The 60,993-nt window shown below is 39.8% G+C and overlaps 1 protein-coding gene across 1 annotated transcript; it reads right to left on the bottom strand.

Annotated features, from left to right (window-relative positions):
* Positions 1-20,292: 20,292 nt before the first annotated feature.
* On the bottom strand, positions 20,293-60,658 carry foxo3b (forkhead box O3b). The gene is made up of 4 exons (XM_014993913.2): positions 60,334-60,658; positions 59,351-60,079; positions 24,901-26,353; positions 20,293-23,746 (listed from the first exon to the last, which is right to left on the bottom strand). The coding sequence occupies exons 2-3, from the start codon at positions 59,906-59,908 to the stop codon at positions 24,917-24,919; spliced, it is 1,995 nt and encodes a 664-aa protein (XP_014849399.2). The 5' UTR covers positions 59,909-60,079; positions 60,334-60,658; the 3' UTR covers positions 20,293-23,746; positions 24,901-24,916.
* Between the last annotated feature and the right edge of the window lie 335 nt (positions 60,659-60,993).

Genomic DNA, 60,993 nt, shown 5'->3' on the forward strand with positions numbered 1-60,993 from the left:
TCAAAGACAGAACAGCCTCCTAACCCCCCCCCCCCCCCCCCCCCCCCCCCCCCCCCCCCCCCGTCGACAAGAATTTTCTAAGGTTTCTTTCTACAAAACCTGAGACTGGCCCCCGACTAGAGAAAGGAACAGCTATGTGGCCCTCGCAGGAAAAAGTTTGGGGACCCCTGCTTTAAATAGAAGTAGTCTGAAAACATGAAGTAGGCAACAAGTCTCATAAAGCAACACATTTTTGCTCTGATCTAAAGAAATTCAAATTCAGTCCTCAAGGGTCAGTTTCTTGCAGCTTTTAGAAGTTACCTTGTCCAACAGACATAAATTAAATAGCAGAATTGCTTCCTCAGTTGGCATTCAAGTTATCCAGATTCCTGCTAATGATCTGATTCGTTGATTCTGGTGTGGGAAAGCAGAGACACATCGGAAAGGTTGATAAATTTTATAAATTAGATAGATAATTTGAAACATCTATGAGTGACACAAAAAACCAGCAAAAGAAATCCATATGGGGAACCTCAAAGTGTAACATACATTCAGTGCAGATACACATTTGTAATCTCAATAATTATCAGTACACATACAAATATTCAGCCACATAAAGTTTATCAAATAAATCAAGACTATGCTTTATTCAAGACAACAAACTTTCTAGAGATGCTATAAATTACAGCATTTTATTTAGATGTTCTTGTCAGAAACTGAGTTATATTCTCTGTTGTCTGTCAAAAAAATAAATTACAAGTTGGAGCAGAGACATGGAGCCCTTCTGTTTTTGTTTTTGTAATCATCCTTATGTCTGTCTTTACCTTCCCTTATATGCAAACACAGAGATTACATATTTTAATCCCACAGGCAGAAGTCTTGATCTATCAGCAAACTGGTCCAAGCTGCAAAATTTGTGGCCAATCTGAAAAAATTAAAAAATTAAAAAATTAAAAAATAGCAGAAAAAAAGCTGTTGTCTAATTATGACATCTGCTGGTTATTATTACAAAAATATATACATAAACAAATAAACATTCAGTTCTTTGAAGTAGAACAGGAATCATCATTTTCATTCGTCCACCATTTTGGATTTACTCACACTGTGACGATTGAAACATGGGATACGTTCCCAAAATGGCCGCAGGTTTACACTCTAGTTTTTAAGTCTGCAGTTGTGGTCCAATCGCAAGTTAGTCTTTGATGCAGCAGTCCTGTTCCTGTTTGCACCATTAAATACAGACAGCTTGGCTGTAGATTCACCATGCTGTCCTCACACTCTTCAAGCTTCGTTTACTTCAGATGAATCATCGATGCAGAGAGGAAGCAAGATTTGGTCAAAATTCAAAGGTAAACTCAGAATTATGGAGAGCACAAGATGCTGAAGTTCATACGCCTAACTTGTGTTGCATTATGTCTCTCTTCAACACCGTCTCGATGGGCTGACCTCTTTGAAAACCAATCAGGTCTGTCTGGATTTTCACATTTATCCACTTGTAAAGCCTTCAGCCCCCTGGCTTTTTATTTTTTTATACTCTGAAATATACATCTGAACAATCTTGCGAGTCTCTGGTTGGATTTAAATAGCCTTACATGCTTCAGTCTCTTGGATACAGTGAGCCTGATTGGCCCAGAGTGCACGCTGGCCATGCCCAATCACAGGGCATCACCGTGGAGCTCAGCAGCCAATGGGAGGATGAAGATGTTCTCTGTGATTTCATTGTCACTAAGGGAGGGGAAAAGGCACTGCCAGGACAGTTGGCACCAACATGTTAAGCGGTGAAGTCTACTATGGTGTTCATGTTTGAGATAACCTGTGGAGCGAGACGAAGGAGAGCAAAAGTAAAGACGAGGCAACGCAGCCCCATCACTGACGTCAGAGATGCTCACGTTAGAGGAGTGAATGGCTTGATGCGAGAGAAGGTGTTGTGTCTTAGACTGACCAAAAGCACATCTTTTCTGGGCTCCCTCAGCTCGTCACATTCACATTCAAACCCTTTTCCACCCCCAAAGGACTTGCATCTGTCTTCAACTTCTTTCCTTTTCACCTCAAAATGCTACCTGAATGCACGTTATACTATGTACGTTAGGAATGTGCTTTGCATTTCACAATTTCTATCTTTTTTTTAACTGTAAGACATAACCTCTATTTTAATTTACCAATACTGATTTTATAATTGATTTTTATTATTATTACCATTATCTGTGGGAGAGAATAATAGAAAACCAATTCTGCATGTGGTATGAATCACACAAACACTTATTTTTCTGTTTGAAATATAAAATATATTCAGTATTTGCTCAAGAACTCAGTTAACTTCTTACACGTTGCTACACATTCCTGGTAAAGTGTAAAAGTCCTTAAATAAATTCATAAAAGTGTAAGAAAATGGATGGATGGATGTACTATTTATTTTCAAATATTATAAATGCCTCATGTAGTTTATGTTTTATACTAGCCATCTCTTTTTGATATCTGAGCCTCTTTTTCTGAGACATTTTAGTAATTTTTTGTGAAATTGCCCAACGTAATGATCAGACTGAAGTTTCTATTAGTCAGCAGGTTGTTGAATTGACACCAGAAATGAAAATTCCCATTTAATAGGAAGAAACCTCCAGCAGAACCAGAACCTGGCTCAGAGTAAAAGCCCATGTGTCATCACTGACCAAAGCATGCACCACCACACACACACACACACACACACACAAAGAAAAACATGCAGAAAATTTAGAAGCGCTGATCCAGAAGTACTTTTTATGTTAAAGAAAAGTAAAATGTAATTGGTCTTTTAGTGGCTTCATCTATGATAGAAACACAGTTAAGTCAGCAGCTTTCATTTTGCTGACTGACCCTGACACAATAAATCAAATTTCTCGCTTTTTATGCGCTATTGCTTGCACAAGATTACAGATTCAGCCTTTTACAAGATCTGCAGTGAAATGAGTTGTTCAAAAGGGAGTGGTTTCAGGCAGGAAACACTAAACAGAACTGCATATTTAGCATTTTAAGGGGATAAAAATGCTTAAACTTATCTTACATAACAGCAAGCTTTTCTTTTTTTTTTTTTTGCTTGATTAACGCTTGCTACATGCAATACCTACCTTTGCAGATTTATCTATTTTTATCTGCCTGACAGTTCAGTTCACACTTGTGTCATGAGGTTGAGGTGTGTTTCCACACTCTGCAGCGAGAAGCAGAAGTGGGTGAAAAGCCAGACACGTCGTCTGGACCATGAGGAAACCAACTCCGTGCACAGACATTCAAATAAAGCAGTCGAGCTGACCAGACGGTTACCAGCTTATCACTCATCTCTCTTTGCATGCACGGAAAATAAAATACGTCTCCCACACACTCATGCTCATCAACACACACCTGTGCAGCTCATACAGCAAAAGTGTCTTTTGTTTTTACACCTGTGACATAAAATAACTTTTTTTTTAAAAAAAAGAGCATTTTCCCATTTAGGGTTCTTTAAAATGAATGTACTTTATTTTTTCTCTGAGATATTTATAGGCAACTTATTTTTTTAGCCACTCAGAGTGAGGACACTAGTTACCCAAGCTGCCAACCTAAATAAAAAGTGACAAATACTGACCGACCTTCTCGCAGCCTCAACAACAGCTCTATATTGTTGTTGAGGCTGCAACAACTTTTACACATTTTGCAGAATCACATTTTTTGGTGTCTCTATCACCTTTGCAAATCTAGAGACTAGGGATATTTTTTATCTATTCCTTATAGGTAACTAAATCTATGTCACTTTGTAGGTAAGTCAATAATAGGTATTTATTTATATAGTACATTTCACTGGTCATGGGTTACTATTATAATTTAAAATATTTACTGAAAAAGGTCAAGCATCACTTTTCAAGTCTTGCCACAGATTTTCACTTGGACTGGACTTTGACTGTTCCATTCAAACACACCAATACACTGCAAATCCAGATGTATGTTCTGGGTTGTTGTTTTGGTGGAACTTGAATCTCCTTCAATTGACGTTTTCTATTATGTAGTTCAACAGAAAGGCCTTCCATTGGTTTTCTTTAAGCATTGGCTTTCTTATGCCGTACTTTGACGTCGGCCACATTTGTTGAGAGCCCAACCAATAATTGTTCTATCAACAGATTCTCCAGCCTGAGGCGTGGATCTGTTCACATCCTCCAGATTTGCTTCTCTTATTAATGCTCTGATCATATGGAGAAAAGCTTTGTTATTTAATGTAAACCTGCTTTAGATTTCGATCCGTTGTGTTCCTTCTTCTTCCGACGTTCTCTAAAAAACCTTCAAAGCCTCTAAGGCTCATACTTATTTAAGGTGTTTTACAGGGTTTGTCTAAATATTCCTCTGAAATAGTCTTTTAATGTACACATCAAAAGAGCCGTATGTTAAAGCTATTATGTTACATGTTATGGAGGTGTTTAGTAACAGTAACTAGTAAACAGAGTTTCCCTGTAGACTACAATCTTGCAAACAAATCTTACAAAGTCATTTTCATATAATTTTATTAGCTAATTTGGGAGTAGGCGGCTCAGCTTTTCCTTGATGGCCATCTTTGTTTCTATGAATAGATGTTTGGGCGTGAGTGCTGACCTGTCTGTGTGGCTTCCAGTGTTCCTCCCTCACATTGGTCCGTACTGTATGTTTCGCCAAGGCCATCTGATCACACATAAAGCGTAAACAAACACGCATTCACTGACTCGTTCTGAGTGATGTGTTCCACTCCCCATTATTTTTCTTTCCGCATTAATTATGGAGAGAAAAATATTGGGTGAAGAAAGATTTGCTTTAAAAAGTGAGCATCAAGGTCTGTGTTTGGCATCCTCTTAAAAGGCTTTTCAAGTACACACGGAGGCTGGTGAAGGACGCCGGCGCCTGCTGTGGGTTTTTTCAGACTGTAGGGTACAGTGCATGTTCCTTTGAATGTATTACAATGCCTAACCTTCTCTTTTCAAACACGTGTTCTCTGCTAACTCATGTTACAAAACTAATGTTGTCATCCTGCTCCTTTTTGGTAGTAAGTAAAATAGAAAATATAAAAAAAATGCAGCTTCCTTTGTGATGAGAAAGATGAGCTGCTGTCTTCAAGCAGAACACGTCAACATAAGATATCCTGTGGTTTGTAACAATTGTGGTCTTGAATAAAGAGGAGTTAGAGAGGCATTTTTAGATGTTACCCAGACCAATATGCAAACATTATCAAATATATCTCTGACATATTCCTTCTCTCACTATTGTGGCATAAATAAATAGAAGTCTCCTTGGCGATTCTAAGCAAGAACAGATTGGTCTGATATAACTTTAGACAGTGCTGAAAAAAGGTGTATCTTTTTATTTGGTGTATGTAGATATCTGGTTTCAACTGTATATTATAACTTGCAAGTATTACTGCTTCAAGTTTGTCATTTAATGTTATTGAATGAACCAGTTCTCTACAAATTTCAGCATAAATCTATCGAGAGAAACCAATAAGGATATTTTAAAATGCAACACCTGCAACTTTTTTTTTTTTTGACACCACCAATAAATATGTGCAAAAAGCTTAAAAATGTATCCTCACACATAAATATTTTGAAAAATTCAACTTACGGTTTGAGTACATTCATTCGTTGGGTTGGCTGAAGAAATGATAGCCTTTTTTTCCACACTCCTACACAAACAAAATTTTCAGTTCATAACTTAATTTTGTAATTGATCAGTGTGTCTAGAAACGTCCAATTATTAATTCACGTTATATTGTCCTGGCCAGTTCCTCTAAGTCATTCGCAAAAATTGGAATAACAAGAAAGTACTCTGTTAAAGTAGGCAGATGGAAGTTTATCTTCATCGTACCAAGAGAAATAGACAAAGATCCTTCTCCCTGTGTTCCAACTTTGTAAGATTGTATGGGAGAAGTGCAATGGTGTTGACAAACTGTGTGCACCAAACCCAGAAAAGCTGATCTCAGTGGAAAACAACGCAGGAAAAAACACAGGAAGGTGTTGCTTGCAATAACTGAGCTAAACCACAAATGAGAAAATTATTAGTTTTAATAATGGAACAGTAAAAAACAAAAACAAATGCATGACTAAGTTTTCATATTAACATAATATTTTGAAGTTATTTGGGGAACTTTACCTTTATTACATCTTTTTGTTTTGCTGTCAACTCCCCTCCCCCTGATCCTTTGTTCCATGTTCATCCATTCCTGACTGCTGATATCTGCCGGTTAAATGGCCACATCATCATGGCCGACTTTCTTTTAGAGCAACATTCTTCTTCTTTTTCTGGATAATTGTGATGTAACTGTGTCTTGTTTGGATCTTGTACGCTTGCATGCTAGCATACACAGAACCAGGTATTTTATCAGGGAACAACCTTTAAGCACATCATGAATCAGCTGCATTCATTCGAATAATAAAAAGCTTTCCCCCCACATTTGCAGCTAGAGATAAATCGTGTGCTTATCTTGACATGTGCCTTGTGAGCTTGCACAGTCCAAGCTTTGGGATTTCCAGTGTAAGGACTGATTCACAGACAAACCCATCAACACCTGCCCTCAAGCTAATAAACACATACAAAATGCAGATGACAAAGAGGCTGCCCAGATGAAATGGTTCTGTTTCACAGCATAAACACAAGAGGCACACAAACATGTACTGCTACACATAAAAGTTTTCTTTTTCTTTCTTTCCCCCACCTCTGATATCAGACAGGTCGTGGTTTGGAATCGTGCTTCACATTAGCGCCAATGCACTAAGAAATCCTCAACGCTCTATGGGCTTTTTCTTTAAGGTATATTAGCTCCTCTTTGTCTTTAACACCTCTGACATGATCACTTAACACGAGAAGAAAGCAGAAGGAACAGATAACAGAAGGGTGTCGTGAAGAAAGGGGGGTAATGATGCTCAGTATAAGCCTCCCCTAGTGGTTTCACTGTCAGCACAGGCCATTATTCACTTTAGCACACATAGGTACAAATGGCCTCATTCATACGGGCCTCTTTGCAGATACACACAAAGGAATGCTGCTGTCTCTCCTTTGTGTCATTTTGTGTATCCCACCCACCATTTAGGCCAGGAGTGTTAACGGTGAAGATAAATGGATGTGTGAGGCAGAATAACCTTGACATTCTGGACATATGGGTGTAATCAGGGAGCGTAAGAGGTAACAATGACACCCATTTCAATAATTTGCATTAAAAATCTACTAAAAACGTACATCGTAAGAAAAAATGCAAAACTGGATGGTTTAGATAGGATAATTTAACTGTGTCGAGTGACATACAGAGGCAAAGTCAGATGTTATCATTTTAAACAATTTTTACCACAAATAAAGTTGTAGCCATGATTGTTGTATCACAATACCTTCATATATCTTGAATCTTTTCACATTTGATCACACCACAACAATGAACCTCTGTGTTTTTTTCGTCTTTTTTATTGTTAGATTTTTTTGTGATACACTCATAAAGAACAGTACATAATTGTGATGGAAAATGAAATGGATAATGGACTTTTAGGATTTTGACAAATAAATGTCTCAAAGTGTTTGTGGGCATTTGTAGTTGGCCATAAATCAAATCCATCTCCAGAGGAATTTGTCAATCTTAGCATGAATGCAGGTGTTTTGTGGAGGCCTCAGAGGTTTGTTTGAGAACCTTAGCAAACAAACCACATAATAAACCCCAAGCAACACAGCGGACTCATCAAGGATAAAGGTGTGGAGAAGGTTAAGGTAGGGTTAAATTATAAAACTATATTCTATGCTTTGGAAAGACCAAAAAGAAAAAAGTATGGCCCACTTACAAACCTACCAAGACCCAGGGTTTGAAATTTTGCAGAAGCCTCATAGAGCACATAGCAAGCATGTGGAGAGACAAGGAGAAGGTGCCCTGAATGCACCACCTCCACACTAAAAGACAAGAGTAGCTTTGTACTGTAGGGAGGCTTTTCTTCACCTGAAGGGGGTCAAAGTTAACAGGAAGATGAAAGTAGCTAAATATAAGGTAAGCCCTGAAGAAATCCTGTTAGATGCTGCAAATGACTTGTCATTGACCTCCCAGCTGGATGGTGACCCAAAACATACAGCTTAGAAACTAGAGTAGTTTATAGTAATGTTTGTTTATGTGTTAAAATGACCCAATCAAAGAGAAGACCTGAATCAAATTCAGAGTCAAAGACCAGTCGGTAGATATTTAAGACACTCCAAAAGACAGATGCGCACCACACTTTATAGATTTATTTTAATTAATAAAAAAAAAAAGTTTGTATTTTTTCCATTTTACAGCTATGCCCCACCTTTTGTCGGTATATTCTATGAAAGCCCAATAAATTATGTTGATGTAGATGAAGCAAGTCGTGCTAAAAACATGCAACTTTTCCTTCTGTCTTGTCATACTCAGACTCTCATTTCATACGGTGAACATTTATTGAATATTTACTTTACTGTTACACAAGTGGAGCAGAGTGAACCATGTTGCTCCCAATCACCAACTGTGTTCAGATAATGCAGATAATGCAGCCACATGCTACAACAGGAGTTAATACTCCTGACCCAGAGGGAGGTGGGGGATGGAAACGTGATGAGGGTCAGTGAGCTTATGCATTACCAGGACTGAACACAAGCTGAGAATGACGCCCCCTTGTATGGGAAAGCAAAACAGGTCAGGTATGCGTACTTGTGCGTATATGTGTACACGAGGAAGACAAAGATATAATATCTGTGAAGGGTCTGCTCATATAAAAAAAGGAGATGAGGGCAGCTCCTCTGATTCTTCCACCTCATCTCACTCTCTGCATCCGGCTCAGCATCCCTCTCTGCGCCTCTGCGTGGGGTCGTTTTTGAAGGAAAGCGAAGCGGACAGAGGAGAAACGGGAGAAAAATGTGCACCAAAATGATACGGTAAAGAGCATTCAAAGCAGGAAATAGAAAAACCGAGCACAAACAAGCCGAGGAAATTACCAGCTCACAAAATACAATCAAATAAAAATGGCAGATTTATTATTTTAAACCCAAGATTGCATCGCTCTCTCCAGTTAGCCATATGTGTGAAAACAAATCGGTTCTAAGAAATGAAAAGTATCTATCAGCATAATAATAATATCTCCTCTTTGGCGCACTGCTAATGTGTGAGGTTATTTCATTCACCACCATTGGTTACAGGGAGGAGAAGAATAAAAATAAAGTGGAAAGCCCCAGCAATGCTTCAGCAGGACAGATAACGAGTGTGCAGACAGAGCATCCATCATTCTTTGGTTCTGGATCATTTAGTCCCTCAATAAGCACATTTCTCAAACTTCAGATAATGATTTCAGATGTTACTGTTATTTAAGATTACTTTTATTCAACTGAGGAGTTTGTTTTTGATAAGATTTAGATTTATTTTTTATTTTCCCTACCTGTTATAGTATGATAAGTGTGGGTCCTCGCCCAGCCTCTGTCACCCTGGGAAATAGGAAAAGCTGGAATAGTAAAAGGTTCATAGAGACTCATAAATTTAAAAATGGAAAGTGTGTGTATATATATATATATATATATATATATATATATATATATATATATATATATATATATATATATATATATATATATATATATATATATATATATAATAAAACTTTAGTCTAATTTCTTTCAAAGAATTAGGATTAGAATGCCAAATCTAATACTATTGGTGATTTTGTAAAAAAATAAAAAAATAAAAGAAAAATTTCTATGACTGGACAGGTGTCAATATGTGGTTACAAAATTAATATTCATCATTCCAAGAAAAAAAGAGCTCAGTTTAGCCTCTCTGTTTCATTTTGAAGTTCAACTTTTACACACTCTTGTGTGGGAAAGAGTCACTATTTTACAAACTGTTGCTAAATTCTAAATTGCACACGAGCAGAAGTCTGACATAATCATGGTTTGAACATAATTTGTCACTTTACTGGTGACATGTACAGATTTTGAAGTTACTAGACACATGATGAACATAACCAAAATGTAGGTAGTTTTCTCACAGCTCTGCCTTCGGCGGTTTCACATGCAGGTGACAGCATGTCGAGGAACAGGTCAGATGTCTGTAACTTAACTCTAGTTCAAGAGGCAACATAAGACGGCAAGGCCGCATGTTTAAGTGTCAATAGAGTAAAAACTGGATTTATAACTTTATCTTGAACCTGTTTTGGATTAGAAGCAACAAAAAGACAGTGAGGTCTACTTTAATCCAGCTGAAGTTAGAAAATTGTAATTAAAGTTAAAGGAGGTGAGAGGAGAGCAGACCTGATGCCACACGATATGAAGTGTCCTTGTCCTTGTGTCTTTTCTTTGTGACTGTACTTTGTTCCTTTGTGTAACCGAAGAAGACATGACTGCTGTGTCGTCATGATATTGTACGTATTTGAGTGCAACATTTCCCCTGCAGAGGATGTTAAAGTACAATTTGGCAGCTTTGAAATCGTGCCACCTCCCATTCTCCTCTCTCTGCTAAGCCTGAACAGTTTTTATTACTTCCTCTCCTCGGTGTTTCTGTCAGTGCTTTGCTCCTCACCTCCACCTGACAGTCTTCAGACCCTCTCGGGTTTCCACTGATGATGTGCCCACACTGATCACATGGTGCTCAAGAAAAACACAATATAAAGAGAAGGGCTACCCTGACTGAGCTCATTATTTTATGTCAACACATCAGAATAGGCCAAACCGAGTTAATGATTGTTTCTGTTTATATTTGCTTGTCTTTTTGTGTGTGTGTGCCTGCAATTACAAAAGGACGGCGCAGTGTGAACAGATCCGTCTTCCCACCACAGGCTGTGACTCGGAGCTATAATCTGCCCTGATGACGCTGATCACAGCCTGTGAATGGAGGTGCTGCGGGACAATAACACTCAACAGCTCTGTGCCAGTGTGCCATTACAGGGATGACATCATTCCTCTGCAGCACTTAGTGCGCGCATGCACGATCCCTCTCATGCTACGCGCTTTCACGCACACACCCAGAGGTATCATTTACAACTGCTTCGGTCTCAGGTTAAGGGCCCCCCCCCCTCTGCTCCGCCTCATTATTAGCATGTGTGTTTGTTCATGTTTATTTGGAAAAGTGGAGAGATGAAGATTAGGAGAGGGTCTACGTCATCCATCGGATAGGGGAGTGTCAGAGCAGGGGGATGAGGAGCCCACTAATGACCATATCACAACATATCCATCACATCTTCATCCTCCTTGTACGCTGAAGCCCCACCCTGCATGGTGACTCACTCCTTATTAGCAAGTCAGAGCGTAGCTGGGACTGTGGGTCTTAGATGGCAACAAACGGACTGATGGACGGACAGAAATGCATCTAGCTAGATAGACAGATAGATACATTCTTTCATTAATCAGACTAATTTGTTAATGAAAATTCCTTAGATGTGTTCTTAAACCTAATAGAAGAAATATTAGAAGTTATATTAGGCAATGACTCACACTTTAATTCTTTTTTCTCTTCCTGTTTTTCCCCCTTAATTTTAGAAAAATTTCCATTTTTAAGCTGGTTTTTACTCAATTTCTAACAACAATTTTGTTTTTGAGTCATTTCTGTCATCTTTATGGTTACCTTTTTACAGACCTGCTTCATACCTCCAAGCTGTTCAGAGTGCAGCAGTCAGGTGTCTTCATTTCTTTCAATTTATTCATATAACACTGATTCGCAACAGGTGTCAGTCATCACAATGCACAGATCCTGCTGATATGCTTCAGTTCAATCCAGTCACATAGTCAGATTTGAACTATTTAGTATAGTTTGAACTTATTTAATGCATCTCTACCATGGGATGCGTAGGAACTTAGACTGACAAAATGTGAAGGAACAGCATGCGTGCCTTCTCTTACTTTGTGTTCGGACAAACCGGTCACCAACCTGTAATTATGAATAATAACAGCTGAAGCCTAAAGCCAGTGTGGTTTCTTGTTGTCTCTGCTTTGTCTTTCATGAAGTATTGAGAAGTCAGCTCATACATCATTCAAATATGATATGCTTTTTGAACGTGAATGTACCTTTTTCACAGTTTTTTTTATTTATTAAAAAATTTCTTTGGTCATTTTGTAAACCCTACTAACAGCTCTTTTTTTAAGAATTTGTCATACACAACTTAAAGTTTATTTGGTTCCCTGGCAACATGATTAATATTCATAAGCATGTAAAACGCGACATCAGTACATCTCGCAGGTGCAGTTCGCTGGATTAGGGCTTTGTCTGCGTGTGCAAACAGTGCTTCTAAAGTCAGCGCTTGAAAATGAAAATGTTTGTCACACCCAAGGTCTGCATGCTCCAGTTGCAAGACAGAAAGCTAATTGTCACGGTACCGATTGCGAGTAGCTTTATGAGTCCATCACAATTTATTTTCCAGACTTTTATAAATTCAAACACTTAAGGAGCATGCACACATATACAAACAACAAAATACTGAGTGCCTCTGGTCTAATAAGATGCATAAAAAATGAGGTAAAAGCTGCAAGAGATAAATCAGAGAAAACACAAATTTTGGTCAGTTAGATGACAGCACCAGGTGAGTTTTCAATAAAGCAGAAAATAAGTTAATTTACTAGGGACTACACACAATTTCTCTTTCCTTGTCCCTGATACTACATATAAATGATCTTTTTATCTACTTTTTTGTTTTCGTGTCTTTTTAGGTGTCCAAATGATTCTTTCAAAAACTGTCAAAGTTAGCATTTTTGAACCTAAATTTGAGTTTCTAGTTGCCTCGTTGCAGGTATCCATTTTTGCACTTCATGTATTTCTTTAATAATGTCCATTTAACAGAAAGTGGTGGCTCCATGTCGATCCATTTCCTTGTTATCACCTCTTAATAAGGCAGTATTGAGATTTTATCCAAATAAAAGGATAATTTTATCAATCATCTGAACACGCTCATCCAGGTACTTATCTAGTGGCCACTGGGCAGGTAGGATACACCCTGGGCTAGTGGCCAGTCCAGAGGAACACAGAGACAGACAGGACAAATATGCAGACACACACACACACACACACACACACACACACACACACACACACACACGCACACACGCACACACACACACACACACGCAGACACACACACCCCCCCACACACACACACACACACACACGCACACACACACACACACACACACACACACACACACACACACACACCCACACACACATATCTCAGCTTATTTTAGAGAGACCAATCACCGTAACTGCTGGAGAATGCTGGAGTACAAATTTAGAAAATGTCTTTATGTGAACTCACATTTCTGATGGTTCAATATGTTTAGAGACGATACCAATGTGTGTGTGTGTGTGTGTGTGTGTGTGTGTGTGTGTGTGTGTGTGTGTGTGTGTGTGTGTGTGTGTGTGTGTCAGGCCATGATTATCTGCAGCATATTTCCTTCATATTCCCACACATCACACTGGTGTGATGTGCTGGCAGTGTCGCACTTTCAGAAGATTGACTGTAACCCTTTGATTGACTCATTTCAGAAGGTGCAACTGGAATTTTTTTCTGTTGTGAGGTGATAACAGGTCTTGTGATCTGGGAGACACCACGAAAGTTGAAACTATGACTCACAGTACTGGTTTTACAAACAAGGATAGACTGCATAATACTTTGATGCGATACGCGATTAAGAAACAATAGAGCTTTGAATCACCACATGACGTCTCAGTTTAAGTCAAGCAAAACAGATTAAATTGAGTTTATTTGTTTAGCACTGCTTCACGACAAATGTCATCTGAGGGCACTTTACAAAACAAATAGCTCTAATTCAAATCCAATTATTTAGAATCCAATTTGGTGAAAATCAATCCAATTTATTCCAGCACAATCTAAATGCATAATCAGGTTTAGATTAAATTAGAATTAGAGCGCAATGTCCGCTGTGCAACAAGTCCAACACCAGCACAGGCTCTAATGCCACTCAGAAAGAAAGAAGCCATTATTCCAAAAACGAAATTAAAAGCCAAGTTACAATTTGCAAATCATTTTGTCCTGTGGGTTTATGAAGCTAAAATTAAAATACCTGCCCAATTATTGATGTTGATAAGAATATCCCAAATATAAAGTACGGGGGTGGCAGCATCATGTATAGGGGGTGTTTTGCTGCAGGAGGGACTGGTGAACTTCACAGAAACATGGGATCACGAGTGAAGAACATTGTGAACAAATATTGAAACAACATCTCAAAACGTTAGCCAGAAAGTCAAAGCTTTCGCTCAAATGGGGCCAAAATAAACCTGATCACCACATCACCAAGTTAGTTACCAAGACCAAGTCAATGTTTTGGAGATAGCCATCAGAGAGTACTGAGCTCAGTCTAATAGAAAATTGTTTGACAAAGCTGGAAAGGTGTGTGAGAGTGAGACGGCCTACAGACACTGACTAAAACACCAGTTAGAACGGATCAGCCCAATTTCCATTAAATTATTTTGAGAAGCAAAAAAGTCTCAGAGTTTAAAATGAAATCCTAAGAAAATGTGGTGAGTGAAGATTTACTAAGTTTGATCCTCCCATATGGTAGAACAACAATCAGAAACAAAACTTAAATCTTGTACGTTATTTTTCTTCCCATTGGATGGTTTACTTGCTTTGTGTGACATAATATTTAATGTTGCAACATCTATTTTAATGCTGGAATGTAGTGGAAACTGCAAAGGCATTTAGTATAAACAACCATTGACAATTAATTTGCAAGAGTGTTTTAAATTGGATTTGTTTTGAAGATGTAGAAATTCACTTTGGACCTGGTACCAGCAGGACAAGCATTTAGCTTGAATTTCTTAGAATATTTAATTTCTCTTCTGTGCCGAAACTTAACACTAAACTTCTTATTTCTATGTGTGGGAGATGCAGCAAATTCTTAAAGATTGCATAAGCAATTATTCAAATGTCTAACACAACTCATAACAAAACTCTGCATGTTACAGCACAGGCATTAAACTGTGTAATAAATGTATTACATCTTTTCTGTTTGTTTGTTTTTGTTTACTGCTTGGCCTCTTCCAACTCAGCGTGCAATGCATTAAAGCTAAGTAGTTTACACTGAGCGGCAAAATGCGGTAATTCTTGAGCATTCAGGAATGCATGTATTGTAACTTAAAATTACAGTGGAATGGAAGTGGTATTTCCCCTTTTTGTGGTGGTTTCCATAACATTCCTCTGTAATTTGAACAGTTTAATTAAATTTTCCTTTGTTTTGCACAACTAGGCAGCAGATATTTGTAGCCTGCTGGAATCTTGTGTACAGAGTTTGACTGTAAACGCAGTCAAAGTTATTTAAAGCCATACATAGAAGGTATCTTCATAATGGTTGAAGACCCTGCACAATGTAAAAAATATAGTTTTTACTGTTTTTTATTTTCTTCTTCAGTTCTGTTGGTGTGGCGCTAAGTTTCTTTGGTGGATCCTCAAGGAATAGTTACATTCATCCTACACACAGCTCTACTTTGTCAAAGTATCAAAGTAAAAGCGACTATATTCAAGTGGACGCCACTGTTTTCAGCTTTTTATTTGAAAATAATTTTGATTTTAATCTCATTTCACTACTTTTAGTTGGTCTGCCACAAAAAAATACCAATAAAATCCAGCTACGTGGAAGTTGTGACGTATAATCACAAAAAAATTCAATGTGAGAGTATGAATGTTTTTGTGTTTTTTTTTGAAAGCACAGCACGTGGAGTTATGATTCAATGCACATATAAATCAACCAGAGACGCACGTGAGGACGGCAATTCTCACATGGCTGATGATGAGCACAGGTAAGTGTTACACCCTAATGTTGCACTCCGGGTAATTTAAGCACACATTTCTTTAAAGGCAACACCTATGTGTTTAGATGCCGCGTCAGCGTACACAAACTGTAACATGATGCACGCGTTACGTTTTTCTTGCCGGTGTGCAGATTAAACAACCCGATCACACGAACAAACTAAATTGCTTTTCTCGTTTGCTACATCAGAGTGCAGGTTTGCTGCTTCCTGGGTTAAAACAAAGAGGACATTTATAAAATATAAGCCTACTGACATGAGGCAAGGCAGAGGCAAATAAAACCCTGGATATGTGGGTGGAGGTAAAGATGGAGCGCAAACAAAGAGCAGCAGTCATTTATTTATGACCTGCCATGAAACCAGCCAGTCAGACAACAAGCGTGGCCAAGAGACAGGTCAAATATATGCTCTGTCTTTAAATAACTACTCTAAATCTGAACGAGGCGTGAAAATTTGAAGCCAAATTTAGTATTTTTCTACTGTTTTAGTTTTTTTTGGATATGAGTAATGCACATCACTTTGCTAAAAAAAATGTAAGAGTCATACGTCTAGATGAAGAGCTGTCACTGAAACAAAACAAAAAGCAAGCAAAAATCAAAAAGATAAATGCGAGGGAGTTTCCAGCTATGGAGTAACCTTGCTGACCTCATGAAAACACGTGTGACTGAAGCCAAACCAGATATGTGAGTCAGAATATCAGCTGACTGGGCGCTGCCGCTAAAATGTGGTTTACTCTTTGAACTTGAGCAAAACTCCTTCCTTCAGTTTTAAAGCTTTTTGAGGTATTTTGAGTTGACGACAACAGGATCAGTGGATTTGTACACTTATTTGTCTAATTGAAGAAAAACCTCTGCTCTCTTAAAGGGTTGCTGAAAAAACAAACAAGCAAACAGAGAATTTATCAGTTATTTCTACATTTGTTGCTTCGTATTCCAGATATTGAGTTTCTGATTGAATTCATGTGCTTCTGTGAAGCCTCACTCTTGATGTTGCATGTCAGAGAAAAATCGAACACACGATGAGGTCAAGAGGACTGAGTGAGCACAGATCTGTGAAGCTTCAAAACACAGATCTGAACAAGGGTACAGAACATTGAGATAAGCCGGTTTTCACATTACATCCAGTGGGGGGGTTTACTTTCTTCTCACATGATAAAAGCTAATGTAATTTCTTTGTTATTTCATCGTAGAAAGAAAACAAAGTGGTGTCTTTCTAATTTGCAGGTCATCAATGAAATGTATTTTTAATGATACATAGTTTTTTACTTTATTTAACCCAGAAGAGGACGTTAAAAATTTATTTTTTTATTCCTCAGTCCTGCTTAAATGTATATTTTCTACAGATTCTGAAGTCAGGCTACTTAACCCCAATTTGATTTACCCCAAACACCTTTTAATGACATTCAGAGATTCATAAATGTCTATTTGTGGACACATTGCCGCAAAGGTGAGTTTTTTCTCCAGAAATCTGTAATTAGCAGTTCACTAGACTACCTATTGAACCAGTTGGACATGATGTTGCTGCCAAAAAAAAAAAAACGAGAAAAAAAAGGAATGCCAAGCGTGTCTAATTATTCACAGGTTGACACAATGCCTCCACTGCTGCCAAATATACTTCTAGGATAGTTTTAGTTGGCTCTTGGACAGCATAAACTTGTGTTACGAATCCATTTGTTAGAAAAAAACTCCTGGAGACTCTCAGTGTAAACTCTGTGCCGATATTCTGTGTCCTACTAGCTTTGCAGTGGTAGAGCAATTATGAAAAGCTGGAAACACGAAACCAAGATGTTTATACTTTTGTCATCTTCATTGGTATAAATAAAAAAATAAAACAAGAAAAAGCCCTCACTAATTGTTTTTGGACATTCATTTCTGTTGTGAAATTCTAATTTAGATCTAACACTAGGTGTAGGTGGTGTACCTGTTTATTATTTTTGGTTTACTTGTATTACTTCTGATTTTTATGGTTCATATCGTCCAAGTAATTCAAAATGAACAGAGCATTTTAGTTCTCGAAGTAAACATCTATTAGAAATATCTGTTTTGTAGCATTTAGTAGCTCACACTGGTGGACATCCACTGCACCAAAGCCAGAACTCAATTTAGCATTCATCATATTGATGCCTTTGAAGATGAAAGATAGTTTTTTTCAAGATGAAAGCCATTTTTGTTCCCATAAAATCCCTTGAAAAAAAGTCTCAATACATATTTACATGATTAAATTTAGCTAGTAATCTGCCATGATCTGTTTCTGATACAACGCTTGACCTCTGATTGTGAGTAAATATGGCCTTTTGACCTTTTGGATGAAAAGTGAGAAGGAGGAGGGGGAGGAGGGTTTGCTGGGATAAGACTGCCAGAGCATGTGACCTGTGTTGATGTCTGGTGTGGAAGCGTGGAGGGACATTTCAGACATGCAAAACTTCGTCTCCGGCCGCCTTCCCTCCCCCTCGGCTTTCTTGTATGTTTTGCTACAAAGCAGGAAAAGTACCCAGCCCAGTGTCAGGTATCAGAAGATTGCTGTGCGTCTGCTCTCACTTAAGGCAGCCTCATGCAAAACAAACATTGTGCAAGAAGTCTTCCAGGAACTTGAAGAGAACATGAAGTTCTTTAGCTGTGTTGATCTCCCCTTACTGACACAGGAGGGGATTTATATTCCTTATGTAAGACATGCAAGATTAGAAAAAGAAAATAAAAAAAATGACATGGGAATATTGTTATCCTGTGGCACTTGTGAAATGTCAGTACTTCTTGTTCCTACAGTGCTTTCAAGACGTTTACATGCACTCATCAGGGGCATACCTAACTGTATAAATCGAAGCTTTTAATGATGTTTTAATCATTCCTCTTTCAGGGCAATCTTCAACAAACAACTGAATGCACTGGTTTTTATTTATTGTGCATCTTTCTTATCCACACTGAGTCAAAATTACACATAAGCTCAAAGGTATAAGGAAATTATGAAGGAAACAAACTGACATTTGATATCAGTTATTTAAAGACGAAACACCGGCATTATTGCTGAGTAAAATGGCGAGAATCACGCTCGGTCACATTATATGTCTGTTGTACTGAGAGTGATAACCTTTGTTAAATGAAAAGAGAATTTCACATGTATGAACCGTAATCTACAAGTGGAGAAAATCAGAGTAACCGCTAACATTGACAGGTCTGGTGAAGGAGATAACTCACAAAGCAGACTGCAAGATGCCAAAAGAAGTCTCCAAAAACCGTCAAATGTCATCAGGGGACATTTCATCTGCAGGCTTTTGCTACAGCTCATATCAAAAATACATGCCTGCACAACCAGTAAGGGACTGTAGAAGCTTCATGAGAAAATACAAGAGCAAGACGTAACTCGTTGCCAGACAAAAACAAAGAAATCTATAACAATTACTTCAAAATTGAATTTATACGATACCAGAACGGAAGACATGTTTGGCATTCGACAGGTAAAGCTAATAATGGAAACAAATTTTAACTGCTGGAACTTAAAACATAATAACAAAACAAAAACATATCAGTTAGGATATGGCAAAGGAATGGAGAGTGTGTGAATAGAGTTAATCTGAATTTAAGTGGGCTGCAGGCAAAAAAACCCTTCAACATGTCCCAGTTGAACGTCGGGTTAAAATGTTCCTCGGATCCGTTTCAGACTGAGGGAATGGATCTGAGGGCCAGATGGTCATTTCCTATTTTAGTGTGAGTCAGAATGAAATGATCATCATTCAGGTTGAGCCGAGCCTGGAGACTGAGTTTCAATGTGTCTGTAGTTGGAGTTTGTTTGAAGATTAAACAGATTAAATCAAGAAATACCTCCTTATATGATGAAAAAGTATTATGTTTTATCACAATAATGAGGAGGATTTTGTCATCCTCATTGCTATTATCATTTTCAGGACTTCCTGAAGCTTTGTGTGGAAAAAGCCTCTTTGTTGAAGTTTAGGGTCAACATCTCCGTCTACGATTCCCCTAAAGTAAGAGAGACCTATGAAGTGAAGTTTTGAAGTCTGATCACCTCTTTGAAAATCGCAAAGTCCTACCTGGGCTGAACTCATCCAGCTTGAACTGGACACAACTTGTTGCCTCCTCCTACTTCCTAAAAGTAACACAGGCTGATCCTAATGGCTCCTGATCTGGAAAAAGAACAAATGTGGGACAAAGAACTTCAAACCCGCTCTCCTTTTACCCTTAGATTAGTTAGTAATCAAATTAAGAGATCTTTTCTTTTAAAGCTTCACAAAAGTCTGATGAAGTCTGGACATCCATTTGAAGTTAATCAGCTGAATAGCAATACTACATACTGAATGTTTATGTAATTGGGCTTACTATTAATGAAATGTGGAACTATATATTTCGCAAAGCAGATTTAAAATACGCAGCATTCAAATGTGTACACCATTTTGGCAAAACATTATGACTTATACTTCCATTGGAAAAATAAATTTTTAAAAATAAATCATAAAAATAACTCCAAAGTTTATACTACATGCATGCCAATGATGAGTGCACTGAAACTGGAAGGTGTCATTTTAGAAAAATAAACAAAGGACAAGAACACACCAGTGGAGCCTCACCAAGCTTTATTTACATGCGCACCATTTCTTATACAAACTAGATTACAATTAAAAAAAAGGGGGATACACAGGTAAAATAGCCATAACATTGAGTTTGAGAAGAAGCAAGATTAATAAAGGGCAAAGTTCAGAGGTGTGTGTGTGTGTGTGTGAAAACAAGAAGCTGTCCCGGGCTCATTACTAAGAGACAATGTTGCAAAGGTTGATGTTCCAGAGGTCGTTAAGGTATCTAGTGGTAATATTGTGTCGTATTAGTTTTATTTCAGCAGATGATGTGACATACTTATGCAAACTGAACACTGCGCTTGAATGAATCGAACAACTGTGTGATGTATATTTTTTTTTTTACAGCTCCACTGTAAAAAAAAAAAAATATCAGGAACACCTGTTCTGGATTGAGAATTGCAGTTAATCTGGGATCAATAACCTATCTTTACACAAGAAAGGATTAGAGCGTTCCCGAGATCTACCTTGTCGGTGTCAATCTGTGCAGATGAATTTTGAACAATTAGCCGGTGATCTAGTTTCTTCCTGCAAAGACAAACGATAGTGTTACATTAAAGATGGAATACTTTTAATGTGCTAAAAGTATTCCATCTTTTAGTACATTAAAGCTCTAAATAGTTGGTAAGTGAGCGCACCAGGCAGGATGTTAACAAGAAATATCCAGGGAGGCTGATCCTGGACATGCATGTAAGAGTATATGCATGTACAGTGGCTCTCAGAAGTGCTGTGATACGTCAGCGTTTTGTGATATAAATAAACTGGACTTTTAAAAATCATGTAACGTATTTCCATATATAATGTCCTGTACTTTTTGTGCAATTCAAATGAAAAATTATTACCAGAGAGATTTTAGAGAAATTTTCCAACAGACATTAGACAAATGTTGTGGAATCAAGTTTTAGCAAAAATATTTGTTTATGTCACTGGGTTATTGTAGTTTCTAATCTGAATGAATATCACATTATATGTGGAAAAAGTTTAGAAATGATTTATGATGGTGTCATTTCTTACATCACAAAAACTTGCCTGTCTAACAGGGGAGTGTACACTTTGAGAGAGCAACATTGGCTATAAACATATTAAATGGTAAGAAGATGCAAGAGTTCCTATGCAAGTCTTGGGTTTTATGCCACAGAAAAATGTGTTTGGGTGCAAAAACATAGGATTCAACGGCGGATTATGATTCTTAAAGGGACGGAACATCCTGAAGGGTCAAGCTAAACCATGCACTAAAACCTCAGATCGCACAGTCGCTCTTTTAGCCAACCATGCACACCGACGCATCTGCTTCAAAATGATATACACAAATCTGTACACTATTATACAAAGCAAGGAATACACTTCATGTCACTACCCCGAAACAGGAAAGGGGTATCACGGTTTCCAGATGCTACAACAATGGCGCTTCTGACCATTTAAAGAAAGAAAAAGAAAAAGGTTCAACAGTTAAATCGCTGGTAACAGTGTTCCCACTTATCCGGCGCGTAACGTTGTTCCATGTTTCTTCAACTACAGAGGTATCACAAAAACCCAAGGATCAAGTACTAAAATGAGTATATAAGGACAAAACAGCGAGTATTATATGCATTTGTCACACAATCCATGATGCATAAAGACGTACATGCATACAGTCCAACAGTGCTGTATGCACCACGAGATATTACACATCCTTGTGAGAATAACCCAACTGAAATCGACACGGTAAATAAACGCACACACAAAATCGACACGTAAGTCGGGAGATACAAGAAATCACCTGCAGGAGCACCAGGCGTGTCCATGAGGAGGTGTGTGTGTGTGTGCGTGTGTGTGTGTGTGTCTATCATGAGGAGGAAAAACTGCAAAGAACAAACAAAAAAGTAAGGATATAATAACAAGACATGCGTGACTTAATAATCCTGACATTTATCCTCCCTTCTACGCTTCATCTCAACGACCAAAAGTTCACAGGTTACAAGTTCACAAGCACAGAGTATTAGGTTGTATTATCAAGAAATTTTAAAAGTAATACCATTACGATGTGACTGGAAAGCCTCCCTTTCCCCCCTGAGTGATTGTGTGTATGCATAACCAGCCCTGCAATCTGCTTGATGAGAAGAGCTTTAACACAGATCCCTGCTTATAGATTTTTTTCTGTATATGTAAAATATATATATGTGTGTGTGTGTGTGTGTGTGTGCGTGTGTGCGTGCACGTGCGATTTGGCTGCCAGCATACACTACTGTTTGTTTCAAGTGAATTTGGCAATATACAGAAATAGCTTATTGTCTTTTTTTTTTAACTCAAGAACCAAGTGGTTTCTAGAGGAATGAGGCTAAAAAACCAAAACAAAACAAAAAATCTTTACATGATTTTTGTTCTGGCTGCGCTACATGTGGCTGCAGCTCGCGGATCCCGCCAGTCGAAGGTAAAGCAGAACCAAACAAAAAGCAGGTAAAACAACAGGCGCATTTTCCTCTCGGGACAGGATTCAACACTGTTCATATAGCACCTGTAGTGGTGTGGAAATGTTCACAACTATAGGATACAAGTATTCATTTTGGCTACATCTTGGGGTGCAATAAACTAGCCCAACAGAGCTCCCCAGAAGCTAGTACAACAACTTTTCTCCTTCTTTATGCACACTTTGGTGTACACAGGGATGAATCAAATGATGCGAGTTTTAGCTGATTATTATGCTAAAGTTACTTAAATTCAAGCAAAAACAGTAAGTGCATGGCATAAACTTTAAGGAATTTCAACTTCGAAGGTTTCTGAGGTCTTCTCAAAGTGTCAGTTTGTCTGTGTGAGTGCCTGCAAAAAGTGTGTGCACAACCACCCAGCAAGTCCCTCCAATTCTCTTCATGTCACCAACAAACCAACTGTGTTTTTTGTTTTTGTTTTTATACAGACATGATCGATCCAGAAACATTTTTGATAAAACAGAATAATGGCAAAAAAAAACAAAAAAAACAACAAAAAAAACACAAACAGTGAACAGATAAAATAAAAGTAAAACATCCCACGTCCTGTCTTGACTTTTTTTTTTGTCTTTAGTGGGAACAACTGCACCACGATTTCTTATGTCTTCACCTAACCTTTAGTCCTTTATTTCCACCTGAAGATATTTCTGATAAGCAGTGTCTCCTGACTGGACGTCAAAGAAAAATTGCATAACTCTATGTTTTTTAGTAAGCTTGTTGTTATTGTGTTGTTGTTGTTGTTTTTTTTTTATACAATGGTTTTTTTCTTTCACAGGAGGATTTGTGGGCTGATGTGCAGCATCTTTAAAGTCAGTCAGGTCGTTCATGGTTCACCAGTGTGGGAGCGAAGGTAAAGCTCGTGAGAGGAAGTCTGCTTCTGTAAAAACAGGGTTTGTATTTTACATTGTGCTGATGGCTGGTTTGGCAAAAAGGGGAGGTTCTGTCTGATCTCCTCTTGCACCACGTAAGTCAGACCTGCAGAGATAAAGACAACAAAGTCATTATGCCTTCAGTATTGCTTCATAAAGACAAGTATTTCAATTAGAAAAAGACCAATCAGCTAAATTTCAAAATAAAATTTGGTCTGCAAGCTAGTGCTTTTAAAACTGCCACACGGTTCTGATGCCGTTATCAGCAGTCGGATAATTTTGAAAAAATTTTACCGTTAATGCTCAACTTAACAATATATTTTTGTAATCCGGAAGGATTTTATGTTCAACAACCCAACAGAGTCTAGACTAACAATCTCTCCAGGATAGCCTTATCTTTCAAAACGTGTCAGACAGAAGTGTATCAGAATCAGGAATTAATATGAAAATAGAACCCTGATCAAATACTGGATAAGAACATCCTCATAAATAACATTTCCACTGCAGGTACGACACTGGGTTATAGATTTAGAAAATAATGTTCAATCTGGAATGGACATTTTTGACCTTAAAAATGAAATTTATTTTTTTACCTACTTGAACCACTTACTCTAGCTGTGAGCATCCATTAAAACATCTTTAAAACATCTCCAGACTGAGAATGAACGCCATCGACTGAAGGTTAGATACAGACTAGACTGACTTCAAAAACTCTGGATTTTCCCTTTCATCTCGGGTCATGGGTGCAAAGTGCAGGAACAGAATTTTAAAGGGAAGCATTGTTTGTTTTTGGGTCACAAAAAAATGTCACCCAGCTGCAACAAACCCTGCTTCAAACTTGACGAAGCACCTGTTTGCAATGCTCCTCTTCACAACACTTGTGGTGAGCCACAGTCGCAGCTGAAAATTAAGGTGGAACAGAAGCTCTAAAGCTGTAAAAGCTAGCTTTCCTGTTTGCTAAAGTTGACTTTCCACAGAAACATCACTAAGCTGTTGACACAGCACAGGTACAGCGTCAAATTATTACAGAATTAGAAATATATTTAAATTATTTTAAATGCAAAAGCCCTCTGATAAATGAAATCAAAGGTTACTTTTTCCAATGACATGTTAGATTACTTTCTGAAGGCTGACCTGTTGTGATTTTGTATGAGAATGAATTAGTCAGAGCAGTTCACTCTACATGAATTTAAACTTAAAAACACAGAAAGACAGCTATATGCTTTTTTTTTTTTAGAAGCAAACCTCTGACAAACTCACGTTCTCTTCTTCTGTCTCAACCAGGCACCCAGCTCTGCTTGGTGCTTGTGAAGTTGCTGACTCCGTTCATGTTGGCCAGTGACTCAAAATTAAAATCCAGACCATCAGCATCCATCAGATCATTCCTAATGATGGACTCCATGTCACACTCCAAGCTGCCGCTGTTGAACATGTCCAGGTCCAGGTCTGTCGGGAAGCGGTCCTGACACCCGCCGCTGCTGCTCGCCGGGCCATTTAGAAAGATGGAGGTGTCAATCTGCATGGAGGATGTTCCGTTTCCACCAATCGGTGACAGTAGAAGTTGTTGTTTGGCGTTAGCCAGAGTGTTTGCCTCGTTGGCGAGGTTCAGATCGCCGTTCAAAGACCTCATGGTGCTCTGGTTGTGGTTGTTAGTTTGGAGCATCTCCCTATGGCTACTCTGGAGTCCACCAGTGGTCCCAAAAGTCATGACAGGATCGTTACGGACCATAACATTTCGACGGGAGTTCTGGGAAATGATGGCAACAGCACTGGCCTGTGACATTAATGGGTCAGACTGGGTCATCATGACGTCACTGTGATTGTGGCTGTCAGAGTTAAGAAGATCTTGTAGTGTTTGGCTGCCAAAGTGAGACATACCAGTTGTGGAAAATGAAGTCTGCTTATTCTCCTGGATGGTCTGCATGGGAGATGGACGTAGGGAGGAGCCTGCTGTGTAAGGGCTAAAGATGGAGTTACTGTAGCTATTGCCTCCTCCGTTAGAGGAGTTGTTGGAGGATGGAGATGAAGTGGAAGAAGGTGACCCTAACCCGTTGGGCTTGGACCCAAAACTAAACCCTGAGGAACCATTCTGCATGGGTTGGCTGCAGGTGGTTGGTACGAGCTTGATGTTATCCAGAAAATCATCCATCAGATCTTGTGCGATCCCGTCATTTAGATTCATTGTATTTGCCAGATCTGCCAGACGAGGCAGCTCAGTGGGCACGGCCTTCCCGTTGGTGTTTCCAGGAGACAACGCCTTGCCAGGACTGGAGTAGATCATAGGCGAGAGAGGAGGCTCGTCGTCAGGCACCTCGTCCAGCTCGGGATTCGCTAAGATTGGCGAGAGGCGGCCGCTGAGCGTGCTGGCGTTAGAGTTGGTTCGGGAGCGGAAGTCTGTCCAAGCATCCAGCTCCTCGCTGCTGCGTGACGTCGGGCTTCCCGGCCACTTCGAGGGGCCTGACGGACTGTCTCCACCGCCTTCCCCAGCTGCAGCAGCCACAGCCTGCAGGGCGGCCTTCTTCTTAGCAGCAGCACGGCCACGAGCAGACTTGGTGTACTTGTTGCTGTTGTCCATGGAGACGGCCCGGCGCCGGGGAGCCTTGCCTCCCTTTCCTCCCTCTGGGTTGATCATCCACCACGAACTCTTTCCTGTTCCCTCATTCTGGACACGGATGAAACGACTGTGGAGAGACAGGTTGTGCCGGATGGAGTTCTGGAACGAGAACAAAGAAAGAGCTTTTAATAAGAAAAGTGAGGCAACCTTCCATAAAACAAATAATCAAACTTTAACCATCATTATTAGAATTGGTACAAGATATCATGATGTTAAAACACCATGCTATTTCAAAATAACATCTCCTTGAAAAATAAGCATAAACTATTATGGGTTTTGGATTGAAGGTGAGTGTTTTAGGCTCGACACCCTGCACATATATTTGAGACTCTTATTTTGAGGTTTAAAAGGAAGTAGTTCTTGGATTGTTGTCTTCAAAGAGTTGAGAAATAAAGACTTCTTGACTATGTCTCCAATACCTAAATTATTTCTCGCAGCATTTTCATGTGGAAATGTGGAGAGATTGACAGAGAAGAGGGAAAGAAGCTAGGTGCTGACAATGCAACAGATGCTCTGGAAACCTTCGTCTAAAACGAAAGCGCTATTTTGCAGTTTTGTAATGATTCAGATTGTGTTTGATGATCTCTGGGGCAAAGTCTAAAATTAACAGATGAAACCTGAAGTGCATAATTTGACCTTGAATTAAGATTCTTCAAACACGGTGTGACATTTTGAAATCTTTATCGGTCTCAGAACCTTCTTAGAATAAGAGATGTATGCAATACACAAACCTGCAATAGACTTTGCCATTCTTTACTGATTCTTTATCTCACTAATCAATAATTTGCTAAATTATTATTTTGTGTTTGCAAACATATTGATAAAATCTTGTCTCATCTTGTGACCTGGATGTATGTTTACACCCAGGTCTCTTCACAATATTGATTGTTTTTTTTCCAGTCTTTGCCCACATAACTTTTAAAGAATAGCTCGCATTACATTTAAGAACACAGATCCATAACCCATCCCACAACAACTCCAAACACACACACACACACACACACACACACACACACACACACACACACACACACACACACACACACACACACACACACACACACACACGCACGCATGCACACACCTACACACACACTCCCTCAGCATGACTAAACATACAAGCAAACCCAAAAGCTTATTGTTTCAGTTGCTCGTCAAATACACACAAGCTCACATTAATGTGGAGTGATTCACTGCGCTGCATTGTTCCCGCTGCAGCATTGTACTGTTGCTATAACAGAAAAGAGAGACTATAATTGATCGTCTCTTGGATTATGAATGACACATACAAAGAGCTTCTGTTTGTGAGATCATGCGTGTTTGGGTGTGAATTTCAGCTGGTGTATGCTCATAAACTATGATTTCTTGTGAAAGCCCAAAAGCCTCATTGTGGAGGATTTGGTGCACATGACACAGCTCGTTAATGATCAGCAGTTTCATTCATAAGCTACAGATGTATGGATACGTGAAATGCTTCTGCTGTTGACAACGTTTACACACACAGTGTTCAGCTGGACATTTGTTCATACTCGACATTGACGCTGTTGTAAATGACCGTCTTTTTTTCTGCTGTGGGAGAGTCGTCATCAGCCTTTCTGCCAGTGTTGCTTTTAGCACTTCTCCCAACATGTGTCAAGTTCTGATCAGCTTGTGGAAACACAAACTATGGAAAAATAATAAAAACTATTGGCATAACTCTTTCCCAACTTCATAATACGTTTGGTTCTTTGCTTTATCTTGGTCGTTTGTCTTTCAAGTGGTATTTTCTGTTAGCATTTCCATTCGTGCACAGGACTTCCTGCACTTTTCTGACGTCCAAATTTTAGAGATTTCCTACTTTTACTTAGGAATACTGATAAGACTAAATACACTATTCTATTCCCATGCTAATCCAAACCTGAGAAATACTTTAATCAAAATCCAGACTTTGTAAGAACCTTGTGTGAAGCAAATTTACATCACAAGTAGCTTCCAGTAGTTTTAGGTTGAAAGCAAATTAAAGGCTATATCAATGTTTAGCTCCAGTCAGGCATTTATTTAGTGTTTGACATTCTAGCTACATTTGATCTGATCTATTACACTCAAGCACAGGTCCATCTGGACCGCCCTTCCCTCACATGCAAACTCCCACACAAACACTAGCAGCCATCTGGTTTCTGAGAAGAAACCGATACATAGCGTGCAGGACAGTAAAATTATGAAACAGAAACTGTGACTGCACAGCCATAAACTTCCAGGTCCGTGAATGTTTGTGGATGTGTTTTTACACGCTTTCCCTAAATATCACAACCAACTCTGAGCCTCTTTGAATTCCTTTCCTTGAACCCCATCTCCTTTCTTTCCGTTCCCTCTCCCTCTTCCTCACTTTCTGTTGTTTCACAAACATGTAGCTCTTATAGGCCCAGAGGGATTCTGGGGCTATGCTGTATCCTCCCATATAAACAACTCAACCACCATCCACAACATGCAAGCCAGTTTTTTTTTTTTTTTCTTCCCCACTTTGGTTTTCTTCTTATGTATATTTTTATTTCCGAACACAGAGCAGATTTCTGGGCTCAAACCAGTGCAAGCCTGAGCTGTTTTCAAGCGTTTGTGGGAATACCAACGTTGTTTTCCATAAAGCAATCCCAACTTTCTAGGCAAGAGTTTATGAACGATGGTCCAGGCAGTTATTCTGGTCAAAAGCAGTTTATTCAGAGTGCAAAGGGTTTAGGTTACATTTCTGAATGCTACCCTGGCAGACAAACCTGAACTTTTGACTCTTTGCAAAGTAGTCGTGTCCAATGTTTCGTAACTAATGCACCTTATTCACACAGGACATCTCGGTGAACAGTGTCGCACAATGTCAAATCATTAAACTTGTGTGCGAAATCATGAATGGCTCATGTGGGTGAATGCACGTTTCCCAAGTGTGTGGGTGTCTATTTTGTGCAGTGAGGTAAGCAAAGAAGGAAATACCAGTGGGACTCGTGTTTGTTCTCTGAAAGCATCTCCAGAGGAGTGACGCAAAGCTGCCTCATTACCAAGCTTTTTAAAACACACATATGAATTGACACACATTGTGACTAAATGATGGAAAAAAAGAGGAATAAACGCAACAATGTTTCAAGCTTTCACCTGCCAATCTCTTCACTCTGCGTCCCTGCCTCTGTCCAACAAAGATGCTGATCTTATGTTTCTCTTTGTGACCACATATTTCATTGAAATGTCAAACAGAATGTTTCAGGACAGAGTGTGATGGAGTGGCGATAAAAAAAAAAAAAGACAAAAAAGAAACAGGAGATTTCTACCAACATGAACGGTGACAGTGTAAAACTGGGGATCTGGTGCCAAGTGAGAGCGAGAGTGACTGATTGTGAAAGAGGAGGTGAGAAGATGATGAACGCAAGATAAAGAGGTGGAAATATCAGCAATGAGAACAGTAACACTGGTAGCTGCATATCCTCCTACGTACTCATATTGCAAAATCCTTATGCTCATTATCTCTGATGTACAACGCAAAAATACACGTAGCAAATTTTGTGAATTTGTTTCGTCTCATTGAACAAAAATGCTTGTTTTGCTTTTTTTTCCCTAAACAAAACTCTGAATGGTGCTTGGTGTGCTCATGGTACATCACAGTGTGAACAGGGTACAGTATTTTTATTACTCTAGCTCCTCCTGGGTATTCCCAAGGCCCATTAATAAAAACAACACAATGAGACAGCAGCTCTGATTCATAGCTCCTACTAAGCAACAACAGGAGCTAAATAACACACAAACACAGTTTACAGCCAAAACTTACTGGAACAGGTTTAGGAAAGCACTGAGAAAACAATTAAATCATGTTTTATGGCGTACAAACTAGCATAAAAATATCCCCTATCAGTGCCTTTACAGCAAAGTGCAAATGTTTTCATCATAGCAAACCTGTTAGCAACCACTGACTGCTGAAGGGAGGTTTATATTGTAGTAATCAGTTGTAAATTGTTTGTTTTATTCTATATAAGTTTATGTCTTACTTATGAATATTATGTAACATTTTTAAAAGCTGGGAGTCCTGATAGAGCTGAACTTACTTTGTGAGACAGCAATGTGTGTCTGTATGTGTGTCCACCAGCTGCAAGCTAAGCTCAGGGGAACAGAGGACTTTTTGTCAGTCAGCAACATGTGGGAACAATTAATCACTGTCAGCAACCACGCAAGGAATCCCTTTCCCTCCCTTTTTTCTGTGACCTCTGATTTTTATTAGGGTGTGTAATGAACTCATATCTCAGATTATGTAAATCTCTCTTTGGATGTTTTCAATAAACCATTTCAAATGGATCACAAGACCTCCTGGAGAATTACGCCCATGTCTAAGGAGAGCTTGTGCGGTGAATGTAATGAACCTCCTAAAGGTAGTTCTCAAGCAGCATTCTCTGATTGGTCCAGATGAATCTTAGTGCTCTTTCTAATTGGTTGTATCCATCCCGGCTCAAGCAGTGGTGATTGGTAGAGTGAAATTGGCTGATGTAGCCAGGCAGTACAGAAAAGGGCGGGTGTCCGTGGTGTTGCATGTGTGTTTCATCACCCAGCTACAGCACATATCTGAACTCACATATATGAACCAGGCAAGCTTCACTTTACAAGGTTCCATGTTCTCTGTGTAAAACGCGCACCTCCCTTTACCTGATGCTCCAAAGTTACTACTGGAAACCGGTGAAAAATACATGTATTCATTCATTTATATTCCAAGAAAGTGCTGCTAGCTCTCTCTCTTGGAATTTTAATCAGTGCGATATCGCCTAAAACAGGACCGGGTGAAAGGTTAAAGTGCTCTAATCTTGCAGAATCAATCTTTTACATTACACCTTAACCTCTTTTAATTCTGTTCTCACTGCTATGAAAGGACAAACTCTGTGGCCCGAGCCCGGTGGTGTACATAACCACCCACATGCAGACTGTGCATGTGTCTGTGCTTGATTCTTGGCCAAACATAACCCCACTTTTTCAGCCATTATGTAAACCAGCACTAATCTGAGTCTAATGTCAACAGTGACTGCTTGCTGCTGGGGTCAAGCGGACATTTAGCACAATGTCAGTCATGATTTAACACGGGTTGGAGGGGCAAATGACTGCGATTAAAAATAAGGATTCTCAGAAGTATTAAAAAAGAGACAAACATTATGCAGAAATACTCTGTTTGAGCTTTCTAGAAAGTCTTTCAATAGGTATTTATATAGACTTAGGCAATCTTTCCTCTTATTTTCTGTTCTGTCCTTATGCAGTCTGTTAACAATGAAACAAAAAAAAAAGATATTTCCTGCCTAAAAAGCTACCTACAATAAAAAAACAAAAACAAAAACTCCTGTATCCTGAATAATGCACCGTGCTTCAGTTGATTATCTATGTATGTCAAGTTTTCAGCTAAATTTGTTGCTACAAAACTGTTCAGCAGAGTAATTTTGTTCATTTTTAATAAATTCAACTAAAGAAATAAATAGTAATAGCTTTTAGTCTGTATTTTTCTGATTAACACCAATTTAACCTGCTTTAGACGTCGTTATGTTGCAGAATCTTTTATGCTTTTCTTTTTCTCGTTTGTTTGTTGTGTACACACACCTCTTCTTCTTGTCACCAAGCGGTTTTAGATAAAAAGGACCAACAAAGGGCAAAACATATACTCTGATGTGGCATCACCTTACATACCTACTCAAAAGTAAGTCAACTTAAACATATGTAAAGCTTGGACACAAAGTATTGCACTTTAAAATGAAGAATAGTTTAGTTTAAAAGTTGAACTCAGTATATGTCTTCTGTTATTTCTGAATAACATAACACAAAAATGATCATGCTTGCTCTCCAGGCCTCACTCTCATAAACCTGTGAATGAAAATGGTTGGTGTTTCATAAAAATGTTATCTCATGCACAACGTAAAATAATAATACATTTTCCAGTATTTGAATAAGGTGGGGGTGGAGTATAAATGTAAATGTTAAATTTCCTTGAATTTGCGGTTGCTCATAAGCGCCTAGAAGTTAGCATAATTATGGCCTGGAGCAGAAGTGTAGGCAACACGCAGGTCTTTGACACGTATAAGCCGGTTTTATAAATAAACCGCCTGGCAAGTCTGTGCTAACGCTGCAGAGAGGGGAAGGTTATTTATACTGTGACCCTGCATACACACACGCACACACACACGCTCAGAAAGTCACACAAACACACACTGGATCCAGGTTCCAGCTGCTTGAAGCTCTGGACTGCAGACAGAACATTCCATTCTCTTCAATCATGAGCGCTTTTTCCCAGCCAGCAGATCGGTGTCTTTCCCTCTCGCTCTCCCTCCGACGTGTGTTTATGTGCATGAGCTGAATGGGGATCTGGAAGTTGCCAGAAGGACTTCGGTTACACCTTCGTCTGTTTATATTCATGTGGCTTAATTTTTGTAAACAAATTCAGATCTTAAAGGAGGCCTGGTCACAGTCAACAGTACGGGGTCCTTTAAATCCAAACAAATCTGCTGCTGCTTTTACCTTTCTCCCACTTCTCTCTGCCTGTTCCTGTATTTTGTGTGGACTCTGTTGTGTAAGGCCACATGCTCAAAGAACGCCTTGTACACTCCTGTATTTTCTCCAATAGGCTGGCTCGGTGTTGGGGGAGTTGGCTGACCCATCCCACATCTAACAGCCAATCGTTGCATGTCACTGAGAAAGCCTGCTAGTCATGTTACCCTGGCGTAGCTTCACTAGGTCAGTGTGTTTTAATCAGGGCTGCAGCATGTACACAAACATCAAGTGCAAAAGTGTGTTTGTGTTTATTTGTCAAACTTATTGCAAAAGCTGTGTTGTTTCCTGTTACAAATTCCTTTTGTTTCTGCTTTTTTGTCACACTGGAAGGTTTCACGTGGTCAAATAAATGTTGATATTAGATAAAGATGACTTGAGTAAAAAGCAGCTTTACAAATGTGACTTTAGTTATTCAGGACACATTGCTATCCAACCAACCTGACCCTATGTAAAACATATATCCCCCCGTATTAAATTAAAATTAACTGCAATACGCTCAAATGTTTGTGCAGCTGAATCACACCCCAGCCTCCGTTTCTAAGACATCATAACTAGAACCTGTCTGACAAAATGAAGTAGGCTAAGAGATATAAAAAAGTACCCACTATCTAAGGTAATTCAAAACCAGATAATAAACAAATTAATCAAAATCTGTCAATATGGAAAGGGTTAGAATGCTAATTCTAAGATTGCCTTCAAACTAAAAACTGAACTATTAGGGATGCACAATATATCGGCACTAGCATCGGTATCAGATCAGATAAATAAAATGGGAATAACAACCAATATTTATTTCCATCTTGTTGACATTTGTTTCTTGGTTGCAGTGTTTGTTTGATTGTGGAGAGTTTAAAGCTACAGTATGTAAGACTGTAAAATATAAATTAAATTTTGCATACTTGTTGAAACTCTCACTATGTTCTGACTGTACAGTAGGAGACAGATAATCTGTAAATAAAAAAAAAATCTTCTGCCTTCTCCCAGTGCTAACTAGAAGCAACCAATCAGAAGCAGGAGGTGGGTCTTAGTGCTGTCAATCATGCCCTTGTGAGTGTTACCCGATAGCAGCACAGAGAGGAAGAGGAAGAGTTTTATCTTTTCACAAATCATCTGTCTCATATTATACTGTCATGATATAGTGATAGTTTTAACGAATATGTAAAAAAAAACATTTTTTTTAATAGAAGTTACATACTGCATTATTAACTGAAGAATAATATAAGAATGGTGAAGTCAGTGGTGTGGTCGTAATGTTGGTAAATATTGGTTATTGGTCCAAATTTTCATACTGGTGCATCCCTATGCACCATTTATCTCTGTTTTCCACAAATGGAGACAAAACCTTTAACAGGCTGTTCATGCTCATAAACACTTCAGTGCAGTTAATTAAAAAAATTCCTACACTGTGATGTAAAATACAGATTGCAAACAAAAAGGCAAATACCGAGCAGGGAAGTATGTGCTTTAGAGAGCAGATACATTTTCACAAAACTGCTTTGATGAGTCAATGAAAAGCTGAGTCATAACAATAATAATAGTAAAACGAGTTGATGTAACATTATGCTTTATGTGGGGAAACTCTCTCACTCACTTGCTCACTCACTTGAGAAAGACATTGCAACAGGAAATTGTTAGAAAGAAAGAAATGGCCATCAATTTTCTGAAAACTATCACCAATATTAATCCTCATTAATAGGAAGCTCACTGCAGACAACAGCTGTGCATATTATACGTCAGTACAACGCTGTCTTTTCAGTTTGATTTTTTGATAATTATGCATGCAGTGATTACAACCTGTTAGATTTTGTGATGCATTAAACGAGGAAGAGTTCGTAAGATGGACTCCTCCAAAAAGAGGATGATTAGATATATCTTGTATAAACTGATATGATGTAAAAATGTTTTTCTAAATGCCAAAAATAAACCATCCTGCTTCACATCTCCATTTCTCTCATATCTGGGGGGGTCTTCAGATAGATATTAGACTCATTTCCCAAACGCATTACATGTTACCTGCAGGAAACTGTCCTACAGGAATAATAACAGTTGCTAACTGATGATCATAAATGATTCTGGCACCCCCACATCACCCTGTCACTCCTCCATGCTGTTTCCATCATACAGTCGTAATTAATCATGTAGGCACCCCGCTAGTCCTAATATTCAGAGTATTCTCTTTCTCTCTACTTCTTGTCCTTCTCTGTCACCTTCAATTTCTGTCTTTTTTTTTTTTTTGCCAAATTGAGTTTAATTTCAGGGCCTCATTTGTCATCTGTTCTTATAAGCTCAAATTTATAAAAGCAGGATATTTTATTCATTAAGCGATCTTTCTCTTTGAGCCCTCGGTTCCAAGGCTTCCTGGATGACAATGGATAATTTGCCCCATCCAACCATGGGGTTCAACCCAAATAGTAATGCATGTGACATGCTTTACCAAGTCTCATGCTTGCCCCAAGCAGTGGCATCTTTCTGTCCCACATTGAATGGACTGTATTGTGTGACGCAAGTAGTTCCACCCTAATCATACCGTACCATTGTCCGATAGACCTACAACTGAAGGCGGCCCAGGAATAGTGTGGTATGGGTTGGTTTATGGGAAGAGACAAAATAGTGACTGAACTACACTATGCTGGTCAGTGAAAATAAGGTACAGCAGACCAAACATAGTTGTGGGGAGGGTGGCCCTTGTCAAGTATCTTCTATCCAGTGCAAGCAGCACAAAGTGCAAGCTGTGACAAGCTTGGTCAGCACTATATCTTCTCTGGCTTGTATTCAGTCTCTATGGCAACCAGTTTTATACAGGGCCAAAGATAACGGTATTGAAATGGTAAAAAAGAAAAACCACAACATTGTAATCTCCTTTTTTAGATGCGTAACAGTTCTGTAATTGGTCCATGTAGGTCAGCTCTAATTATTCCCATCTAACAGCTCAGCTGCCCAGCCTCCATGTCCTAGCACGCCACATTCCTTGCATCGTCACTCGGTCAGCAGGCTGCCTCCCTGGCAGATGAGCATGCAGCTTGTCTTGCATAATATGATTCAAATATCACTGAGGGTTAGTCTAATCTCCATTGAAACTGACGGTATAACTGAAAAATAAAGTCACACGCCAACTTCCAAATCTCATATTTACATTTTTGTCATAAACTTCTTAGCAACGAGCTTTTATTGCAGTCACCTTGTGAACAGTATTTATGCTGTAAAATAGAGCTGCCCCACTTTTTTATGAAATACAGTGAATTATAACTTAAGTTTTATCTGGGTTCTCAGAATCTGTTTCTAAGTTAGCTTCTTTGAATTTGTAATATTCTGTGGCAGATGGTCCGACAAACCAAGTTTATTTGAATGGACAATGTTTGGGTGTGGTGTAGCTCCAACTCTTTAAATTCACAAAAATGAGAGGATTCTTGCAGCGTGCTGCTTTTCGATTCCCTTGCCAAGCTGCTTTTCCCTCTTGGTGGAGAAGTCGCTTTTGTCTTTACTGAGTGCTTTCAGTTGGTTGCGTGCTTGTGTGTGTATGTTTATGTGTGTCCATCTATGTTCTTGGCAAGCTCAGTTGCTCCGTAGCCTGAGGACACGGTGTCCTGGAACTGGGACTGATAAAACCCAGCAGGGATGTCCTGTGCCGTCCCAAAGCGACGAGTGCTTCTTGTAATGAAGCCTTTTTGGTGAATGTGCACTGACCATGAGGATGACATGAACTGGATTCTTTTTGGGATCAAAATTTCAGGAGATTCTTGCTTTTTCCAAGTCTCTGACCCTCCCTCCACTTTGTGTGAGCGGGTGTTTTTGACACAGACATCTGCTGCGTCTTTGAACCAGTGTTTCCACAACACACTCCGCTCATGATACCTCAGGGCTCGACTGCAGCCATGCCTATGGGGACTTAGTGTGGGTGGCTTCCTGTTTGTTGACGTTTGCAGTTTAATAACCTCTAAAACTTTCAATTCAGAAAGTTGGTGAGCTGAAATCTCCTGGGGATAGATTATGCCACATCAACATGTTAACCAACTAAAAGGAGTAACTCCAGTCTCACGGATCTGGTCACATGCCAATTTCTGCTTGCATGCGTGTCGAGTTCTGGTGCAACAGTGGACTTTCACATCTGGTGCAAATTAATGTTGAGGCACCACTACTATTCAGGGGGCTCGTGATGCTCATGATGCTAAAAACAGATACAGTGCACACACCAGCTCACACGCCATCTCTACATAGGTTTTACAGGTTGCAGATGGTTTTAGAACTGTAAAAAAGACCATTTATGCAGCGGTTTCTTGAGATTAAGATTCTTATAAAACAACAAGTTGTTGCTATAAAAGTTACTGAAGGTACATCTTGCATAAGTATATAAGGCTCATTGGACTTTTTTACACTTTGTCTCAAATTTTTGCCTATTCTCTTTTGCATTATAGGTCAGTTTCATTCATGTCTTGCCACAAATTCTCAAATCTCAATTTAGGCCCAGATTTTGACAGAGAAGTCATAAAAAAATGATGGTTTGATCTAAGCTATTTCATTATAGCTCTTGCTGTGAATTTAGGGCTGTTATTTTGTTGTGAAGTGAACTGTGACTCCAGCTTTAAATCTTTTGCAGCCTCTAAGTTTCCTGCGATGATTGTCCTGTGTCCAGCTCCTTCCATCTGCTGATGAAAAGCATTCCCATAGCATTATACCACCACCACCACCACAATTCATCATTGATCCTATCTGGTCTGAGTCCGTTTTAAACTGACTTATCAGCTGTCCTAAAAATAAATTTCTTCTCTATGCTCATTTCAACCTTGTGCAGCGTGACGGAATGAAGCGAGATCAGATAATAATTTGCCAAAACTGAGGACAATAGAAAGGAAATTGAAAATATTAAGTGGCTAGAGTGACAGAAAATATTAATTTGGAAATCTCACAATACAGCAACATTATCAGCTATGAAAATTTGAACCCCGTCTTCTTAAAATTTCCTTTACTGTTCAGGTAATGTAGGAACAGACATTAATTGAGTGAGTAAATTTACTCTGAGACTGAAGGAACTTATAAGAGGAGAAGTAGTCAACCTAATCTATTCATCATCCCAACACTAGAAAGTTTTTTCTATCTGAGTGCATGTGTGTTTTCCCCCTATATGCTCCTGTTTTTGTCTCTCCTCCTTTGCTGATATCAGCACTTGCAGGACCGCCGGCCCTCTGTCTGCCTGCCTGCACACCAGCTGAGCAGCTGGAGAAAGGGAAGCACAAACACACTGAAGGTCTTTGACATGCTTTTGCTCATGCAAAGTTGTCCTTTGTTTTGAGTAAGCCTTCCATGTGTGTTTTAAGACAAAAGGGAGATTCTAACCTTTGCAAACACACTAAAAGCACATGTAAAGAGTCCCCAGCAGCAGCGAACTTCTCTTAAGCCCCTAAAGGCTGAACCCTCACGAGGAAACACGTGACTTCCTGTTTCAAGACCAGAGGAAGGAAAGCAGTAGCTTGCCTCAGCTTTATATGTTCATCTCTAATTGTTGCCCTGTACGTGACCATCTCTGCAAATGCGACCTTTAAACATGCAAGGTCAACGTGCAAACTCTCCAAACACACACACAAAAGACTCCACCATAAGAATGACTGCGATACAAAAGCAGTTTATCTTTCCTCAAATGACAACACCCCACCTCACTGCCTCCCCCCTCGTTTCTTATGATTTCCTCACTTCCTCTAAACCCAATGTCAAAGGGTCTCTTTGAAATCCTGGTGTCTGGAAGCCCAGCTTTTGTTCCCTGACCCCCTGACCCACTTTGCTGGATTGTTTAAGTTCATGTATGAGTGTGTTCAACACAATTAAAGCTGGATACATACTGTGTGTGCATTGTGCGGGTTTGGACGTGTGTGTACGTACGTGACAAGCAAACATTAGGTTTAACCAGGTCTATTTATGTGAGAGAAGCATGCTTCTGTTAAGCTCATTAATCACTGCTGGAGGAGATGATGATGCCAAACCCGATGCTGCTCCGTCAGCTCAAATCTGCATATCCTACTCACTCCTTGGAAAGAGCGTATAATTGTGGATATTTCTGTTATTAAAGCCTACTCTCAAAGTTTCTGTTTCAATTTCCTAATAGTAATTGGTTTTATTTCCGAGGGGTCATTTACAGGGTTTTACATTAATTAAAACATACAAGGATTTAAAAAAATATATAAATAAAAAAAGCCAAGCAAACTGTGAAATAATAAATCAGCTGAAGAGACTGAAACTAAACCCCCGCTGTTATCTGTGTTTGTGGTTTGCTGAAACAGGACATGAACTCTAAACAGAGACTGTAACCCACAGCTGCTGCACAGTGTGCTGAGCAGTGCATACCAGAATTTTTTTGTGATGGTTTCTATCCCCGTCTTGACCCATTTTCTTTAATCTTAGGCCGTTCAAGTGTTTTTTGGCGTTTAAGATAAAATCTACACTTTTACGCATTTTGTCTGGCTTAAAACCTAAATGTTTATGTTAGATTAGCAACATGTTAAGAAGGATGAAAATATGTTATTTTAGGCAAAAGGCCCAAGCAATGCTAACCATATTTTCTGTGCTATTCCATTCTTTGAGGAATGTTATCCCTGTAAATCATTACCACCAAGTATGTTGTTCCTTTCATGAAGCAAATTAAACTCATAATTTATCTTCAAACTCTGGACAGTATTGTTATTTTTACAAGGCCTGGCTTCATTGAACTACCGCGCTCTTTGATGTGAACTTCATTACTATGGTCACTCTGGAGGAATTTCATTAGCACACTCTGAGCGTACTGTATATTGTTATATTGTTATAAGTCTCAGTATTCAATTTGAGGGACACAAACTTAAATATTCCACTCTTATGGACGGGTTACTGGTGGGCGCAAACATTGGCATCTTTGCACCCAGTCACCCCAAAGCAGAGAGGGTTCAACAGGTTCACCAGAGGCCCTTCATCCACCTCTTTGTCCTGGCTCTCTGAGGCCCTCGCAGCTTAAACTCTACGCTTCATACATGACAATACACACACTAACATACTTAGCGCGGCTCAAAGATCAGGCTGGAAACTCTCACATCCGCTGCCATGTTTTGGTCACGTCCAAAATGACACAAAAAGGGAGGTGAACAGGGTCATTTGAAAAGGCTGATTCAGTATCTTTCTAACATGCTAACATCTTAAACTTCAACGTGTTTATTGTGACCAAAACAAACCTTCATCTCAAATTCAAGTCATTTTTATGACTTTAGCAGGATTTGTCCAGGATTCAGTGTTTTTGGGCATCACGTGTTCTAATGTGTCCAAATGTACTAAAAACGTCCCTCCAAATCAGGAAAACAGTCTGATTTTGTTCTGTCCCAAACTTTGCACTTAGCCTAGATGTTTCATGCTTACTGGAGGATGTTTCAGGAAATCTTTTTTCCATGGATGACATTTTCTTCTATGAAGATTTAAGCCGACTCCCGGCTAGCAACAGGTATGGGGGGCTGCAGCCAAAACACTTCAGACACTACTATTCTACAGTCTAAAATCAAACAACATGCAATTAGTGTTCACACATACCCTGTTTACAATCGCTGTTCTGAGTCCTACAAAATTACCACAATAAAAACAGTACTAAATGCCATAATTGCAGTTCCAATTTCCAGTGTTGATCCTGCTGGTTTTCTAATAGCACTTTCCTGACACTACAAGAAAACTCCTTCAGGTCAGCGGAAAGTTTACGACTTTCTGGGAGATTGTTCCATTCTTTAATGGCGTTGAAAGACTATTCAAATGCTGAGTTACATTTGGGTTTTCTACAATCATTACAACTCGTAAACCTGGAGCTCCTTGTTGTCAGGTATAAGAGCAGAGCCGGACCAAGTTTTTCGGTGGTGGAAGAGCAGTATTGTTCCCAGATTTAAAGATAAGTTATACATTTACAATAATGTCCAACCTAAAACTTGTATCTCTTCTGCTGTCCAAAACTATGCACAACTTTTGTGATGCCGTGACATCACAAAATCCACATAAAGTTTGAGGTTAAAATAAAAAAAAATAAAATGTGACGAGAGAGTGATAAACTTTCATTTATACCCTCATCTTTCCCATCTAATTAGTTTCTCAGTCCCTCAGCGTGTCCCCTCTTCAGGTTCGTCATGTCACTTCTCCTTCCATCATACCCAGTTTCTGAATATTTCTGTCATCTCCCACTTCTGTTTCTCCTCTCTCTGAAAGGTCCTTTCGAAGTCAAACCTCGACACAAAAGCTGCATGGTGGCACTAGCTGGCTGCAGGCCAGAACGCTACTCTCTGGCTTCTTCTCCCAGTTTGTACTGTTGAGCAGCAATCTGCCCCTCCTCCTCCTCCTTCCCGCTCTTCTCCTTCCATCTCTTTTTATATTATTCTTCCTACACGTTCCTTTCTTGGTGCAGACAGAAAAGGTAGAACGTACTCAAACAAGCTTTCACACAAACAAGAACATGTACACACCGCAGGTTGACAGGGCTGAGTGCTTTTGAAAGGGGTGTGTCTGATAGGCCATTGGAACTCACGAGAGAAAGCCTTGTAGCATACACAGGAAAAAAACAGAAGAAAAAGAGAAACGACAGAAAAAATATGCACCGACTCTGGATTTGAGCTGCATAGGCCTTTTCTGGGTGGATCAGCACCACACCTTCCACATGCTGGTAAAAAAGCAACCCACACGTGCTCACACATCACACTGTGAGTGAAACTGTAACTGAAAAAAGTACTAAACAGGCCATTAACACAGACTGATGAAGCTTTGACGGTTGCTCCTGAATCCCAGTCATGCAACAAGTCCACACAGGGTCAAGACATAACAAAATAAGGAGATACAAGAAAATAAGGACAAGAGTAAATTTCTCAAAACATTTGAAACTTTGATAATAAAACTAAATCAAAGTTACGACTTTTACCCTGTTTAACCAACATACCGACCTCTCCACATGCCACCACTTATGGTGTGGCACGTGTTGTCAAACTGACTGAAATAAGCAAAATAAAAAGGGAAGTGTTGGTGTTTGCTGTCCTGCTTAGTCATAGGATGAGAGAAAGAGCTGAGGTGGCTCTTTCCAACCCAAAGCAGTCAAACAGGTTTTAATGTGTGTGTCTTGGTCCCTGCTAAAAAAGACTTGAGTAATTTCTACCATTCTATCACATTAAGGCGTCGTTACACTAAATATACTTTATTATGTGCGTAAGTAGTGTGTCTTTACCCGTGTCATACTGTATACGGTCTGGTTTTAAGGATCCCATGAAAAAGGCATATAATAATGCAAAAGCACAGACAAAATCTTTGGGACTTTTTTTTTTTTTTTTTTTGCAAATACAGACCAGAATGTCCAAATATGTGTCAAAGAAGGGAGAAACGACAAAAAACATTTCCTGCAGCCGTTTGAAAATCTGCAACATTTTTAATAAATCAACAATATTTCATGGTAAGACAAGCTAACTATGCTAAGGTATGGCTAACCAATTTTATGGTTTAATTGCCAAATGCATTTTTCAAAAAGACCTGAATCAATGTATTACTAGACCAATACTGGATTATTGGGTGTCATAAAAGTTTTCTCTGTTTCCTATAACTGATATTAGCCAAAGAAAGCTAACATAAACTAAGACTGCCAGAGTTTTATAAGCCTACAGAATGTAAAGTAATGAGGATGTAATTAATCTTTTCTATGTTTGTAGAGAGATTGACATTTGATTTGAGAAACTCTGTGTCTCATATTTGTCTTTATGCAGATGATATGTGTCTATTTATGTCTCCCAGACTTGATTTTCAGCATGCAGTGGAACATTTCTCTTCTGGCCTTGAATTTGCATATGAGGGTTGGTTTGTTACTTGAGCGAATAATACCTGGGTTTCCTTCCTCATTCTCAACCCTGTCTTAGATAAGCACAGGACAGGAAGGATGGATCTTTGTGCAGGAATGCACTTAGTCAAAAGGAATTACATGTAACCGTGTGGTATTATCAATGGTGTCAAGAAAATGAGGGGAAAATTTGGTAAATAGGACATTTTTTGTCATCACTGAACAAACATACTGATTATTTGAAGCCATCAAAGCAAACGTTGTTCCAACATCTGCATTAATAGTGACTACTGAGTGAGCCAGTCCATATGTTTATGTATACGCAGAATCAATTGTTTGTAGCTTATTTTTTTCCCCAGAATGCCGTAGACTGAAAATCCCGTCTGGTGTGCCACTGTGCTCTAAGTGGGTCAGCGTCTCGATGAGTAAGAGAGGTAAAGTCAGGCTAAAGTCAGTCATTCCCTATCTCTGTGTATGTGTGTGTGCGAATGAGTTTGAGTAGCTTGCATCCAGTATAATAAGTTCAAAGCCGGGGCAGAGTGAGAAGAAGACACAAACGTCCCAAGAAGATTTACAAGATGTGGGTTGAGCTGCGTTCAAACTGCAGCAGGTTCTAGCGCACTCTGTAGTGGGTTCCTAAAAAAGATAATTTCATCTAGAAAAGGGGTGAGATGGGTTAGATCGAGACAGGCAGTCAAGAGGAGGGAGGGCTGCAGAGAACACACACCGCTGCAAGGCACTTTTAATGTGAAGTATGCAGACAGACTGGGGTGCAGAGGGAGTAGTAAAGTGAAGTGTAGACTTTATTTTGTCTGCTTTTCACAGTCTGCTTGTCTGGGTTAGTCTGCTGTGGGCAACGCCTAGGGAGCACCACTTATGGTGGGTGCACAAGTGTGTGTATTGCTGGGCCTCTGTGGGAGTATTTGGGGGTGGAATAAACACTGTGGAAGAATCTGGGTTAGCGTGAATTATTCACCGGTCGAGCCGCGCACAGAAACGCCGGGCTGTCTTCTCCTTGGGCAATGCACTCAACTTTAAAAGCTCGAATGGGACACGTGAGGCAGCTGTGGCAGGACTGCCATGCATATGAATGGCTTCGCTGTGCCCATGCAGTCACAACATGACAGATGAGATCACTAAACATGTCGGATCCAAAGCGGTCTGCCAGACAGTGAGGCTTAACGAAAGATGGGTATTTTTGATACACCATAATAAAACAGAAGAAAATCTGTTGTGGTTTGTAAGGTATACTGTAAGGTAAAGGATACTTTGTCATATTACAACCACAACATTCAATGCATTTTATTTAGGTTTTATCATCCAACTATTAACAATGCACACCTGTATTGTAGTTTTATGGAAGCTGTGGGAAAGTGGTAAGAAGAATGCCATAAGAAATTATTTTTAAACTGTTTTTTGAAGATAGTTGGAGCTAAATTCGGGGCAAAACTTGGGTGGAATTTCACATTGCAGCAAAAGTATGACCTCTAAAAGCCAGAGCTGCTGTGGGGGTTTGTACAAAACAGACCCATCTGACTGAGTTTGAGCTATCTTGGACTGAAGAGAATGCAAAAAAGTTTCATTCTATATATAAAGCAAACCTAGCAGCATACGCCTCAAGACGCTTTGCTGTAATTGCAGGGGAACGTAGTTCTGTAAAGTATTGACTCAGAGGCTGAATTTATGTTTAAAACAAATGTATGCTTTTCCTTTGACGTCACATTTATACAATGCTTTGTGTTTGTTTATTATACAAAATCAAATAAAACATTTTCAGTTTATGGTTGCAATATGATACATAGATCTGCACGACACTATGCTTTTTATCAGTTATGCTCCCAGATGCTTATTGCTTCCTTTTATTCCAACTCTTGCATTATTTAAACCAAAGCAATTTTTATGTGTTCTTCCATATTTATCAGGTAGTTTATCTCTAACTGTGTTTATGTTTTACAAAGGCACTGTAGCATTGCAAAGCTGAGTGCAACAAGGCGCACAAATCTTTTACCCATTCCCTTCCCCCTTCCATGCCCTCTTCCTTTTCGTCGCTTCTTCAGCTTCCCCTCTTCTCGTTTTTGAGCTCCCCCTGCCTCTTGTTTCTGCCCTCAAGTCTGGATTTGAAATTTGGAACGTGGCCAATTAACACAACAGCCGGTTCGCCAAAACCAAGTCAGTGGAGGAGGGGAACGGCGAGAAAGACAGCTCACATCGCTACACACTGACCTACATACACTTCCACCCAGCTGATTGAGTCCTATGTCGAGGCCTGCGGCCAATCGTGAGTGAGGGTGGAGTGCGAGCCAGCCAATGGCGTCAGCCGCTCTTCTATGAGGTCTCTTACTGTCTCCATACAGTTTTCAATGATCATACAGCAGCAGGGAGAGCAAGCGAGGAGACGGAAAGAGGAAGGTTGAGCTTGACAGATGAGAGGCTGAAAATGAGCAAAAGAAAGAGACGGAGGAAGAGACGATGAGGCTGAGCGAATAAAACCGACCGGCCCTCTCTATCTTGTGGTGTTGCAACTCGGAAAGATAAATGCTAATGCAGCTTAATGCTAAAGATAGGATTAAAGATCCAAATTTGTCTTTGCTACAATCCACCCCTGAGACCAAATCCCTAAAATGACCTTCTAAACAGAATCAGTTTCGCAAAATCGAAGGGTTAGACACCATTCGTCTATGAACCTGCACTTCCAGTTTTCCAGCAGTTATTCACCTTACAATTAGATTATCGGCAAACCCTCTTAATGACATTAATTCAGTTGTATTAGATCTGTTCTCTAAGCTGTAATTTCCCTAAATGCACATCTGTGAATACTCTGTGCTAGATTTACTGTTGATATCTAATGCTATAAAAGTCAGTCGACACACTGAACATACCTAAACGCGGTCTGCAGAAGTACAGTGATAACAAAGGTACGCACACACACTTTAAATGCTTGATGCCACCACAGGGAGGATGAGGGCATCCCTGGCAACAAGCGAAATGGAAAGTTCAACCTGCAGCCAACTGACACCAGGCACTAAAATGGGCTTATGTAAGCATTTAAGGTTCTGCAATGTACACTAGATAATCCCTTTCTATTTCTATTCTTCTTCTACATATTATTGTAGTCTGTGTGACACTGTTTTGCTGCAGCAGCAGAAATAAAAAGGAAAACTGTGCCATGAGCAAGAAAATAAATAAAAGCTCAGAAAAGCTGAGTAAAAAAAAGAAAAAAAAAAGAAAGGGGAAGTAGGAAGACGCAGCGAGGCTCTGTGAGGCACACTAACCCATATTCCAGAGACGACGCTTTTTACAGCTCGCAGAAAGGAAGAAAACACTTTGGAAATAGTTTCTTGCCTTTGTTCCTTTTTAAACTGGACAGTGAAGCCAGTTAGCAAATAATTATCCACATTTTTACTCAAGCGCTCAGTTAAAAATGGATTTCTGACCAACGTATTTTCCCCAAAAAATTTAAAATAAAACAAAATCTCCACAGTGCACTTGTATTATACTATGAAAGTAGAAATTGAGTAATTGTACTGTCTGATTGCTGCATATGGGGAGAAAGGTCTGCTGTGCACTTGTGATATAATGAGAGTACTATTAGTTTCATACCTTCTGTCAGATTTAATTTATGTCCCTCCCTCTCCTTTAATGTTTTCTCATGATGTTTTAGAGGAAAAGTTGCTGAATTATAATTAGAATATTTTCACAAAGGTGTTGAACTTTCAAAGAACATTTTAGACTTGAAACATTTCACTTGTAACTTAAGTCAAACCAATCATTTCTGATAGTCAAGCGCAAAAAAATAAGTCCCAAGTGCAAATCCAGACTAGTTGTTCGTAGAGGTCGATGTTAACCACTCGTCCAAGAGAGGCTGAGGCCAAAATAGACTTCTGCTTATGTAACCCCCCCACGCCCCCCCCAAAAAAAAAGACATGGAAGTCGAAGGCAAATTGACTTAAATAGTCTTTAAACAACTCCAATATTATAAGCATCAAAGTGTCATGTGCAAACATTGTTTTCTAAACTTTGAAATCGTTGTTGCCTTTGGTGGTGATTCACACACACTCCGGTGAATATTTACATAGGAAATGAAAGCAGGAGGTGGTGCACCATCAATGATCTTTCTGTGTGAAACACATTCTGAGAAGGGAACATGTAAAGCAGTCAGAGTTCATGTCTGATGTGATGCTCCTGAAAATGAACTTGTTTTAAGGAGGTAAAAGTCTGCCGTAGTTTCAGCCCCTCTTGGACCAGCTGTAAGATGCACAAAGCTGGAGTTCTAGTAAATGACAAAATAAAAGTTAAATAGTGCTGGTAACATGTTGCAGGCCTGTAACTATTTAAGAGATATCTCTTTAATGTGGAATGGTTGAAGCATTATTGAGTTTATTTGCTCTTATTTGACATCTTCCAATAAAACATGTTATTTGTTTTAGACAGATGAAGATGACAAATAAGAGGAGAATGTGGGACTCATTGATTTCGTCATTTCTATTCTGTCGTTATTTTCAAGTCAGACTGGTCCTAAAAACACAAGGGCAAAAGACATTTAGTGTACTCCTGAGGTTCATGACAGCTGCCTTGGTGTATATTGACAAAACTCTTTACTGTAAGCGTTGAAGGAGACCAACAAAAGTTGGTTTAGTTGTATCTTGTTTCTTTAGCAACACATTTAAAAAAGTGTAAAACCCTACAACCGTCAAATGAAACCAAATCAGAGATCCAGATCGTTGTCAAACTGTGTACCATCCTTCAGATAGTAACAGTCTCACAGGGTGGGTCTGCGCATACAGTTTAACTCCCTCGACTTGAGCCAGATCACGAGCTCCGACACTGTACATACCCATCCCCCAGAAGAATGAAAGAACAAGATGAGGGAGATGGAGGAGGAGTAACGCAGAAGGCGAGGGGCCCAGTTTCTTCTTCACGACTCTTGCTCTCTTTGGTGTAACTCATCCTGGTGGCTGGAAGCCTCTGACAAAAAGAAAAAGTGTGTGTGGGTGCGTGTGCGTGCGTGTGCATGTGCATGTGCATGTGCGTGTGTGTGTGTGTGTGTGTGAAAACCCAGCTGAAGCAAGGGCTTTCCTCTGCATTCCCCCAGCCAGTTTGCTCGTCGTACAGTAGTACGCACTCACGTGGTTGTGTACTCAGATGGAGCACAAAGCCCACTTTATGAGGCCTCCTACACATTCACCAGCTTGGGGCAGAACATGGAAATTAGAAAAGTGCAGCGGTGAATTTCTAACAGAATGGGTACCGCCTGCAATGGAGTTTTATGTGTTTGCATGTGTATAATAAGTTACAAACGCTGTTTTTCATTAATGTTCCTTGCTTTCCTAGCTATGCAGTCAACTCAAGGCCTTAGCGATACATCGGCAAAAGGTAAGGACAGCAAATGTTGCTCTAAAAAAAAAAAACCCATATAATATTGTGCTGCGGGAATGTGTTAAACAGAGAGAAAGCAACGTGTTTGAATAGAGAGCAGTGTCCGTTGTTGCTTAGGGCTTTGGAGCAATTTCATGCCCCCATAAGCAATGAAACTTGTAGGCCTGAATATTACTCCTGCCTAGATACCAAAATCAGATGGCGAGAGAAAAAAAAAGGAGCATCACAAGAGTATAACATTCTGAGCAGGCATAAGGTATATGAAGGTTTAAAAATGTTAGCTTCAAAGCTGATGACAGTTTTCAATGTTTTGGCCAAAACAAAGATAGCCATCATGTTTTAGTCTCCTACCAGTCCATCCCAACTATTGACGTTCTTAAACACAATGAAGTTCCTACAGATGTTGCTTATCTGGAATCGTCGGCTGAAAAAAAATGTAGGAATCAGGAGGTATGCACGTAAACACAAACATGAGCAGGAATTCACAGAAATCTACATTGAAAGTACAGGGTGTACATTACATTATCTCATTTATGATCAGGTTTATGACCCAACTCAAGCTTTCAAACAACTCAAGGACAATGACCTTGGCAAAGCTCTGTGTGCTGCCTGGCCTTGTAATTAAATCTTATATCTTCATTGTACCATCACTATCTTAGGAGTTCTGCATCAAATGCAACACTCTTTCAGCTGAGCAGAACCTTTATGATGGAAGAGGTTCACTGCAATTAGGTCAGTCACAAAGATCCCACATGAACCTTTGCTTCTCGGCCCATTTGCTGAGTTCTGATCTTTCCCACTGTCAGCTAAATGTAGATATATCCCTACCCACAACTCCCGCATCCCATTTCACTGACTCCGCAAATTTCACTTTTAAGGCTGAAGGTGGGCCTTCAAAGAGTTTTTATTCCTTTACAAGATGATTCAGTCAGCCCTCAAGCTTCCCACCCATTTCCCAAACAAATGAAGCCAGTCAGAGATGACTTGGCCACCAGCCATGTCGGGTTTGTGCACCATCAGCACGTAGGTGCCTTTTTATTAGATCGACCCGTATCTCTAACAGGCAAGTTCTGTGTGTCTGCTATGCCTTATCAAACAATCCAGGTGTACAAACACAAAAGTTTACCTAGGCCTCATAAATGATAACAATGGATGAAAGAAGGCTTCTCAGAGTCACAGTGACAGTGACTTGTCATTTCAGATAAAAAAAGCAAAGGAATTCTGCAAGAGCCTTTGCCAGACATCATTTTGATTTGGCTTTTGGCTGCAGAGACATGACATGAATACCAACGCCGAGGCTTCTGAGGCTTTGCTTCCAAGTTTGGCAAAGTCAGTTCCAGGTATTTAATGCCCCTGTACCAAATTTCCACATCAAAATGTTAAATGTTAAAGACCAGAGCATGGTCGCAGCAGTGCACCAGTGTTTATCTTTTGAAGCTAAATCCGTGATGTGAATGTCAGTTGCTGTTCATTAAAATGCAGCCAGTGGAGTTACTGGAAGTGCTCAAGATAAACGGAGGCTGGAACTAATTCTCAACAAATATGCAAATAAACTACAGCAGAAGAAAGGGATGCGACTAACTGGTTAAAGCGCCAGCCAAAATCTAAAAGTAGAAAACAGTGCAGTCCTCATACTTCTTAAAATGTAATGCTCTTTGTTTAAACCATGATTAAATCATAAACTATAATGCACCTCGTTAGGAGATTATGTGATAAACCAACACAAAGCAGGGCATAATTGTGAAGTGGAAAATACCCAGAACACTCGGTTTTCAATTTGTTTTACTTTATGTTGATCTACTGCATCAAATCCCAAATAAAATGCATTCAAGTTTGTGGTTGCAGTGTTTTGTAGAGTTTTGCAAGGCACTGTATAACTGCGTGCAGATTTATCCCACCAGCCGCCCTCCAACCTCCACATGTGCAGTTGTTTGCTCTGATAAAGAACAGAAGGCTATGAATTTTGAGAGACTGCACAAAAAACACCGCGACTGTTAGTGTTTGAGGTTTTCTGGAAACATAAAACATCCATGTTTGACTGGGGACTGAGCACGGGACGGTAAAACAAATAATCTACCCAATAAATTCAGAGAAATCAGACGTGAAACATGGAAACTGCAGGAAACCATATGAAAATAACCATGACTAAACCAACCACCATTTTTAACTTGCAGTGCCTCAAAACAGATGGATTGCAGCTTTTAGAGAGTGACTTGGAAGGTGGGGGGGTGAGGGTGAAACTCTAATTGAAATTCTATCCATTGCGTGTGTTTCCCTCTACCCTCGCAGTCAACCTCACACGCAACCAGGCGTTGACAAAAAAAAAGACATTTCATGCTCATAAAACTATAAATTACACAAAACAAAACAACATGAACATTTTTCCTTTCGGTGTAAGTGTAAAAATGTTTTAACAGATTCAGACGCAATCACCACATGAGCACACAACCTCTTCCACCCCCCCACCCCCCTCCAGCAGCCGAACAATGGTTTGCCTTCATCCCACAGTGACTTGCCTCTTCACAAACAAACACACACAAACAAAAACCTCTGTAGTCATGGGCTTACGCCGGGACTTCATGAAGAGAGGGATTAGTCCTGGTAGGTTGATGGTAGTTGGACTTCAAGGCTTTACTTTTATCTTAAGCTCAAGCGCATATAGCCATGCTGAGACTAATCACTGTCGGGAAACATAATGGGAACTTTTATCTGTAGCCCAGAAGAAAAAAACAAAACAAAACAAAAACAAAATTCTCATATTTTAATGATGCATGGACGACATGGGACACTGGAGCCCAAGAGTGTGTGTGAGGACGGCAACACATCTGAATCTGAAGCTGTGCAAATCCAGACCAGACACCAATGCGCTTTGCATGTGTGAGACTCTGACCTATAGGATTTCACAGAGACAAGAGAATCCTGTGTGTTCACTCAGAAACGCCGAGAGCTGAACAGGTGGCAGGCGGGATGGCTTCTTTTCGATGGCTCTCTGTCTTTGCTTAGCAAATCTGGGAGTGCCGATTCTGTGGCTGGAGAGTTCCCACTCCCAGATTCGAGTTTACGAAACATCCAAAGTGGATGAAAATGTATGGATATTCATTTTAACTAATGCTTAAAAAAAATATGAAAGCAAGTAAGAAGGAAAGTAATATAATGAGGCGGAAATAAATGAGCAACACAAGATAATTTAGTTTGACTCCTTAACATAATAACACTAAAGACGAACATACTGCTTGTTTTCTTTGCTCTTTTGAAACTATATACTGTTGTGTGCCAATGTTTCTTTAAATGTGTTTTCTTTCAAAGAGTCACACTTTCTTCAAGTCTTTTGAAGTTGCTGTCATGGTCAAATTCAAAGACTCAAGTGCACTCTACCTTTTTTTGGGAACAGGTAGAGTTCCCAAAGCCTCTACTTGTTTTTGGGAACTACTGGTCAGCTGTGAAGGGCTAATACGGGGCAAATATGTGTTTCTTTTGCTTCCTGGAAGGACTAATTCTGCTGTTTGGAAATATTTATAGTTGAAAGCATATTATGGAAACTAAAGGAGCACCACACCATCATCCCTATCAGGTTATTGAAGTAGCTGTTTTAAATTGTCTGCTAGAAGCATTGCTATCAAACAGCAGACTATAGACTAGATATTCCAGCAATTAGTGGGACTTTTTTCTTTTCCTTATTTTTTTTTTTAAATGTAACTTTTGTAAAAGGCACTTTATAGTAACACTTTTCACACACAGACACAACACACCACAAAAAGGTTTGTTTATTGAAATAAGCCTCAGATCGGGAAGCACCTGTCCTATTTCTGTGTGGTTATGAAAATATACGCTAATAACGTCACCATTGTGAGTATATGTACAAGTCACACATTGGTAACATGATTCCTTTTACTTTTTTAAACACACATGTGCACACACAAAGACGGATTTAGCTCAGTTTAGCTGCAACTGCTGCTTCCAAAACGATTAATCTAATGTAATCTGGTTTTAATCTGGAGTCATGAATCTGGACCTACTCTGAATGAGAAGGAGAGGGCATGAGTGCACTGAGAGGGAGGTGGAGGCCGAAAGTGGGGGGAAGGGGACGAGCGCAGCAGAGAAAGCAACTAATGTCAGATGTAAATGTGAGAGCGTCATCAAAAGAGGTTATGAGAGCGATTTCCTTTTTCATCTGAGCAACACATTATTTTAACTACCATTTCTCTTCAGACAGGAATCTTTAATCATAGTCAAATAAATGTTTAATGGGACAGTTGCAGTGAATGTCCTTTGCAGACTCACGAGGGCTGATTGAAGGAGTGGACAGATTAAAGCTCAGAGCCAGTTCAAAGATCAGAACGGCAAATAAATGATGACCTACTAAACTTGCTGCAACCCATAAAAACACAGCTGAGCATTGGCTCTTGTTTTGGAGGTGATGACTACAGAAGAGAAGGCAGAGGCCACAGGGCCCCACTTCAGCAATGTGGTTATCAGGGAAACTGAGAAGCAGGGCCAGAATGGGAGGTATGTGCAGGTTGAACTGTGTGACCGGGTACGCAAAGCAAGTCACTCCGTTATCAGCTGCCGACCAAACCGCTGCCTATTCCCCAACCTGGCCGACGACTTATCAGACAAAAAAAAAAAAAAAAAAAAAACTTATCCTGATTACACAGGTACCCGCATATACGCACGGACTCATCTACATATCTTTTAAGTCATTAAATAGTCTTTCTGTTGCTGTCCAATTGAATTTTCCTTTTATGTTACGCAAGTTAAAAACCTGATTGTTGAATACGTTTTTAAAATTTTATCTTTGCATGTATTTGCTCATGCAAAATGCCATACAGCTTAGCCAGGTTCTAAATTAATTTCTTCTTGAGCTTTTTAACCTTTTTAAAAAAACAGAGTAATCTTTCCCTTCTGCAGCTTTTGCACCATCTACACCAATAATGCCTGTATGAATACTGGATATTGAAAATGAATATTTTTCTTATTCCCTGAGGACAAAAATCCTTTTAAAAATATTTCAACTTGTTGTGTTGCTTTTTTTTTCTATTAAAAAACAAAGGCTTCAACAAGTGGTTAAAATTCAAAGATATTCAACAACTGTGAGGTCTGCAGGCACAAATTACATTCTTAAAGAGAACCTGGAAAAATAAAGTCTCATAATGTCTTGATGACTTTATGAGAGTGTTTTTTAATGGCCAAACAGAAATCGAAGGAACCCCTAAGGGTTAAAACTTACTCCAAGTCATTCTATTTTAACTGAGCAAACTTTGCTTTGCAGGAGATGTGTAATTACTGGTTTCATTTTAATTTACGACAACAGTCACACAGACTTAAGCAATATGTCTACAGCGTGGGTCTCCGTTTAGCAAGAGTTACTTCTCATCCTAAATTATTGGCTTTGTTAAAGCATTTATCTATCTTTTTTTTTCTAGGAAGGTCAAAGTTTAGGGTCACCTCCACAGCAAGCTTGGAGCAGAAAGGAATGCAAGCCATGCTTTCAAGGAAACAACAGGACATCTAATCCCGGTCACTAAGCCACAGGCAAACCGCAGCTCTCATTTTCGCAACATGTTAAATATATACCGTACGCTCGTTCCCTTCAGCCTATTTTTTGTTGAAACTCATTTGGCTTCACCTCCTGATAAAAGTTTTGCAGCTTCAGTTGTGTACTATGCCTCAGTTATCTGAGTGGAACAACCCGTCCACGCAGCAACAGTTGGAAGAGATGGGTGTAATCGGACGATGCACAAACATGCTGACGGTGCTTTGATAGCACCATGAAAAATATGGTGATTCAACAGGTTGTGGAAAAACCACAGAAACAGGATTATTCATCAAACTGCAGCAGTAAGTAAGTCAGAGATCACCCTGTAAAATTATGTCATTATGATTTAAGAAACTATGCGTAAAACCTGCAAAAGTTTTTTCTTCAAAAGGTCCTGACTTATCCATATTTGTGTGATTTTACTCTGCCACTTTTCCAGCCAATGCATGCAAAGCAACTTCTAAATAAAAAGCAACCCCCATTGTTGGCGCAAGATGCAATCAGTGAATTTGACACAAATGTTTGTGTTTTGATGTTATCACGGATGAGACGTGCACACAGACCTCCACAGGAAACACATTATACAGTAAGTCCTATCTGCAACCACACCACTGAAGCAAAGTCAATTTCTGGAGACTATTTAATTTATTTCAAAGCATTAAGTAAGCCTCCAAAAAAAAATAGTGCAGTGATGTGTGCAAGGAGAAGCATTTAAGAGATACTCCTTAGTCCTCAGTCTCTACAATGAGTCAAAAAAGCCCGAGATTTATCATCTTTCATTAGAGCCCAGAAAAAGGGAGTTTAAGACAGCCTGTTTTTAGCCCACAACAGTGTTTTACATCCAGACAAATGAGGGAGCTGGCAGGAAAATAACGAGGGATGGCGTGAGAGAAACAGAGAAAAACAACACCGTGGTGAAAACGAAGGAGAGACGGACTCAGCGAGGGTGAGTGAGGGTACGCCTTCAGTCAAGAAACGAGCTCTTAAACATTAATACAGTGATCTGAATTCATCCCGAAAGCGCTGAATAATTAAGGAGCGTCTGTGAGGAGAACAGATCGTGCACAGGGTGATGTGGGTGTCAGAGATGTCAAAAAAAAAAGAAAAGAAAATACAGGATATTTATGTTTTTCTTTCTTCTTTCCGTGTCAAGCTTTGACAATCGTTTTTTTTTTTTTTCTCAGAAGAACAAAAACACATTTCATTTAAAGAGGGGCAAATAAAAATAATGCAACTCTGCTGCGCGTATGTATCACTATCATTCACACTGGACATGTTTTAGACGACTTTTATCTGTGAGCATTCGTTGAACTGTTGCTCTTGGAACAGCTGCTGAAATTTACAACGCCAACTATTACCTGACACGGAGTTCGAAACGTCAAACTAAGTTAAAGCAACACTTTTTATTCCAATGCAAAGCACCCAGTAAACACTTAGAGAGTAACGTCGTTCCGATGTCGTTTTGGACTACAGAAGTAATATCCACCTGTAAATCTCACTAGAACAAAGTTTCTCTCCTACACAAGAAGAAAAACAAACCTTTGGCTTAAAATAGAACTGGAACAGAACCCGCCTGGAGCAGGTGGGCTCCTACAAATCATCGCCCCCTGAAAAACTCCTCCGCTGGGAATCGCAGCCAGAGGGAGGTTGTAAGACACCAATTTGGAGCAGAGCTTGTTAATTTACCCCAAATCCCTCCACCCTGCCCTTCACTTCTCATCCCCCTCCTTCAGTCTCCTCCTTTTACAGTCTTCATGCACCACCTACCCTCCCCTCTTTGGCTCCTTTCTCTCCACGTTTTTATTGCCTTTTTGGTTGAGCTCCTCCAACTTGGCTCTGGGCCAGATATGGAAGGGTTTCTGATTGCATTCGGCATGCACACCTGAAAATGCATATAGACAACCCCCACTTTCCCTTTTCTCTGTCCCCTAGCTAATCTTTTTGGGAATTTTTTATTTTTTTATTTTTTAGTACTAAAGGAATTTTCTCACTAAACGGTCATCTCATTTTGATCATTAAATTTAAGTCCCATTCTCTACCAACCATGCATGGCACTGTGGATTACAAATGGATCATTTCAGTTAAATAAAATTTACAAATTTTTCCCTTTTGCTATAATTTCTGTATAACAAAAAAGAAAAGAGAATTTCAGCATGGTATCTGATGTTGATATTCTGCTGAATCTTATTTTCATACTCCTTCATAAACAGGCAGAAGGCGGCAAGAGTGCCAAGAGTATGTTGTTTTTTGTTTTTTTTACAGTTGCAGCAAAAAAAAAAAATCTACCTTTTCCAGTCTAAAGGTTCGTAGCGATATCTGCAATCTAATGGAAACTCTTAGGAGCACAACTATTTTCAGACCCTGCCAGACTTTAACAATCATGAACTTGGTGATAAGACCGAACATGACCAGACAGAAGAGCTATAAACAGAATGAGCATGCCTGAGCGTGAACATATTGACTGTAATCCAGGGTTAAACTCACATACAAACAAACACACACACACCCATGCACGCACACAAAACTGTACAGTTTGTACCACTTGTGTTGAAAACTGTTTGCCTTAAGTATGACATGACCAGGTCTTGGCCAGCAGTGGTTGGCCACAGAGAGCCTGTTAGAGCAGGATTAAGTAACACTAAAGCACGAGGTCTGCTGCAGTCAAGAGGAATCCTACGCTCCCACATGAACGAATACACCAACCGCTGCACACGCATCCAGACAGGTGCACCTAATCTCTTTCTATGAAAGCAGTCAGTGCTTTATGTGTTAGTTTATTGTGCAGCCTGTAAAGGATTCTTCAGCTTCTCCAATAAAACAGTTTAGCGGATCAAAACTCATGGCTCTACAGGGACTTTTTTCAGTGACTTTTTGACATTGTTCCATTAATTTGCCTATTTTTTGAGAATAAATACAAAAGGATAGTTCCACATTGGATGGATGGATAATGGACGGACGGAACTTTTAAATCACAAGGAATAAAGTCTGAAAATACAAATATTTTCTATATTTAAGTTTGTTTTTCTTCTTTGAATTTAAGTGAAATTCCAGATTTTTCCGTATCGTTTTGGAACCCTGTTTTCAGATCAGACATATAGTCCGATCAATTTTAACCGTTTTGCTTGCAGATAAGACACATGAACCACCTACCACCAGACTTCTCACCTGTTGAAAGACAAATCCCCCAAACAAGAACAACAGCAAGAATGAAAACTGGAAAAGCTCATTATGACATTAAAACATATGCGGTGCTCGTGTTGCTCTGCACACTTTGTTCCCTGTTGTGTGACAATATGGGAGTGACCAAATCTATTTGAAACATATCCATGTTAGGTGATAAAAGTCTTATGGCTGGCAGTCTTAACCTACTTCCTTCTGAGCTGATGACTAGCTGACTGATATGAAGGAGGATGACGTGGCTGTGATCCTGCAGCAGAGAACCCAGGGGGATTACCAGGATTTGTTCAGCAAATCTCTTCAACAAAGGTGCCCTGACTGTGTGAAACTGTAGGCGTTCAGACCCTGGGTCTCCGCAAAGGTGAGACTCCGGGGTCACGAAAAATGAAATTAAAGCTTTGAAGTCTGTCTTTACTTTTCGTATTTCATTTTTTGCTCTAGGTTGGAGAGAGCCTATCCTGAAAAGAGTCCAAGAAGCGTTCTCAAGCTGCGATCTCCAGCTATGATTTACAGACAGGCCACGAGTAACACTATACCACTGACAGCTTGGCCTTCATGCCCCAAATTCCTGGAGTAACAAGCTTGAATGTTGACAGTGAACCCGGCCTTGAGATGGAGGTGGGGGCTACACCCATAACCTCCTTTGCTTCTTACTGGAGCATATCACATAACCAAAACCTGAGAAGCCCTGAAAAATATGGCTGAAGAGCCCCCATAACACCATGGGGCGACACTTTCGACTTCTGATGGGTGTTAATCTCAGCTCTCCGGTCTTTTGTGCCTGTACCTCAATTTTATTTGCAGGTCCAAACGTTGTTGCTGACCAGATCAAGTCCTTTAACCTAACCCCCAGGGCCAACCTGTGGTTATGTAATTCCCTCATGCTGGTATCAGCAAGCTTGGCTGTCACCTACCTGGTTTAAGACACTGATAGGTCCCTGCCAAGGTTTACATAACAAACGGGAAACCGACCAAAGCTGGTGTCCTTACAGATACGTGGTGGAAAGTTAATTTTTATAACATAAACAACAGAGCCAGAAGGTGTCTCCAACAAAAATAGTTAAATAATCCCCATGCTGAACCACATATAAAGAAAAGGGGCTTTCAGAGTTCACATTTTTTCCACGCAGCTTTTCCCGCTAAATCATTTTGTTTACAGTCGGCTTTCTTGGACCATTAATAGATTAGCTGCTGCTCAGGAGCAAACTTATGTAACTGTATCATTCTGCGAGCATCTTAAAACCAGATTGCAACACTCAAAATAGGCCACCGTGTTTCCAGACAAACCGGTTATGACATTTGTTCGCTCCAGTTGTAGCACTTAAAGTAAAATCAGACGTTGTAAAAGTCTGTTATGAAATCACAGAAGGCGTCTGAAAGATTAAAAGGGACATTTTGCAAATTTTTATTTTAAATGTCTCTTGATTTTGGGGCAAGTTATCTGCATTATGAAATAAGTATTTTGCATTTAGGGGTCATTAGTGATTCTAACTTAAATATTTATGTAGTTCTGCCTCAATTTTCCTTCTTGATTTGTGATTTTTTTTTGTTTGATAATGATGTATTATCAGAGTCAGTGCAAACCATAATCATATTTGGCAGTTTTTAGAGTGAAGAAAACTAGAATTGTCACACAAGCCACATATAAAATGAAGATATGTTTGTACAATTGGTATGGGTTCGTCTAAAAAAAAAAAAGTAATATGAACAAAAAAAAAAGGATTTTATTTTAGTAATTCACTATAAATACTAAAATACACAGAATATTTAAATATTACTTCACACTGAGTGAATACTTCTAGTGTTTATTTGGTTATTTCAGCTTATGAAAACCAAAAATGCTGCTGCTCAGAAAACATAAATATCATGTTTGGCCAATGAAAAGGAACATGAGTAAAGAAACGTAATATTATGATCATGTTATGGTCTAAACAATCATGTGTCAAACTGCTGACTTGACAGATGCCCAGCAGACAGTCACTAACACTTGCCACATTGAGGTTTAGGCACAATAGGTCATTGCTTAAGAAGTTGGTGGGACACAGAGTCCTGCAGCTATACATATAAGTGGAAGGTTGAGTGGAAGGAAAAACTGCTAAGGGGGCATCGCTGTAACCAGTCTTGACTGAAATGCTAAGCAAATTATGTGCATCTGTTTATCAGAAAATGATAGGGCGCTTCAACCTGTAAGGTGAAGCTAATTTCATTTTCCAGCAGGTCTTGAAGCCTGTCCACACTGATAAAGTGCCAATAGCAGATTTTATGACCATGGCATCAATTTTTACTCATCTTATGCTATCTGCTTTTCTATTTAAAAAAAATATAATTCTCTATAAACTATAATCATCACAGTTAATAAATGCCTGACATTTCGAATGAATTACTAAGTAATTGACGTTCTCTGTGCCACTGTAATTCATTTGGATGCACCTAAAGGGCAAATATCAGAATATGGAGGATTTGATAGGGATATTAGTTGAGGTAATTGATAGTTGCAAATGAGTGACATACGTTTCAAATACACGCTCGTAAAACCTGAACTGGGATGGCATAATTGGATGCGTATGACTGCCTGCTTGTGCGTCAGCACATCAGTGGGTTCACAACAAACCACATGCTTTTTGTTTTTGTTTTGATGGAGGAAGGAGGGGTACCGGGTGGGCGCAGGAATGGCTCTTACCTTCCATCCTGCAGAACTGTTGCTGTCGCCTTTGTCCTTAAAGTAAGGGATGGATCTCACCATCCAGTCATAGATCTGGGACAGGGTCAGTCTCTTCTCTGGTGAGCTCTCGATGGCTTTGGTGATCAGGTCGGCGTAGGAGAGGTTCCCCCAGGCGTTGCGACGGGATGATGCCTTCCTCGGGGTCTGCGCTGCAGCCAAGCCGCTCGGAGTCAGGGCACCGGAGGTGGGCGTCGGTGAGTGCGTGGAGAGCGGGGAGCCTCCGCTGTCGTGGCCGGGGGAGGGGAACGCACTGTCGGTAACGGGGCTGTTACTGCTCTGGTCCTCCGTCGCCGCAGCGGAGCCATTGACAGTGATTGCCGTGGGGGTTGCGCTGTCCTCCTCGTCATCCTCCTCCTCGGGTATGATATCCGCCTCGGTGCTCTCCGGTTTCACCGCGCTGGAGTCCGGTCGCGGTAGCGGCCAGGTGCAAGACCGGGGCCGCTTCTGGGGCTCAAAGTCCGGGTCAATGACCACGTCCAAGTCCGGGAGCGTGTCGGGGAGCGGAGCCTCGTCCATTATCTCCAGCTCCAGACACAATCTGGCCCCTTGCTGACTGCTGATAAAGTTATACGAGAACAGACGGAGAGCTGTCAAAGTCGCGTCCCATGAATGCGCGCTCCCGTCCTTTGTTGCTATTCAACCCCAGCGAAGTCCCAGCAGAGCAGAAATACACTCAGAAATGAACGCCTGTTGAAGGTATGAAGAAACAGACTCAGATTAGTGGTCAGATCGAAAAAAAAAAAAACTTCTAAAGATTCTGATCAACAAATAAACGCCCTTTTAGAAATAACCAACAGGGTTTAAATGTTGTCAGATCCCCGACAAATTTACTGCTGCAAGTCTTCCAAGACCGCCGCTATTTCTGAATCGACCTACAAGCGATCAAGTGCAGACATATATTCTGGGTAATAATCCCCCTTCAAACACCTTACATGAATTACCTTGCGCAGCCACTCTCCACACAAAGAACAGACCCGATCAGATCCCAGATTGTCCACAGCCACGTTCTGAAGCCATGCCGAACCGCTTCTCGTCCACTCCGAACAGATATGGACTCAGATAAAGATGTGTGCATGGACAAGTCGATGTGGACTAAGACTGCCACCTCACTCTGGGTTACTACTGTATCTCGATTTGCTCTTCACGCAGCCTTACACACATACACACACACGCACACACACACGCACACGCAGACACACTTTTACATACGCTCACACACACGCATGCAAGTCGATCAAGGACCAGCCCCCTGGATCTTGCGCATGGGGGATCGGCCTTTTAAAGAGACATTACAGCCCTGCTGAGCAGCACTCTGCGCGCAGGTGGAGCGCTGGAATACGTCCTGACATGTTGGAGATATGTTCAGACAGAAACGGAGTCACAACAGCCGCGGAATACGAAGAAGAAATAAAATCCTGCCCAAGCTGTTTTTAGAGATAGCTAAAGTGATGGGATGGTCCTGTGTAATTCCGAAATGATCACTGATACTATCTTATTCTAATAATAAATGCTGTTCAGATTTTTTTTATAATATATATATATATATATATTATATATTATATATTATATATATATATATATATATAAACCCATAAGGGCAG

This window comes from Poecilia mexicana, unplaced genomic scaffold (genome assembly GCF_051168715.1).
Source record: "Poecilia mexicana isolate PSO_F unplaced genomic scaffold, ASM5116871v1 scaffold_21, whole genome shotgun sequence".
NCBI classification, from domain to species: Eukaryota; Metazoa; Chordata; class Actinopteri; order Cyprinodontiformes; family Poeciliidae; genus Poecilia; species Poecilia mexicana.

Bases quoted from the DNA above. Each gene is read 5' to 3' on its own strand.
- foxo3b (XM_014993913.2), bottom strand. From the start codon at position 59,908: ATGGACGAGGCTCCGCTCCCCGACACGCTCCCGGACTTGGACGTGGTC. The intron at 26,354-59,350 runs GTAAGAGCCATT...TTCTCGTTCCAG, and splicing joins ACAGTTCTGCAGGATGGAAG to AACTCCATCCGGCACAACCT.